The sequence below is a fragment of the Rutidosis leptorrhynchoides genome, chromosome 2, assembly GCF_046630445.1.
Source record: "Rutidosis leptorrhynchoides isolate AG116_Rl617_1_P2 chromosome 2, CSIRO_AGI_Rlap_v1, whole genome shotgun sequence".
Lineage (NCBI taxonomy): Eukaryota > Viridiplantae > Streptophyta > Magnoliopsida > Asterales > Asteraceae > Rutidosis > Rutidosis leptorrhynchoides.
The window spans coordinates 476,920,300-476,992,388 of record NC_092334.1 but is presented as its reverse complement, the minus strand read 5'-3'; the positions used below and the strand labels follow the sequence as shown (position 1 = coordinate 476,992,388).

General features: G+C 34.9%; 3 protein-coding genes across 3 annotated transcripts; 1 reads left to right on the top strand and 2 right to left on the bottom strand.

The window, feature by feature from the left end:
• Positions 1 to 18,905: 18,905 nt before the first annotated feature.
• Positions 18,906 to 19,414, bottom strand: LOC139889411 (uncharacterized). The gene is made up of 2 exons (XM_071872365.1): positions 18,986 to 19,414; positions 18,906 to 18,911 (listed from the first exon to the last, which is right to left on the bottom strand). The coding sequence occupies exons 1-2, from the start codon at positions 19,412 to 19,414 to the stop codon at positions 18,906 to 18,908; spliced, it is 435 nt and encodes a 144-aa protein (XP_071728466.1).
• Positions 19,415 to 22,284: 2,870 nt separating this feature from the next.
• On the top strand, positions 22,285 to 28,188 carry LOC139892604 (ribonuclease TUDOR 2-like). Its single transcript, XM_071875713.1, has 17 exons — positions 22,285 to 22,448; positions 22,901 to 23,060; positions 23,190 to 23,264; positions 23,373 to 23,486; positions 23,641 to 23,736; positions 23,870 to 24,076; positions 24,193 to 24,408; positions 24,487 to 24,594; positions 24,676 to 24,843; positions 24,964 to 25,161; positions 25,534 to 25,893; positions 25,992 to 26,222; positions 26,616 to 26,804; positions 26,907 to 26,987; positions 27,071 to 27,262; positions 27,387 to 27,761; positions 27,844 to 28,188. The coding sequence occupies exons 2-17, from the start codon at positions 22,911 to 22,913 to the stop codon at positions 28,033 to 28,035; spliced, it is 2,952 nt and encodes a 983-aa protein (XP_071731814.1). The 5' UTR covers positions 22,285 to 22,448; positions 22,901 to 22,910; the 3' UTR covers positions 28,036 to 28,188.
• A 3,127-nt stretch (positions 28,189 to 31,315) lies between these two features.
• LOC139889410 (calnexin homolog) lies at positions 31,316 to 33,709 on the bottom strand. The gene is made up of 6 exons (XM_071872364.1): positions 33,611 to 33,709; positions 33,425 to 33,494; positions 31,947 to 33,073; positions 31,713 to 31,784; positions 31,506 to 31,622; positions 31,316 to 31,417 (listed from the first exon to the last, which is right to left on the bottom strand). The coding sequence occupies exons 1-6, from the start codon at positions 33,707 to 33,709 to the stop codon at positions 31,316 to 31,318; spliced, it is 1,587 nt and encodes a 528-aa protein (XP_071728465.1).
• Positions 33,710 to 72,089: the final 38,380 nt, after the last annotated feature.

The window sequence follows — 72,089 nt, the reverse complement described above, 5'->3', positions numbered from 1 at the left end:
ACATCATTTGTTCATTCCGTCTTGTTGTTATTTCACATATATTTTGCATCTTGTCGTCAAAATTAGTTGCTTTTGCTGAACTTAATGCCAGTCTTTGAAAATGCGTTGTTTTACCCTGTTGTGTACATAAGATAAACTGCAAACATATATACATATTTTTGAAGTTTGGTATATTACCCCACATTCAAAAATTATTAAAATCTAAGAATAAAAGTTAGACAATTGTAAAAACTATTACAATATTAACAAAAGTATTAAACGTATCAATCATTACAAATTACAAAATAAAAAAAAAACTAAGTATACTAGGGATGATACTGGTACCAATAGGGGTTCCAGGCATAACCATAGGTGCTATAGAATGCTTCGGCAGGGTTATACGTAGGATAAGGTGGTTGCATCTCTATAGACCAGGGAGGGAAGATGGGTTTCGGTGTAGGAATATAGTTTCTACCTATATGTTGGCAATGAGCTATGATTTGGTTCTGATGAACTTGCCAATCTTCAAATGCTCTCTGTCTAGCATTTTCGTACTCCTGAGAAGCTATAAACCTTTGCATTTCTTGCATCTCATTTCCCCCTCTTACATTACCTTGCTGTTGGTTTCTCTCAACCTGTGGATGTCTACCATGGTATGGTACTGCGACGTTATTTCGCCTCTTCAAAACTTTCGCACCATGGTATACATTTAAACCTATAGTATCGCGGAGTTCTGGTTCTTCCACTAATAATCCCCCCCGACTTATATCCACACCGAGATATTCAGCAATCAAAGTAATAAAAATACCACCTCCTATTATGCTATGCGGTCTCATCCCCCGAACCATAGCTGATAAATAATAACCCACACAATACGGTATACTTACAGCGCTTTGTGGGTCTCGAATACACATATGGTAAAACAAATCCTGTTCATTTACTTTTTCCTTGTTCTTACCCCTTTGTGTAATCGAATTAGCTAAAAACCTATGAATTACTCTTAATTCAGCTCTATCTATGTCCAAATAAGAGTAATTTCCCCCTTTGAAATGGTGATGGCTTGTCATTTGACTCCACACACCGTGTGTATCAAAATTTTCATTTATCTTTCTACCATTTAGTATCAACCCTCTACAATCAGCAGATGCTAACTCCTCAGGCGTATATATACGTAAAGCCTGAGCCATGTCTAGTAAAGACATGTGGCGCATCGAACCGCCTAACAAAAATCTAATAAAAGATCGATCGGTTAAACTAGCTACCCGATCATTCAACTCTATACTACATAATAATTCTTCACACCATACTTTATATACAGGTCTACGCATGGTGAATAAACGTACCCAGTCATTAAAAGTAGAATTACCATACCTCTGTACAAGTAATTCCCTAATTGGCCCGGCCAATTCTACAGCTTCTAAGGGTACCCATTCTATGACCCTCAGTACCTCAACAACCTTAGAATGAAGAGTATGCAAACCCCTTTGATATTTTGGATAATCTATCCAAAGTCTGTCAAATCTCAGGTTCGGGTGCAACTCTTCCAAGTGCATATCAGAAAAGGTCATGACTGGATGAGGTATATCCTGCTTGTAGTAGTTATCCACCTCATGTTGTTCCGCATTCTCAGCAGGAGCATTGCGAGCTTGGGATGAAGATTCACCCCTTTCAGTCTGCAAAACACATCAAACACAATTTTTGTGCATCCAAATATGCATTAGTGTCAGCAAAATCATCAATCAAAATAATTACAATGACATGATCAATTTATATCAAACTTAAGCTCATTTTCACATTTTTATCAAATCTACACTTTTTCAAATAAGCATATACGAAAATGTTCGCCAAGTTCATAAGCATTCAACTCAAATAACATGTCAAAATAATCATTACTAGCAATTAAACAAGTCTCAAATGGCATTATCTTTCAAAAATCAAGTTCATGAATTTTTAGACTTGAAAAAGTCCACTTTAATTCTCAAAATCATGTTTAGGCTCAAAGTTTGGATCATTTAACTACCTAAATATGTTACACTACTTAATTTAGCAACAATTCATGACAAAAATTGGCCATAACCTGTTTATATCAAAAAGCCCCAAATTTGCTCAAGAACACAAACCCTAGATTACTCAAAATTTGAAGTTTAAGGCTTCTAATCATGTTAAACAGCATCAATCTAGGTTATACAAGCATAATACATAAACAATTTAAGCCTAATTACACTAAAAAGAATCAAAATCAAATTGGGGAAAAAATTGCTCAAGAACACTAATTTCGGATTAAATGGTGTTTAGGTGTAGAAATTTACCGTTTTTCTTGAGTAATTCCTAGATAGCATCCTTCTCAACATGATTTTAGTAAAAGATTTGGTGATTAACGGTTAAAAATTGTGATTTTGGGGGTGTTTTTGGTTGTTTTTTCGGAGTATTTCGCAGGTTTTTCGCTGTGTTTTCTGTTGTGGGGAGTGAACTGATCAGTTTCAGCTCTTTATTTTTTTTCTGATTTTCGGTCCTCCCGCGACTCGCGGTGTTTGGACACTTCAAACTCCGCGAGTCGCGGAGTTTGTTTTTTTTTTTTATATAATCTTTAACTTATAAAACAATTAAGTAATTAATTTTAAAATTTTGTTTCCCTTGTTATTTAGAACGAGGTCGTTTCGGATCGATGTCCTAGTCCGTCCTTCGACAAAATTTTAAAATTTGTCTTTTTGTAGCGATTGTTTTAAAAGCTAAGATTTTTGGGTTTTTTAATGTTTTTGGCATACTTTAATTCAATAAGATTAAAAATAATGATAATAAAAGTTCTTGTCCCTCCCTCGGGTAAAGCAATTTCGGTTCAAAGACCTAGTCTTCAACTTACGACGAATTTTAAAAATCATATTTTTAACTTAATGAGATAAAGTAAATTTTTGTTTTTAAATTCACACAATTTAAATATAAAATTCAAAATTAATATTAAAAATTCACACCAAACTTAAAACTTAAAATGCATAAAATTAAAAATTAAAAATTCATATTATAAATTCACACCAAACTTATTTTAATTTTTCAAATATTTACAATTTTAAAAATATTGTTTTTACAAAGTTTACAATATTAATTTAAGATTTAAATATTAATTTTAAAAACATGGTAAAAATAAAATTAAAAATCTTTTTGGCTTTTTATCAAACTTTAATCAATCAAATATTATCAAAAATATGCGCCCCTCTTTTCGGTAAAGTAATTTCGGTTCCAAGACCTAATTTAACTCATGACGAATTTTTAAAATATTTTGGGTTGATTGATTAAAGATATTTATACCTTAAGAATAAACGTTAAATTTCGCAGTGATATAATAAATTTTTGAATGATATCAATAATTTCGGTCGCCAAACCTAATTTTATTCAATACCAATTTAATACTTTTTAGCGAACAAATTAGCGTTTATTATCAAAAGGTTAAAAATAAAAATAAAAACTGTACAGACATACCTGTGAAATAGATTTCTTAGTTATATGATCTATCTCATTCATAAGATAGTCGGTTTAATTGGTTTTCCATAGATACATAGGCGTAACCTCGAGCATTCAGTGTCTTTTCTTCTAAACATATGAATGGTCCGTCTCTGCATAAAGTAACAAATTCGGTATTTGAATAGGTTTGATTATTTGAACATTTACCTCCATGTGACCATTTTTCGCATTTGTAACATCTTTCTAGGTGTCGTGCTCTTCTTTTCGCTGCGGATTTTGATTTTCCTTTACCAAATTGTAACTTATTATCTTCGCATCTGGATTCTTTTCTAACTCCGTCCATTCTTTCTCTGATTACTGATACTAATTCACTCGGTAGTATATCATTATTACGTTTAGTGATCAAAGCGTGTAGCATTAGACCATGGTTTAGTTCACAGGCAGTCTTCATTTCGTAAAAACCTAAAAAAAATAAAAATTCAGAATGGGGGGAGAAGACTAGTTCTTTAGGGTCTGCTAGGGAAAGACCATTCGGGTTCCATTTTCGAGAACTACACGAAAACAGACAATCTAACTCTAACAGAAATACATAAACCCCTTTGATTCTCCCCACACTTAGTCAGCTGTGGTGTCGAAATTGTGATTAACATTATTTTCAATTGAATCATCAACAACTTGTATATCTTTGACTTTTACTTCAATCCATTTGTTGATTTCCTCCGTAACTTTCACAAATTCAACTAACATTGCCTTTTCTTTTGACGATAAATTGGATATTAATCGGTTATATAACTTAAAGTTTCCTTTAATCTTAGCATCGTGAATCCTTTTATAAAGTTTCTTCGTTGAACTGTTAAAAATGGATTCATCTAATTTCGTATCATCAACGGCATTCTTTGTGATTGGATCATCATTAAGTGTTTCTTCATCTTCCCCACACTTATGCATTTTTATTGGTCTAACAGTTTTGGTTTGTGGAGATCTAAACTTTTGGTTCACAAAGGTGATCGATGTATCACCATTCCTAAGTGTTATTCTACCTTCTCTTACATCAATGAATGCCTCGGTGGTTGCTAAAAATGGGCGACCTAGAATTAGAGGAATATCAAGGTTTTCCTCCATATTAATCACTATGAAGTTTGCAACAAAGGTCAAACTTCCCACGTTAACAAGTAAATTATTTTCTATTCCAACCGGGTGTTTAATGGTTTTGTCAAATGATTGAACACCTATTTTGGTTGGTTTTAATTTACCCATGCCTAATCTTTTGTATAAGGAAAGAGGCATAATATTTGCACTTGCTCCTAAATCTGCGAGTCCATTATATACAGCACCATCATTAAGTAAGCAAGAAATGATAAATTCACCCGGGTCTCCTGCTTTAGTAAGTCGAGTTGGTTTGTAAACCTTTTTCGGGTGTTCTTTCCTTGGTTCTTTCATTTCTATTTGAATTTCTTGTTCACATTTTTCTTCGTTTCTTGGAATGGGAGGTTTGTATAGGAATTCTTCTTCATCACTCAAATTTGAATTCTCCCTATATTCCAGTTTTGATTTTTCATATGTTGTTGATAACATATTTATGTTTTCATTTTGAAGGTTTTCTTGGGTGGTGAAATTATGATTAACTTCATTGTCAACTTCCATCGGACCATGTATGTAATGTTTAACTCTGTGACCATTAACTTTAAATTCAATCCCATTTGAATTTATCAATTCTATCGTTCCGTATGTGAAAACTCTTTTGACTATGAATGGCCCAGACCATCTTGATTTCAATTTTCCAGGAAATAGCTTGAATCGTGAATTGAAAAGAAGAACTCTGTCTCCTTCTTTAAATTCTTTTGAACTTCTGATTCTTTTATCATGCCATTTCTTCATTCTTTCTTTATAGATTAACGAATTTTCGTATGCTTCATGCCTTAATTCTTCTAATTCATTTAGTTGACTTAATTGTAAACGTCCAGCTTCATGTAAATCAAGATTACATGTCTTCAAAGCCCAAAATGCTTTGTGTTCAATTTCTACTGGAAGATGACATGCTTTTCCATAAACAAGTCTAAAGGGTGTGGTTCCAATTGGAGTTTTGTAGGCTGTTCTAAAAGCCCAGAGTGCATCCTCCAATTTAATGGACCATTCCTTTGGATTTGATCCTACGGTTTTCTCTAGAATACGTTTTAAAGCTCGGTTGGTATTTTCAACTTGTCCACTTGTTTGTGGATGATATGCGGTGGAGATTTTATGAGTTACTCCATATCTTTTAAGAACTTTCTCAAGTTGATTATTACAGAAATGAGTACCCCGATCACTTATTAAAGCTTTCGGTGTTCCAAACCTTGCAAAAAGACGTTTTAAAAAGTTGACTACAACTCGTGCATCGTTAGTTGGGAGAGCTTGTGCTTCCGTCCATTTAGATACATAATCAATGGCTACGAGTATATATAGATTATTATGAGATTTTGGAAATGGACCCATAAAGTCAATACCCCAAATGTCAAATACTTCACATACTTGGATGACATTTTGTGGCATTTCATCACGTTGACTTATTTTTCCGGCCCTTTGACAAGCATCACAGGATTTACAAAGAAGGTGTGCATCTTTGTAAATTGTAGGCCAATAAAATCCAGCATCATAAACTTTTCTTGCTGTTAGTTGAGGCCCATAATGCCCTCCTGTTGGTCCTGTGTGACAATGGTTTAATATTTTACTAGCTTCATCTCCAAATACACATCGACGTATTATTCCATCGGGACAACTTTTAAACAGATGTGGATCTTCCCAAAAATAGTGTTTTATATCACTGAAGAATTTCTTTCGTTTTTGGTACGATAATCCTTTCTCAAGGAATCCACATACTAAATAGTTTGCATAGTCTGCAAACCATGGTATTTCTTTATAATCTATCTTCAATAGATATTCATCAGGAAAGTTGTCTTGTATGGCTGATTCATTTAGAACTTCTAATTCGGGATTTTCAAGACGAGAAAGATGATCAGCGGCGAGATTTTCTGCTCCTCTTTTATCTCGGATTTCAATATCAAACTCTTGTAAGAGTAAGATCCAACGGATTAATCTTGGTTTAGCATCTTGTTTCGAAAATAGGTATCTAAGAGCAGAATGGTCGGTATAGACCACCGTTTTTGCTAGAACGAGATATGATCGAAATTTGTCAAAAGCAAAGACAATAGCAAGGAGCTCTTTTTCAGTAGTTGTATAGTTCGTTTGTGCTCCTTGTAACGTCTTACTAGCATAATATATAGGTTGAAATCGTTTTTCAATCCTTTGTCCTAAAACGGCTCCCATTGCAAAATCACTTGCATCGCACATTAGTTCAAATGGTAGATTCCAATTTGGTGTGATCATGATCGGTGCATTAGTGAATTTTTCTTTAAGAATATTAAAAGATTTGATACACTCATCTGAAAAGATGAATGGAGCATCCTTTTCTAGGAGTTTATTCATAGGAGTGGCAATTTTAGAAAAATCTTTTATGAAACGTCGGTAAAAACCGGCATGCCCTAGAAAACTCCTAACTCCTCTAACATTGGTGGGATGTGGAAGTTTAGCAATTACATCTACTTCAGCTCTATCCACTTCAATTCCTTCTTTTGAAATTTTATGACCAAGAACGATGCCTTCTTTAACCATGAAATGGCATTTCTCCCAATTAAGAACTAGATTTGATTGTTCGCATCTAATGAGCATTCGTTCAAGATTAACTAGACATGATTCAAATGTATCACCGAAGACTGAAAAGTCATCCATGAAAACTTCCATGCATTCTTCTATCATGTCGTGAAAAATCGCCATCATACACCTTTGAAAGGTTGCAGGGGCGTTGCAAAGTCCAAATGGCATGCGTTTGTAAGCAAAAGTACCATAAGGGCACGTGAATGTGGTTTTCTCTTGATCTTCGGGTGCTATTGGAATTTGAAAATATCCGGAAAATCCATCTAGAAAACAATAGTAACTATTTCCGGCTAATCTTTCCAACATTTGATCTATGAAAGGTAAGGGAAAGTGATCTTTTCTGGTGGCGTCATTTAATTTTCTATAATCAATACACACACGCCATCCTGTTACAGTCCTAGTAGGAATAAGCTCATTTTTCTCATTTGTAATGACAGTCATGCCACCCTTCTTAGGCACGCATTGAACTGGGCTTACCCATGGACTATCAGAGATTGGATAAATTAAACCTGCATCTAGCAGTTTAATAATCTCTTTCTTAACTACATCTTGCATATTAGGATTTAGTCTTCGTTGGCGTTGCACATACGTTTTATGACCTTCTTCCATAAGGATTTTATGTGTGCAATACGAAGGACTTATTCCTTTAATATCATGAATCTTCCATGCAATGGCTGGTTTATGGGCTTTCAACACAGAAATGAGTTGTGATTTCTCATTTTTAGTAAGAGAAGACGATATTATTACAGGTAATTCAGATTCACCATGTAAATAAGCGTATTCCAAATGGTTTGGAAGTGGCTTTAACTCTAATTTTGGAGGTTCTTCTATCGATGATTTGTATCGATATCTGTCTTCTTCTTTTAGCATTTGAATTTCTTCTGTTGTTGGTTCATATCCATTAGCTATTAGTGTAGCTAACATTTCAGCTTCATCAATTTGTTCATTACCTTCTCCTAAAGAGCATTCTCCTGTTCCTTGTAATTCTGGAAATTCTTCTAATAATTCTGCATGTGCATCTATAGTTTGAATATAATAACATGTATCATCTGCAGATTGCGGTTGTTGCATTGCTCTATCAACTGAAAAGGTAACACTCTCATCCTCTATACTTAGGGTCAATTTCTTACCGAACACGTCTATCATTGCTTTAGCCGTGTTTAAGAATGGTCTTCCTAATATGAGAGGAACTTGAGAATCTTCTTCCATGTCCAGAACAACAAAATCTACTGGAAATACTAAAGTACCAACTTTAACTAGCATGTTCTCCATTATCCCTCTAGGATATTTTATTGATCTATCGGCTAGTTGTATGCTTATTCTGGTTGGTTTCAATTCTCCAAGGTCTAGTTTAGCGTATAGTGAATACGGCATTAAATTTATACTAGCACCTAAGTCAGACAATGCTTCTATTGAACTAAGACTACCCAGAAAACATGGAATTGTGAAACTTCCTGGATCAGATAGTTTTTCTGGTATCTTATTCAACAGCACTGCTGAACAATTAGCATTCATAGTAACAGCCGAGAGTTCTTCCATTTTCTTTCTATTTGAGATTAGATCTTTCAAGAATTTAGCATATCTAGGCATTCCTGAAATCACATCAATGAAAGGAAGATTTACATTTATCTGTTTAAACATATCCAAGAATTTGGATTGCTCGGCTTCAAGTTTCTCTTTCTTCATTTTACTTGGGTAAGGAAGTGGTGGTTGGTATGGTTTAACATAAGGTTTATCCTTAACTGTGTTATCTTCATTAACCTTTTCAACTACCGGTTCTTTTTCCCTATCTTGATCAGGTTGTGGTTCTTGTGGAGTAGGAATAGTTTCATCAGAAGTTACAGGTATTTCCGGTGGTTTAAGTGTTGTACCACTTCTTGTGGTAATGGCTTTAGCTGTTTCATTCCGGGGGTTAGCATTTGTATCACTAGGTAGACTTCCTGGTTTTCTTTCACCTATTAATTTTGCTAGGTTACTCACTTCTTGTTCTAGATTTTGAATAGAAGCTTGTTGATTTCTAAATGCTTGAGCATTTTGTTCATTGGTTTGTTTCTGAGATGTGAAAAACTGCGTTTGAGTTTCAACTAGCTTCGTCATCATATCTTCTAAATTCGGCTTTTTATCATCGGTTTGTTGTGGTGGTTTGTTTTGAAAATTAGGTCTTTGCTGATTGTAAGTATTATTGGATACTTGTTGATTGCTAGGACCTTGTTGGTTGTTGTATGGAATATTTCGGTTATAATTCTGGTTTTGATTGTAAATCGGTCTTGGCGGTTGATAATTATTCTGATAATTATTTCCAGGCCTTTGGTTTATGTATGAAATATTCTCTCTTTGTTCCATTGTTAATTCAATACTGAGACAATCTTTTGTCAAATGTGGTCCTCCACACTGCTCACAACTAATTCGTATTGAGTGAATATCTTTAGTCATCTTTTCCATTCGTCTCTCGACAGCATCTATCTTTGCGGAAATGGAATCTAAGTCATGGCTAGAATCGGCTATAGCTGCTTTAGATGATCTAACGATATCTTTTTCTTGGTGCCACTCATGTGAGTGGGAAGCAGTGTTATCAATAATTTTGTAAGCATCAGTTTCGGTTTTCTTCATAATAGAACCACCAGCTGCTATATCTATGTCTTTCCTTGTAGTGATGTCGCATCCTTGGTAGAATATTTGTACTATTTGACAGGTGTCTAAACCATGTTGCGGACATCCTCTTAACAACTTTCCATATCTTGTCCACGCCTCATATAGAGTTTCATTCGGTTTCTGTGTGAACGTAACAATTTCTGCTTGAAGTCTTACGGCTTTAGATGCAGGAAAGAATTGTTTAAGAAATTTGTCAACTAAAACATCCCATGTATCAATCGCCCCTTCAGGTAAAGATTCCAACCAATCTTTGGCTTCTCCCTTTAAAGTCCAGGGAAATAACATGAGATATATCTGTTCATCCTCCACTTCTCGGATTTTAAATAGTGTGCAGATCCTATTAAAGGTACGTAGATGTTCATTTGGATCTTCCTTCAGCGCACCACTAAATTGGCATTGATTAGTCACCATGTGTAGAATTTGTCCTTTGATTTCATAATCTGGCGCATTAATGTCTGGATGAGTTATTGCGTGACCTTGGCCAGTGCGTTTAGCTCTCATTCGGTCTTCCATACTTAAAGGTTCCAGATTCTCCATAATTGAATTTATTGAATCGGAATCACTAGAGGATTCTGATTTAATGGTTCGTTCCTCAACAATCTCTGTTTGAATGATTGGTGGTTCCGAAGGAAAGTTTAGTGGTTCAGGATCAATGAACCGTTCCTGAATATTCTCCGGATTCTCAATTGTGAGGTCGGGTTCAAAAAATGGATTATCGGAAATTTGAACTGTAGTACTTGGTCGACTGGATGATGATTCTAAAGAAAAATCAACGGCAGTAATATTTGCTAAATGTCTTGATCTAGTTACAGGTAGTGAACGTACAAAAGGTGGTGAACGTCTTGCTCGGTGCATTTACTGAATATCCTATTAGTTTTTTTTAAAAGGAAAGAAAAATTATAATAAGTTATCCAATCAATAGACTTTTCTGATTTTGCCCACGTTTCGAATAGCCAAAAGATGCAGCAGAGGGGCAGAATTCGTTTGGTCTCAATATAATTGAGGACTGTTTGGCTCCAATAACCCGGTCCACGTACAAATCCAACTATTACTACGAACCAGAAAATTTTGATGTCTATTAATTTAACTACTTAAAACAAATTTTCGTAATTTTAAGAAATTTAGATAAGAAGTAGAATAAAAATCTATGTCCTAAAACTAGAATAGCGAGAAATAAGAAAGAAAAAGAGTTCGTCGAAAAAGGTCGAAAAAGAAAAATGGTTGAAAAATAAAAGGTGACGGAAAAATAAAAGAAACTTATAAAACTTAAAAATACTTGACTAACCTAACCTTATTACTACAACTAACTTAAAATTATAATCGCAAATTGAGATAACTAATTGGAATGATAATTGGTACATAGTAAAAGGTGTCTAAAAATATTAAAGCTTACAAGAAAAACTATATCCCAAATGGAAATAACTTAAAAAGAAACTAAAACTTAAAAAGGCGTCGCAAAATTCTAAAGCACCTAAATCTTAGTCTAAAGAAAAAGCACTTAAGGAATTCTACGGCAAAGCCTAAAAATCTAGAGGTAAAAATAACTATTGCAAAAACTAAGTTTAAAATTAAATATGAGCGAAAAATACAAATATTACGCTAAAACGATTAAAAAGGACAAAATATAAAAATATACAAAAAGTTGTAAAAAAAAAAATTACAATTTTTATAAAAATATTATTTTTATATTAATTATTTATTAAAACTATTAATTTTACAATTTAATTAAACTAATTAAACTAAATAAAATAAATTAAATAAAAAGTAAAACTTAAAATAAAACTAATTATAATAATAATAATAATTAGGGTTAAATAATAATAATAATATTAATTAATTACCCGTAATTAATGCAAAATTAGGGTTCTGTCGCGTGTCAGGTACCCTCCGCGAGTTGCGGTATTCAAGGCATCAAACCCCGCGAGTCGCGGGGTTCCAGTTTTCAACTGACAGGTTATTTAAATTCGACGCGTTTTTCTTTATTTATTTTTTTATTATTATTTTCTGTTTTTAATTTTTCTGTTTAAAAAAAAAAATATGTGTATAATAAAAACTTATATTTAAAACTTAAATAAATAAAATTACTTTATAATTTTATAAATAAAAATCTTAAAACTAGATTTATATATATATATTTTTGTTTATATGTTTTTAAATAAAAACAAAATACTTAAATAAAACTTATATAAAAATAAAGAAACTTTATAAAACTTAAATATTTAACAAAATCTTAAAAATACTTATATTTTTGTTTTTCTTTTTATATTTTCGAATAATTAAAAAAAACGTAAATTTTTTTTTTTTATATTAGCGTTGCGCTTCCGGCGTTTAAGAGTCTCCCCGGCAGCGGCGCCAAAAATACTTGATGTCAAAGCTAAGGGGTATAAAATACTATTAAATTTTAGCAGGAAATACTATTAAATACGATACAATTTTACACAAGATATTTATTTATTTATAGAATGGATATACTTAAACCTTGCTACAACACTTATAGGCAGTGTACCTAATCGTACAGTAGTGTAGTTTTTAGTAAGTCCGGTTCGTTCCACAGGGAATCTTTTTTAAACAAAGCTCAACGCTATATTGGTTTACTTTTATAAAAATACAAATATATATATATAAGTAATATTATTATTATAAAGGGGGGTTTTTACCGTTTAATGACCGGTTTGTCGATTTTAAAACTTTAGTCGCAGTTAAAACCAAATAAATACAAGACTTTAAATTAAAGCATAAAGTAAATAACGATAATGAAATTGCGAATAATAAAAGTGCGATAAAATAAACTTGCGATAATTAAAAAGTACGATAATTAAAAGTGCAATTAAATACAATAACAATAAAAATGCGATAATTAGAAGTGCAATTAAATATAAAATAAAGAAAATTAAATATGAAATAAAAGAATTATGCTTATTTAAACTTCCGTAATCATGATGTTTGACGTGTTGATTTTAGTTTTATGCCCATGGGTTAATTGTCCTTTGTCCTGGATTATTTAATATGTCCATACGAATTTGTCCATAATAGTCCATCAGTCATAAATATAAAGAGCGAAAGCCTTCGTCAAATTATTCTTATTCCCGAAGTCAAATATTCCAACTAATTGTGGATTCGAATTGTAACAAGGTTTTAATACTTTGTTTAATGAATACACCAGGTTATCGACTGCGTGTAAACCAAGGTTTTACTACTTTGTTAACAATTACACCAATTACCCTTGAATGTAATTCACCCCTGTTTCAACAAGTTTATTAACTATTAATCCAGTTCCGTATCCGGTAAAATGAATAATTATTGGTATTTATAGATATCCCGCCCACCGTACCCAGTCAAGCGTATGTGGTTATATATAAATACGTCAAATTATAAGTTTGTATATTAAATTAACAAGGTATTGTTTAGTTAATATAAAACCCATTAATAGCCCATAGTCTAATTTCCACAAGTGTCGTTCTTTTGTCCAAACCCCAATTATGGTACAAAGCCCAATTACCCAATTTTAGTAATTAGCCCAACATCATGATTACTTCGGATTAAATAAGCATAATAATAACTTAGCTACGAGACATTAATATAAAAAGGTTGAACATAACTTACAATGATTAAAAATAGCGTAGCGTTACACGGACAGAATTTCGACTTACACCCTTACAACATTCGCTAACATACCCTTATTATTAGGATTAAAATTAAAATTAAAATTAAAATATAAATATAAATATATACGATATAGATAGAGAGATGGATGGATTTTTGGTTATTTTTGCGATCAGAATTCGTTTGCTTTTATAGGGATTTTCGACTTTTGGGGCTCCGCGACTCGCGGCATTTTTGCCTTCAAACTCCGCGAGTCGCGGAGTTTGAAATTACAGCTCAGTCCCTTTTGGAGTCTTTCTTGCCGACGGTTTATAATATATATATAATATATATATAATTAATTATATATTATATTATATTTATATACATAGTTAACTTGTAATTTTTAGTCCGTTGCGTCGAGCGTTGAGAGTTGACTCTGGTCCCGGTTCCGGATTTTCGAACGTCCTTGCGTACAATTTTATATTTTATACTTTGCATTTTGAATCTTGTACTCTTGTAATTTCGAGACGTTTCTTATCAATAATTGGAACCTCTTTGATTGTCTTTTGTACTTTTGAGCTTTTTGGTCGTTTGCGTCTTCAATTCGTCGAATCTGTCTTTTGTCTTCACCTTTTATTATTTAAACGAATATCACTTTTAAATAGAACAATTGCAACTAAAAGCTTGTCTTTCTTGAGGAATAATGCTATGAAATATATGTTCGTTTTTAGCATTATCAATAATATATATATAATTTATATAATTATTTATATATTATATTTTATTCTTATGCATAGTTGACTCATAATTTTTGGTCCATTGCGTCGGGCGTTGATAGTTGACTCATGTCCCGGTTCCGGATTTTCGAACGTCCTTGCGTACAATTTAATATCTTGTACTTTGCGTTTTATAACTTGTACTCTTGTCATTTTTAGACGTTTTTCATCAATAAATTGAACCTTTTGAATTGTATCTTGTACATTTGAGCTTTTTGGACGTTTGTGTCTTCAAATCTTCGTTTTCGCCTTTTGTCTTCGCACTTATTTATTTAAACAATTACAATGAAAATATAATACAATTACATATGAAAACCTATTATTTAGGAGGGATATTGCTATGAAATATATGTTCCTTTTTAGCCTTATCAGGCGCCAAGAAAGTGTTGATGTGTGCGGAACAATACATCTTTTACCCTCTAAATTTATACATGATTCAAATACTACAAATAAGCACACACAACTAACAAGCACTTTGAACCCGGTTATTATAGTACTTTAATGTAAGTATTCATTTCAAGTTCGTCCCAAGAGAGCAGTGTAAGTCGGATAATTGAAACTATTAATTGTCCTAGGGTTTGTTTGATTGGGGGTTTCGATTGATTTTGATTAACAACTAAAACTTGCACAATTAAACAAACTTAAACTTAACAAGTAAACTAGTAGCAAGTAACAAGTAACGAAATATTAAGAACTTAAATCAATAACTAAGTAGTGTTCACTTATCTAATCCTCTCTATGCTTGAATTGACCTGTTTTACCCAAATTGCTATCGCACTAGTTGTTGAACTATTAAATGTTTAGCATCACTACTAAATCTCAAATCAAATAACACTTCGCAAATTCACATAAGCATTGTATTCTAAGATCGAGTTAAGCACGATTTGGTTATTGAGATTATGCCTAGGTTGAAATCACTTAAAACCCCCAATTATCGAAATCACTTAAGATAACCGGCACTACTATGTTGACTAAAGGGCAATTGAAAACCAACCTAGATCAAGAACACAATCACTTGAAATTCCTAAACTAGTTATCTAGATCACCTAAGGTGTTGAAGCACACATTGATTCACTTCTCAAATCACTAAGAGAGCTACTCAACATATGTAATCAAAGTCAAGCCTAAAACAAACTCATAGCAATGGATCTTCAGCTAACTCAATAACACAAGATCATGTAATTCATTCAAACAACATTATTCAATTGATTTTGGGGCAAACACTAGCATTAGAGATTCATAGATAAGCAAACACAAGAGATTTAGCCAATCATGGCTAAGATTACACTAATAATAAGCATAAAAACATCAATAAATATCATCTTGAGTGATTACAAGTGATTAGTTCAAAGCTAGATGAAGACAAACAAAGATTACAACTAATTAGTGCAAAATGAGTAGAGTAAAGTGGAGATTACAACCCAAAATGACAAAGAGAAGAAGATCTAAGCTATAATCATAAGATAAAGAAGAACAAAATAAATTAAAACTAAAGCATTCATCATTATAAGTAGAGAAAATAAGAACAAGTGCTAAAATGGAAAAGAAATTACAAAATGGAGAATAGATGATGTAGATCTAGCATCTAGCTTCACTAATCTTTGGCTTGGAACATGAAATTAGGCTTTGATCTTGATGGAATCATGATTGGAACCCTTTTAGGGCTCCAAAACGGCCTAAGGAAGCATCTCTCTCACTCAAAAACCCCAAATTTGCTTTTATAGGTCGACTGAATTTTCTGGTTGAATCAGCGCCAGGAGCGGCGCTTTTGGAACAGGAGCGGCGCTTTTGGGAGGACAGGAGCGACGCTTTTGGGTAGGAGCGGCGCTTTTGGCACATAGGAGCGACGCTTTTGTGCTGGAGCGGCGCTTTGGCTACTGATCTTTTTAACACACGTTTTAGCACATAGGGTCGCCGCTTTTGACCTTAGGAGCGGCACTTTTGACCCTGGAACTTCATTTTCACTCCAAAACTTCACTTGGTTCATTCCTTTGGCCCAAGGGTTAATTCCTTAGCATAAATATGAACGTTTAGACCACTTTTGTCCCGAAACGACTAAATACCACAAACCGCTCACTAATCATCACAACCCGTATCGAAATGTCACGAAAGTAGGGGGATATTGTGAAGATAAATATGTATATTTTGAGCAATATCGGGTGTTTTTCGGTGGCTAGCCAGATTTTAGGGCATAATTGTTTCTCTTGGTTTCTGGTTGGTTATTTTTCGTGTGTTGATTATCTTTCTTGTTGCCGTGTGGTCAGAATTGGGGTTTCTGTTTCTTGGCTTCCCAGTTTTTTGGCGAAAGTGGGTCATCGGGAAGTTTTAAATGCGGGTGTTGGTGGTAACCCGTTTCATCTCTAGACCCTCTTCACTTTTATCGCGTTTTTTGGATGGCCACTAACCTTCCGCCGTCGTTCTTGTGGTCTTTGGTTTGATGGTTTTCAAGTTGTTTGTTGGATATGTTCAGTTATTTGTTGGTCAACTTCTCTCGTCCTTTCCACGATTCTGCTCTAAATCTGGCTGGATGTACCCTTTTCGGTCACCGAGATTTTGGTTTGACGTTCTCTCAGCCATATGTACACTGGTGAAGATTCTACCTTGCTGGATATTGGTGTTGACTGTAGTTCCTTTATGGTTCTGACCTTTGACGATTTAAGCTCGTCGTTGCCAAAAACCTTTTGATTCGGTCTTTATGCTTGGAAGCCAGGCTGTGAGTTCGTTCCCTGGAACTCTTGTTTTGTGCAGGTATCAAGACTGGTGCTTTTTGGGCAAGATTTTCTTTCTTGTTGGCGTTTTGAGGTGGTGACCGATGGTTATGTTGTTTTCAGACTAGTGGTTGTTTACCGTGGCTCCTGTTTGGAACATCTATGGTATCACACACTTTGTCTAATCCTTTGCGACGTTCTCTCGACCTAATTTTGGTAGAATTGTGATTCTTATTGGTTACCACATTTTTTTTTCTAGCTAGTTTTTTTCGATAGGAGCTCGGCGACTACCAGCGGTTGTTTCTTGTTGTTTGGTGGACGTAGTGGCGGTCGGTGTTCTCCCGACCGTCAACGCTTGTTTTTTTCTTTCTTTTTAGTATTATCGGCCGGTAGGTTTTTTTAATTTGGCGTGTTTAGACTACTATTGGTTCCTACTAAAGTGTGTTACGTGTTGATGGTACCGTATTTGGTTTTCAATATCTGGCCGCTTGTTTTGCCTAGTTTGAACTCTCTATTGTATTACTTGTACTTGTTGATGTTAAATCCGTTATTACCTTTTTTAGGGAAAAAATATATGAAATAATCGGAGGCTCACATGTGAAGAAAAGACTCATAATAAGTTATCAATAACTGTACATAAAATACACGTGTTTATTAGGCAGGCATATGATGGCAAAGAAGCACATACATTGACATGTTTCCGCATGCCATCGTCTTCAATTTCAACCCCACTTTTGTCATCTAATGAACCATTGGTGATGTTAAAAGCTCACGAATTTAGAATCTTGCCATCATCTTCAATATGTATTTATAATCTAAACTGTAAAAACATTGTCTTCTATTTGCAACAGGGTAAAAACTCATCTAGGTTTAAACTAGAAACATGAAATTTTATTGTAGACTACTTTAAGCATACTTTACATAATTTAATTCCATTTTTATACCTTAAACCTATTATAATTATAAAATAAACATTGATATAAAAATTATATAAAGAAAGTCGATCTTAAAAAGTTATTTAATATTTATATTTTTTTGTAACTAATCAAACAAAGTTTATAAATTTTAATATGCTATGCTTACATCTAGCCTTAATAGCTACGTTTACCTTTCTTCATATTATTATTATGTTACTATAAATATCTATAATACTACATACGTTTTCTGAATTAAATATTTCTTCATGACAACATTGTATGTAGTTTGCATCCTAGTATGATTATAATTCTATATTAATAATAAAATATATGTAATGTAATGAATAGTTGTAATTATAATCATTCTTATTCAATATTAGAATAAAAATGTAATAAATTTTTATTAAATATTAGAATAAAAATGTAATAAATTTTTATTAAATATTAGAATAAAAATGTAATAAATTTTTATTATTCTTACTAATTACGGAGTATTAGAATAGAATAAAGATGTTTTATTTTAAAAGATATTCTTACTAAATATTAGAAGACATAAATTTATATTATTATAAACACTTCAAATCACACCATTTTTTAGTTTTTCTTGCAAAATAAAAATCATACGATTATCTTAAAACTATCTTATCAATAAGTATAACTTTACTAGCTTTAACTAAGATATTATCCATATATACCGAATAACGAATAAAATTAGGGAAAAATATTCTTTTGACTTTGTTTATATTAACAGCAACATTTTTCTCATTAATAACTAAACAATAATGCTACTTTTTAAACGTTAATACTATAAATATCAAGAGTGTAATTTCAAGAACTTAAAGAGGTCTTCACGTAACGAATCTGAATTTTCTGTATTTTTTGGAAGAACTCCACTAGACACGAAGGAAAACTGTTGGAACATATATGTCTTGTCTTGAAAATTAGTAGACATTATTATCATGAAAAGTTAAGAATGTAATGTAATTAATTTATGGTAACTATGCCTTGTCTTAATTTTTTTTTGAACAACCAACTTTATTAATCTCAACGAGCTATACTAGCAAATTGAGCTAGTATAGACCCGCAAACCACATTACAACGGCTTACAACGCCAATCGTTCCAATTTACAATCTTTTAACCTCTACTTCTATACCAATTGAAAGAAAAAAGACAAATAGAATCAAACAAAATACACCGCTTTAACGAACTTTGATGAAATACCTGACTATTCCTGAACCTCCATATGTGCCAAACAGTAGAAGCAACGATGACATACAATCTGACCTTTGTATCCTCGGACTCTCGCCACTCTTCATACCATGCTATCCAATCAACCCATTCGGAAAAAATTGGCAACGACATCTCGGTCCAAATACGAATTCTTCTCCATAAATCAGACGCCACTTCACAATCAAACATAACATGATGAATTGATTCAATTGCAATGTCACAAGATACGCACCTTATCGTTTGAATTTCAATTCCTCGACGCAAGAGATTAAGTCTAGTGGGAAGCCTATCTAACGCCAACCTCCATAAATATACATTAATCTTCCGCGGCACTTGTTTCAGCCATATCGTATATAAACTGGATGATGGAAGTACCTGATCGTCTACATATTCTCTAGTACCCCTTACTGAAATATCCATTGTCATCCGATAAAGACCATATCCAAGAATCTGTTAGAAATTGGGTATGAATTGACTGCCCGGATTGATTCTTGAATCGTGTGTTCACTTTCTCTATAAAGTATTTCGACCCAACAATTGCCTCGGTTTCACGAAATCTTTGCAGGGATAAGACAAGAACGCAATCAGTGTTTTTGGCAACGAATCACTGATCAAATTATCTGATAGAATGTGTGTTTTCTGTTGTTATGAAAAGAATGCAGAATGAACAATAAGCCGTTCATAAAACTATTATAGAAAAACAGCTAGGAAATGCCTTCATTTTTGGCGGAAAAATCAGTTATACCGAAAAGGTATAAATATTCGTTGAAAGGGTTGGAATGCACTTTTTCTAAGTAATGAATAGTGCAATTTAGATTGAGGTTTCGGGGCGCTGCCCCCTCGACCCCTGCCCGCTCACCTAGGAGCGGGACCCCAGCCATGATTATAAATGAATTACTTTATAGATTTGTTAGAAAATAGGTATGAAACGACTGCCCGGATTGATCCTTGAATCGTGTGTTCACTTTCTCTATAAAATATTTCGACCCAACGATTGCCTCGGTTTCACGAAATCCTTACAGGGATAAGACAAAAACACAATCAGTGTTTTTGGCAATGAAATCACTGATCAAATTATCTGAAAGATTGTGTGTTTTCTGTTGGTTGGAAAATGAATACAGAATGAACAAAAAACGTCCATAAAAGTGTTATAGAAAACAGTTAGAAAATGAAAGAGTGTATCCCTTCATTTTTGGCGGGAAAATCTGTTATACCGAAAAGGTATAACTATTGGAATGCACTTTTTCTAAGTAGCGAATAGTGCAATTTCGGTTGAGGTTTCGGGGCGCTCCGCTCGACCCCTGCCCGCTCACCTGGGACCCCAGCCAGGGGCGCTGCCCCTTGGACCCCGCTAGGGGCGTTGCCCCCTTGACCCCCGCAATTACGCGCCAGTTAGTAGCCAACTCTTACGGACGTGTACTCCACACTCTCCGAACCCGTTGTTTAGTAAAACTAGCTAACTCTTGCATTCAAGTAAATCGCAACTAACTAAAATGCATGTTGGATGACACTAAAATCACCAAAAGAATCGATACCATCACCTAAAACCAAGCTGCCAATTTTCGACACTAGCTCATGAACATATGCTTCATTACGTGAACCTATACCTTCTCGATTCCAAGCCCATGACCACGACCCATTGATGAATCTTTCTGCGATCGTGCACTCTTGATTACTCTCTAGCCGAAATAATCTGCCAAACCTGTCTTTTAATGTGCCATCACCTAACCAATAATCTTTCCAAAAAACGAACATTATGACCGTTACCAATCTTCATTCGCAGCACGTCTTAGGGGACTGCAGCTACATTTCTAGCTTTAAAGAAAGTTGTTATAATTGATGACCAAATACCATTCCTAGTCGGGTTTGATTGCAGCCCACCTGACTCCCCATGAATAGCTTTAATGACTCTTGCCCATAAAGAATAAGGTTTGGATACAAATCTCCAAATCCATTTAAACATGAGCCCAAGATTTAAAGCTCGCAAAGTACCAACACCAAGACCGCCTTTATCACGGGAAGCCAACACTAGTTCCCACCGCACCCAATGCATCTTCGATATGTCACTTGTACCACCCCAGAAAAAATGAGCTCTTAATTTCTCCATGTAATTAATAACAAGTTCTAACATAAAAATGACGATAAGTAGTAGATGCCTAAACTTCCCAACACCACCTTCACAAGCCTAAAGGACCTCCGATTGAAAGTAAATTGGCTTTCCAACCCGATAAACGTTTAACAAACCGAATAAAATGAATGTTTTGTAGATACGTTAAAACCGAATAAAATGAATGTTTTGTCATCTTTTACGATCATGAATATTGTTTTCTTACTCTCGACAATGCTTTGATCAGCATTATATAGCAACACCGTACGCTAGGGGTGAAACTACATGGAGACAAGAGGCGCCCGTCCCCAATGTATTTTTTTTTCAGTGTAAAAATTTTGGGTCTTTCGACTTTGTCACCAATGGATTTTTTTTTGGCCTTAAAACCTACATATTTTGTTTCAAAACCTACATATTTTACCTCAAAATCTTCAAATTTTGCTCAAAATTCTTAAACTTTTACCCCAAAACTTTCAAATTGTGTCCAAAAACCTTCTACTTTTGCTCAAAAACTTTCATAACTTGCCTAAAAACCTCAATTTTTTGCCCTAAAAACTTCATATTTTGTTCAAAAAAATTGCTACAATTTAAATTTTTTTTTACCACCTGTAAAAAAAATCTTAATTCTGCCACTGCCGTACGCGACATTTTTCGTTTATTTTCTCACATTATCATTAATTCAAATTAAAAAAAAAAAAAGTATTTGACAACATTATAAATTTAACTTTAATTTTTTATGAAAAAAAATATGATAACATATAACCAATCTGAAAATTACGAAACAATACAATGAAGGAATTGCAAATTTAATGTCGTTAGCTTTTCAAGTCAGTTAATAACACCGTTACCTGTGTTCTAATAATCTAAAAAAAAAAAAAAAAAAAAAAAAAAAAAAAAAAAAAGAATGAAAAGAAAGGGGACTCGGTCTCCGTGGCGAATCCTTATTGGACACTAAATCCTACATGGAACTAACACATCGTCATAGATCCTTATCCGGTACTCCAACTACAATTGTAGTCAGAATCAGTTAGCGCAAAACTTTATGGCATATAAAGTAATTTTCCCAAAATAGAGGGGTACAATATTTTACATCAATTTCATCCCCTGTGCATCTTCTATGCTATATATATATATACCGCTGATCTTCTTGTGCGTCACAAAATTTCTTCCGCCGGCCGAACTATACATACACATACATACGTACATTCAGTGGTTTCAATTTTAAATCGTAATCGATTTCGATTAAATTCAGCTTGAATTATGTGTTGATTTTCAACTATAAAGCTTTGAATTTGATTTTGTTCGATTTTGGTTTGATTTAATCGATCTACAACTAGCAAGTTTTAGGTATTGTACTATTCAGATCTGAATTTATTGACGTTGTTAATTAATTGTAATGAATCTGTTTTGTTACATGCATATGATTACGTTGATTTGATAGATCGGATATGAATTGTTGATCTTAGATCATGATATATCAATGTTTGTGTTTGTGATTCGATTGGATTTGATATTGAAAAGGTGAATTTGGTAGGTTATTTGATGTGGATCTGAATATCAATGTATTGATTGGTTTAATTTGATGATTATAATAAACTCCTGATTGTTTTTTTAATTGAAAAGAAAATAAATTAACAATTATTAAACTCTTGTACTGATGTTATAGTGATTGATTTGTGTATTAAGGTGGTAAAATAGTTTGTAACGAGTAATTGTGATCTCACTGTTTGATTTATAGTGGTGTTACCTTGTAATGTTGTTATTTTTAATTTTGATGGTTGATGTTTATGAATATGCAGATCTTCAAAGATGGCACAACCAGCTGCCAAATCAGGATGGCTGAGGGGGAGAGTAAAGGCTGTTTCCTCCGGTGACACCTTGGTGATTATGGGAATCACCAAAGCTGAAATTCCACCTGAGAAAACTGTCGTTTTGGCTCATCTTTCTGCACCTAGATTAGTATGTCCCCTTCAACATGCAACCCCTTAATATTTGTTTCATGATGAATTATATTATGATTATTGATAATTGATAATGATTTAATTTATTTATCAAGACATGGTTCAAATTTCGTTACTTTATTTGTAGGCGCGTAGAGGTGGTCAGGATGAACCGTTTGCATGGGATAGCAGGGAGTTTTTACGGAAGTTTTGCATAGGAAAGGTTGTGACATTATAAACTCCCTAAATTTATTATTAGTTGTGTTGGTTTATGTCTTTTATTAATGATAAATTTAAATCCGTTAGCTGATTTTATCTATTGGATTACTAGGATGTTGTGTTTAGAACGGAATATACCATCCCAAATTTCTCTCGCGAGTTCTGCAGTGTTTTCATCGGTACTACCAACGTTGGGAATGAGGTTGTCACTCATGGTTGGGCGAAGGTGATTTCAAAATTTTTTCTAGCATTTATTACGCAATATTCTTTGACATGCAATATGAAAAGCTGAATGGATTGTGCCACAATTGTGGAATTAGAAAAAATCTAGTTAATTATTATGTTTTAACTATACACAAATCATGCATTTGCGTTTGTAGGTTAAGGAACCTAAAGGAGAGCCGGCTCCCGAGCATACCGAGTTGCTACGCCTTGAAGAACAAGCCAAACAACAAGGCGTTGGATTATGGAACAGGGTTAGTTACTGTTACTCAAACCAGTCATTATTAGATCCACATATACCATGCTATTGATATGGATATTGAATATAATTATTGGATTCACATATTATTATACAATGTGATGAATTTTTTTTTTTTTGGCTTTCAGTCTCCGGGTTCAGTTGAGGCAGCTATTAGGGATCTTCCTCCTTCTGCTGTTGGTGACCCGAGCAATCTTGATGCTATGAGTCTTTTAGCTGCAAACAAAGGCAAATCTATGGAAGCCATTGTAGAACAAGTTCGTGATGGGAGCTCACTTCGTGTTTATTTGCTTCCCGAGTTTCAGTTTGTCCAAATATATGTTGCTGGAATCGCGGTTAGCAATTTAGCTTTCTTACGTTATCTTGATCTTTTTTTTATTGGAGTTTTTACATGTAATAATAATACATTGCTATTGGCATAACCTAAATAACTTTTTTTCATTTTAACTAGGCACCGTCTATGGGACGAAGGATGCCACAAGAATCAACTCAACCAATAGAAGTACCGTCTGTTGAAACTAACGGAGAAACTAACGGTGAGTCTCGTGGACCGTTAACGTCAGCTCAAAGAGTTTTAGCCTCGTCAACAACCTACACCGAAGTTTCCCCTGATGCGTTTGCGAGAGAAGCTAAACATTTTACTGAGATTCGTGTGTTAAACAGAGATGTAAGTAATTTGTTGCTTCTTTGTGCTATCTATGTGTGTTTTTGATTCTGATACTGTGACTGATGAAATTATCTACAGGTTCGAATTGTTCTTGAGGGTAATGACAAGTTTAGTAATTTGATTGGTTCCGTGTATTACTCGGATGGTGAGTCAGCAAAAGATCTGGGAATGGAGCTAATTGAAAATGTATATCACCTTCTTTCTTTTTGAACTATGTTTTTGTTAGTTTTCAATAAATTATCTATCAACTCTCTTTTTTATGTGTAGGGATATGCAAAATATGTTGAGTGGAGTGCAGGTATGATGGAAGAGGAAGCCAGGAGGAAGTTGAAGGCTGCAGAACTTCAAGCAAAGAAGAGTAAGTTGAGGCTCTGGACAAACTATGTTCCTCCAGCTACCAATTCAAAGGCAATATCAGATAATTTCACAGGAAAGGTTAGTTTTTTTTTTTTTTTTTTTTTATTTTATTTTATTTTTATCTCTCTCTTTATCTTCTAAGCATATTTTTTTTTTTTAAATTTTTACTTAAATGTAGTTATTTACAAATGTGTACAGGTGGTTGAAGTTGTTAGTGGGGACTGTATCATTGTTGCTGATGATTCCCTGCCATTTGGTAGTCCAGCAGCTGAGAGACGAGTCAATCTCTCGAGTATCAGATGTCCCAAACTGGGTAATCCGCGAAGAGATGAGAAACCCGCTCCATATGCTCGTGAAGCAAGGGAATTATTGAGAACAAGATTAATTGGACGCCAAGTAAGCCATCTTTTCCTTTAAATGGATTTGGATTTTGGTATTGTGGTTGATGGGTAACGGGTCAAAACAGGTTTCAAATAAAGCTTTTCATTATTCGTTTTGATCGAATCATGTTGAGTTTACCTCTAACCACTTGTTATGTCTATTTAATATTTTTATTTATAAATAACTAGCGTGTTAGCTATTTTTCCAACAACAATCATAACATAATAATGATCGAAATCTATCAATAAAATGATTTAGGAGGTTTCACCTATAGACCTGTTTAATAGGATAACCAAATTAATCAATTTGTAAGTAATTTGCTAACTCTATGTAAGTCTATTATTTGGAATAAAAGATGGTCGATTTAAACTTATTATTTGAATTTAGGTTCAAGTCTCAATGGAATACTCAAGGAAGGTTCCTATCGATGGATCTGTTGCCCCATCTGGGCCAGCAGACTCAAGAGTAATGGGTTTCGGGTCCGTTTTCCTATTGTCTCAGGGAAAAGAAAACGGAGATGTATCCGTTACTGCCCCCCCTACATCTACAACTCAGCAGCCTGGTATTAATGTTGCTGAGCTCATAATTGCTCGTGGTTTCGGCACCCTAATTAAACACCGAGACTTTGAGGAAAGATCAAATTACTATATGAATCTTGATGCAGCTGAAAAACGTGCTATTGCTGGTAAAAAAGGAATTCATTCAGCAAAAGATCCTCCAAGTATGCATGTCACCGATCTTTTGGCTGTAAGGAATCCTAAACTAAACTAACGATTTGCGTTTGACTGATATTTTTTTAATGTAATGTGTTGACCGAGTTTGTTTTCTGACTATGATTTCTTCAGACAACAGCCAAGAAAGCCAAAGATTTCCTTCCGTTTTTGCAACGTAACAGGAGGATGACAGCTGTCGTTGAATATGTTCTTAGTGGTCATAGATATAAGCTATTTGTGCCTAAAGAAACATGTAGCATTGCTTTCTCGGTTTCGGGTGTCAGATGCCCTGGACGTGATGAACCATATTCTAATGAAGCAATTTCACTTATGAGACGAAAGATAATGCAGAGGGATGTAGAGGTACTTTTTCTTTCACCCTAAAAACACCCTAATTTTTATTTATCTACGTGGTAAGAGGTGGGAAAATGGGTGGGTCCCTTGAGTTGAGTAAACATCAAAATTATTCATTTTTGGGTGGGGGTACACTAACTGTGTAGATTTACATTTATTTCTTTATTTTATAGATATCTCATGTATCATTTTAATAAAATCTTATTTTTTCAATAATAATCTAGTATTTTAACAAAATTAGTAAAGAGTTTTTTGCAATAAGGTTGAACTTTGTGCGACTTTCAACTGTTTGGTCCTTTTTCTTGTTAGCTTTCTTTTGTATGCCCATTTGAGATAATATATGTACCCTGAAAAACCATATCTAAGATTAATGTTTTGCTGTTTTTTTTTTTTTTACTTCAGATTGAGGTAGAAACAGTTGATAGAAACGGGACTTTCATTGGGTCATTATGGGAATCAAAAACTAATGTCGGGGTTACACTTTTGGAAGCTGGCCTTGCAAAGCTTCAGACGGGATTTGGTGCTGACCGAATTCCAGATGCTCATATTCTTGCTCAGGCTGAGCAATATGCCAAGAAACAGAAATTGAAGGCAAGTAGCTTGCTTTTGTTATATGTTAAAACTATAAAAGGACATATCGTTACTTTAAATCAAATTGTGAAATCAGATCTAATAGATATAGTTTTGTTGCAGATATGGGAGAACTATGTGGAAGGAGAGGAAGTTACTAACGGTGCAGCTCCAGATAATAAAAAACAGAAAGAAGAGTTTAAGGTCCCTAGGATTACTTTTACTGTAATTTTACTTAAAATGTTACTGTATTTTGGATTTTTAAAATCTAAATGCTTGATTTTCAGGCGGTGGTAACCGAAGTCCTTGGTGGCGGAAAGTTCTATGTTCAGGCCGTTGATCAGAAAGTTTCCCTCATTCAGCAGCAACTCGCTTCTTTAAACATTAAAGAAGCACCTGTGATTGGTTCATTTAACCCAAAGAAGGGTGACATTGTTCTTGCTCAGTTTAGTCAAGATAAGTCTTGGAACCGAGCCATGGTGAGTTACGTTATATGTTGACTCATTTGACCCGTTCATAAAAAAGGGCTGAAGATATTACCTCTAAACTTGGTGAATTCCTCGTGTATTATGGTTTTGATTTTTGTTTGTTTGACAATGATAGGTTGTAAATGGTCCACGTGGTGCTGTTCAATCAACTAAGGACCAATTTGAAGTGTTCTACATCGACTATGGAAATCAAGAAACTGTTACTTACAACCAGTTGCGTCCTCTAGATCCGTCTGTATCGTCCGCACCTGGGCTGGCTCAACTTTGCCAACTGGCTTACGTAAAGGTACCCACATTGGATGAGGATTATGGTCAAGAAGCAGCCGTGCATTTAAGCGAAACCATACTTAGTGAGCCAAAGGAATTCAGGGTTGTAATTGAAGGCCAAGATGCTTCTGGTGGTAAAGCTAAAGGCCAAGGAACTGGAAGTATTATCTCGGTTACTTTAATTGACGACACTGACATCAGTGTTAACGCCACTATGCTCAAGGTTCTTTTTTTATTTATGAAATTAATTTTTTTTTCCAGTCTATCTATATATATATTTATTAAAAATTTTATGAATGGTGTAGGGAGGACTAGCAAGGTTGGAGAAAAGGAAGAGATGGGAGGCTAAAGAAAAACAGCAAATTCTGGACGAATTAGAAAAGATTCAATCAGAAGCACGCACCGCACGATTGGGAATGTGGGAGTATGGTGATATCGAGTCCGATGACGAGGAGAACCCTCTTCCCGGTAAGAAGACTGGTGCTGGAAAGCGTTGAACACCTGCAACACTTTTAGTTGCAGCTCTATAGTTTTACAGAGGCAGGCAAAATCCTTTGTTTATGTGAGTGAGAGAGATAATATTCTGCTAAGAAATAGAATGTTTTTTTTTGTTGTTGAGGTTTTTTTTATTCTTTTCTTTGGTAGAGGACTATTTTGTTATGATACCTTTTTTTTTTTCTTTTTTTTTTTTTTGTAGTGGTTTAATTTATTTATAGACTCTTAATAAGGTGAGGAGTAATGGTAGAACAAGAGTTTAACTGATAATCGTAAGCGGAAGTTTGTTTAATATATGTACTTTCCGTGTTTGACTGAGCCTTAAAACTTTAAATACTTCAATCCACCACCCATTCATTCATGTAGTGGTTATTCTTTGGGGTCAATTTAGACCCAAATATGACAATTACATTGAGAGGCAGACTATAGTCATGTTTCTTATTCTCTAGCTCGTTTTAATGCTTGCTCGGCTATGGTTTCGGATCCAGAAATATTTTATGATGTAATAACTAAAAGCTTGTGTTACCTAGTGGTAATCATCCTGTTAAACGACCATAGTATGTTCTTTTTGCACTTGTATATTCTTGCACACGATTAGCGTGATATTTGTGATATAGATGTCAAAGGTAGAAAGTGACTGATTTAAAAAATTTGTGACCTTTATTGGGGTAGCAGGCAGCTAAGTTAGAGTTATCGAATGCTGACTATACGTTCTTTGACTATGCTTTCACTCAGACTCTGACTTAATTTTTGTCAACTCTGGCCGAACATGATAGTATGTAAAGTCTAGACTATTTTCGTCCGTTTTCCTCAACACTTTCTCGTATGTGCGGTACAGAACCTTACCGGGAATTGTCAGCCATGTTTACACAATGTTCATTGTATTCTAAAGTTGGCTACATTGTCGTTTAATGTAACAACATTCATGTAGAAATCGCAATTTGATCAAGTTGGCGAAACCTTCTACTGAAACAATCCCGTTCCCAACAAACCTCTAAAAAACAACAGTTACATCCAAGTCTTATTTTGATAAATATAACCTCTAGTCCTCTAACTTATGTTAAAAGAATCGAATTTTTTTGTTGCCTTTAAGCCGAGATAATACTGCAAGTAACAACTTAAATACTCTGCCCAAACTAACATTTGATTTTATCATGAAGCCAATACGACCCGTTGCTCAGGTATCACCCCTTGTATTCCTCCTTCGAGGAGCACCTGTTTCCCCACCTGATTCAGCTGTTATAGCTTTACCTCCATCTTTCTTCGGTGCCACATTTGCCTTTTACCTAAAAAACATAATACAACAACATAAAACAAAAAACTTTTAAACTGTCGAAAGTTCGTACAAGGAAAAGGTAGATTGCGACTCACTGGCTTCTTCTTGATGGCTAAGAAGATCTTCAACAAGGGACTAACAATCACAACAGCAAGCGAAACTATGATGCCAACTATGGAAATCAAGAAGTGTTTTACATCGACTATGGAAATCAAGAAACTGTTACTTACAGCCAGTTGCGTCCTCTAGATCCGTCTGTATCGTCAGCACCTGGGCTGGCTCAACTTTGCCAACTTGCTTACGTAAAGGTACCCACATTGGATGAGGATTATGGTCAAGAAGCAGCTGTCCATTTAAGCGAAACCATACTTAGCGAGCCAAAGGAATTCAGGGTTGTAATTGAAGGCCAAGATGCTTCTGGTGGTAAAGCTAAAGGCCAAGGAACTGGAAGTATCATCTCAGTAACTTTAATCGATTACTCGGAGATCAGTGTTAACGCCTCTATGCTCAAGGTTCTTTTTTTTTTTTTTATAAAATTAATTTTTTTCCCAGTCTATCTATATATATTTATTAAAAATTTTATAAATGGTGTAGGGAGGACTAGCAAGGTTGGAGAAAAGGAAGAGATGGGAGGCTAAAGAAAAACAGCAAATTTTGGACGAATTAGAAAAGTTTCAGTCAGAAGCGCGCACCGCGAGATTGGGAATGTGGGAGTATGGGGATATCGAGTCTGATGATGAGGAAAATCCTCTTCCCGGTAAGAAAACTGGTGCTGGAAAGCGTTGAACACCTGCGCAACACTTTTTGTTGCAGCTCTTTATAGTTAACAGAGGCAGCTAAAATCCTTTGTTTATGTGAGTGAGAGAGATAATATTCTGCTAAGAAATAGAATGTTTTTTTTTTTTTTTTGTTGTTGAGGTTTTTTTTTTTCTTTTTTCTTTGGTAGAGGACTATTTTGTTATGAAACTTTTCTTTTTCTTTGTAGTGGTTTAATTTATTTATACAGACTCTTAATAAGGTGAGCAGTAATGTTAGAACAAGAGTTTAACGGATAATCATTAGCGGAAGTTTGTTTTATATATGTACTTTCTGTGTTTGACTGAGCCTTAAAACTTTTAAATACTTCAATCCCTCTGATTCTGTAAGTGTTGTTCTTTGGGCCCAATTTAGACCCCAAATATGACAAACTATTTGACCTCATCCAACCTCTTAGATATATATGTATACATGTAGAGGCGCTGATTCTCTAGCTTGTTTTAATGCTTGCTCGGCTATGGTTTTTGCTCCAGGCGTACTTTATGCTGTAAAACTGAAAGTGCGAGTTACCTAGTGGTAATCTTCCTGTGAAACGACCATACTATCTTCTTTATTGTACTTACGTGTTCTAGCACATGATTAGTGACCAACAGCGGAAAACATCATATCTTCAGTGCCATATTTATAAGTGAATGTATTGATGATATTTGTAGTGTAAATGTCAAGGGAATAAAGTGTCTTTGATTCAAAAAATTGGTGGCTTTTTTAGGGTAGCAGGCAGCTAATTGAAAGTTATCGAATAATGACTATACGTTCTTTGACTATGCTTTCACTCAGACTTGACTTATTTCCGTCCGTTTACTTTAACACTTTATCGTATGGTTGGTAGTTTCATTCAGAACCTTGCCAGGGATCGTCAATCATGTTTACACAATGTTTAGTGTATTCTAAAGTTGGTTGCATTGTCGTTTAACATAACAACATTCATGTAGAAATCGTAATTTTATCAAGTTGGGGAAACCTTCTACTGAAAAAATTCCAATATATATACCTCTAAAAAACAACAGTTACATCCAAGTCTTATTTTGAATAATAAAACCTTCAACTTTATGTTAAAAGAATCTCATTTTGTTTTCCGCTTTAAACCGAGATAAAACTGTAAGTAACAAAAACTTAAATCCTCTGCCCAAACTAACACCTTGATTCTATCATGTAGCTAATACGACTTCTGCTTTGTCTTCTTGACATGATCATGTATCGCTCTTTGTATTCCTCCTTCGAGAAGCAACTGTGTCCTCACCTGATTCAGCTGTTAACGCCTTACCTCCATCTTTCTTCGGTGACACATTTGCCTTTGCCTAAAAAACAAAATACAAGAACATAGAACAAGTTTTAAAACAGTCAAAAGTTCATACAAGGAAAAAATAGATTGCGACTCACTGGTTTCTTCTTGATCGCTAAGAAGATCTTCAACAAGGGACTAACAATCACAACAGCAAGCGAAACTATGATGCCAACTACAACACTTGGTTTCTTCTCAGCCTCTTCAATAAGTTCCTGCAAAAATAGTAAATCAAGTTTAAAATATTTATGACCATAAATTAAGAACGGCTAATCGGCTATTAACTAACGATGCTGATGACTTACCACAACCTTCATCTTGTGGCCACTCAAGATAGGCAGATCAGCAATCTTGTATAGCACATCAAACACAGATTTCTGCAACTTACATAACAATTTTATCATAAATAAGTTAAAACACAAATAAAAAAGATTCTCTCTCCAGGTTACCCGAAGAGGGCACGAATTCTGTTGCCAAAAACTGGAACTGTTTTGATTTTTTCATAAAATTTACATTGAAAATGGTAATAAATCAATTACCTGAATACCCTTGAGACCATCCATACTTGCTGCTTCTTCCTCTATTGTTATATTCTCCTTTTCGATCAAAAACTTGGGCTTCCACGTGGCATCCCTGATGGACGCAGCAGTCGTCTCCTCACTCGCTATCAAAATATTATCAAACAAGATACCTTCTTGCATTGTCCAAATCTCGATACCAATTGCAGCAATAGGCTCAAAATTAGGCTTCTCAAGTTCATAATACTCCTCATTCGGAATCATACGAGGCTTCCAAACACCCATATAACTCGGATTATCAATAAGTGGAGCGTACCACTTACCTTTGTAATTCGGGTTCATTTTCATCGGTCTCTTCCACTCTCCACAGCCCGGTGCCGACTCACATTTCGGGTTTGAAACTTTTGGTGCTTCCCATTCACCATCTTCCTCATCGTCCCAGTCTTCAGGCCTCACGGCCTCGGGATCATCAACTTCATCGGGCTCATCATCTAACCATCCTTCGGGCTTTTCAGCCTCGTCATCCAATATCTCCATTGGTGCATTCTCGTCCCAATCATCGGGCTTTTTAGCATCCGGATCGGGTATTTTCTCCGTGTCATCCCAATCTTCGGGCATTTTGTCTTCGGGGTCAGGAATCGTTTCGGGAGGGACTAACGACGGTGTAAAATCTTCGTTCGACATAAAATTCACTTTCTTTTTCTCTTCGCCATCGATTAAAATCCTCACCTCGTTATCCGGTTTTAAAATGGCAGTGTACACATGTGTCATCCTATCTGGTGGGACAAAAGGAGGGGAATTGAGATGGTGTTCAACATGCTTTCCGGTTTTGAGATTTTTGTGATTTACAATGAAATGGACCTTGTTAGTCGGCCCACATTTATCGGGGCCAAACATAATCGAGTAAGGAGAATTGTTATTGAATTGTTTGGGTGACCAGCCCGCTTCTTGTGGCCGGAGAAATTTTAGATATGCACCACCACATTCAAGACCACCTTGAAGGCGAGTTTCGAATTGCAGAATGATTGTTTGATCGTTAAGATCTACAGGCGTGTCTAGTTCCTTCACGATTGCGTACTTTCTAGCCTTTTCGGTGACAAGTAGCCCGTAATCATCATGTCCTTGGCTCTTTGAGTGGTTCCATACACCTAAAAGGGTCAAAAACGGTCACGAGATAATTCAGTTAGACTATACATTTAGGTAAAAGTACTCGCTCTAAGAGAAACTCTGATTTATTTATATCAAGTAGCGAGGGAAAAGGTAAAAAACGGTTATGAAAAAAAAAAAAAAAAAACTTTTAAGAGAACGTACATTTGAGTAAAAGTATTCGCCCTCCCTGTATAATACTCATTATTTACCCGTTTATATCATACCAAAACTATGTAAAAAATGTCAAACAAATTATGCATTAAGTTTGATTGAAACACTACCCAAATAAAGAAGACTTGATATTAAAAATAATACAAATTTTCAGATCCAAACAGAAATAATTTAGTTACCTAAATACTCTTCATTCTCAGAAACAATCCAGCTCCCCTCAAATGAATGATCAAACGTCTCGTAAAATATCTAAATTAAAAACATAATCATTAGTAATTAGAAACTAATTAACAAACTCTTGAACCATAATAAACACTGACTAAAAACACACAATCATGGATAACTATAATTAGTTCATGACTTACAGTGCCAGAAGAGGCATGTATCTTAAAAGCGAAACAACCGAAGATTAAAACCAAACAAAAAAACTGCAAACAAAACAATTTGTGTTTGCGTTCTTCCATCATCTGTCGATCAAATTTCACTCGCAAACGTTATCGAATGATTACGAAATCGATGAGATGAAAAAAATGATGAGATCTTGAGGGATCAGTGTACACATACACAAATAAATACAAGTAAAGATTTTGAGAGTGGTTACACTAAGTTGGTTTACCCAATTAAAGATTGCCACGTGCCTGTTTCTATGCATGGCTCGCGTCGTCTGCAGCATTGTCCGAGAGAAACGGTTGTGATTCGTAGAATACGCTTTGTGGATCTCCACCAACTAAACGGGTCGGGTTGATTATACGGAGTATATTACAGTAATAACATTAACATATACGACTACTAGTTTTAAGAGCTCGTACATGACGACACTTGTATGAATTGCTATACGATAACGTTAATATTGATACTCACCAAATGTATAATACAATTATAATAAAAAAAGCTTTTATCACTGATTACATTTGTATCGAAAACATTATTATTGAATACTAACGGGTAGATTATGAGCCCGTCCGTTAAAATCATTTTAACTTCAATTGACAAATAATCGATAAAACACCAAACATGAACCCGTAAAAAAGTTGTTTTAGTACTGGTAGTTAATAATAGTTTTTAGGTACATCTCTAATTTGTATATGGTGTTAGCACAAATTATTTTCATTATGTCAAAATCTAGGACGAAAAAGAGCACGTATAGATCTAAATATGTATAAGGACTATCAAATAATTATTTTAACTTCAACTGACAAATATCGATACAACATTAAATATGTGTTCGTAAAATTTTTTTATATATGTTATTTATTTTGTTTAATTTAGATTATTTTTTATATTTTATATTTTTGTTAACTCCAAAAGTGGTACCATTGATCCCGTTGCTTTCAACTTCTATATCTATATTTATATTATTTTATTTATCTAATTATTTAAGTAATTGTATTTATATTTAGTATAATACTTTTCTTATATGAGAAAATTCAATTAATAAATGGGAAGAACGATAGAATGACATGTGGCAGTTTCAATGAAAATACGACACATCAGCATTATGGCACACGCTTTATATAATGTATAGATAGAAGATAGATATAATATATTAACATTTAAAGTAATTTATTATAATTATTATTATCTTTTCTTTTGCTAGTGTGAATCCATGACTAAACACTATCAACCATCACATACATCCTTAAATTTTAAAACTTAAATATTACATTTTGATTAAATTTAAATTTAAACTATACTAAATTAAATGTACATTTAAATTAAAAATAGACTAAAAAATAAAATTACAATAAAATTATAAAAACTATTCTTCGTCGTCGTCTTGATCTTCTCAATCTTCATCATCGGCAATGTGAAGGTCCCGCTCCATCGTGATTGCTCATTCGATAACGTCTTTAAAAGTAGTCCGGTGAAAACGTACATGTGTCGGAAAAATAATTATCCATAAAGCCCTTGCGGTTGTTTCTCGATATCTATATAGATATCTTTTAGGTGCTCTTGGTATGAATTCGACTTCTTCGTCATCGCTTAAACTCATCCAAATTATCAAGTAAATCGAGTGCTTGATTATAATTTTAAATTATTTGTGATCGTTAAGAGCGCATTTACTCCGGGATCCGAATTTCGCGTGAGCTTGATAGTGTTGTTTTGAAAGAAAAAGAAATATAAGTTGGAGTGTTGTGTTTGAAAGAAAAAAGCGGTAAAAGGAGAGTGTATAAAAAAAATGGGGATATACATATGTATATATAGTGTAAATAAATTAAATAAGAAAAAAGGGAAAACTAGCCATTACATTTTTAAATTTTTATTTCAATGGTCATATTTTTACCATTTCATCAGTCTACGAAGCTGCCAAATAAAGAAATGAAAAAAGGTGACGACCAGGAGAGAGGCAGGGTGCGAGGCAGGGAGAGCCAGTGTCATCGGCACCCTGTTGGGCGGGTTCGAAGAAAGGGCCGTTGGGAGCACTGTTATAGCATTATACAGAGTACATTATGTTGGTGGTTGATAGACGGACTCAGTGGCGAAACATAAGGTAATTCAAGAGGGGTACTTGACCTACTTGGATTTTGGGAAAAAAATTTAATACCTAAAAAGCATTTATAAAAGAAATTAAGTTTTTTTAATGTTTACCTCCATCTCCATGTCACTAATTTTGACCCACTTGTGATCGGGTTCAAATTCCGTCGCTTAACAGAGGAGAATTTAAAGGCGTAAACATAAGTAATTTCACATGGGCCATTTTCATTTTAGTCCAAAATAATAATCATGTTTACTTTGTTATTTTACATTTTTAATTGAAAATTTTCGAATCTATCAATTACTTTTATGTAAGAATTACTTTTTTTATAAGGATGCTCAATTCGCTTAATATTGAAAGAGATCAATATCGATCTCGACTTCGATTCGTTTCGAGTATAATATGTTAACTCTGAGTTCAGCTTGTTTTATAGTATTTTACAAGTTTGAGGTCACTCAATTTTAGTTTTCAATTTATAATTATATAAATATAAATATATAAATAAATATATACTTACAGTTATAGTTATCCTTATCCTTATATAATCAATACTAAATTTGTGGTCCGCACTTCGCAGTAGATTAGTGTCGTTTTAACGCTACTATATGGTTACACAGTTTTCGGCTTGAAAGTCATCGAAACCACAATATAAACCCTCTATATAATCTATAATCTACTATTAACAAAAAGAAAAGACTAGTCGAAACTATAATATAAACCCTCGATATAATCTATAATCTACTATTAACAAAAAAAAAAAAAAAAGACTAATCTGTTGAGGGTTACACACCGCAACTTCCTTCTCTGTTAAACGTTCTTCACCATCAACATCTTTAAAATAAAGTTTTTGTAATACAAATATAGGAACAAACAATAAAAACAACGAAAATTGAAAACAAATGTAGACAATACTATATACTACGGAGTAGTAAAAAAGGGAAGGAAAAAAAAGTAAGAATGCGTTAAAAATTGAACGGAAACATCGACATGATGTAGTTAGTTTGGGTTGTTTATTGTACTTGTGTGTGTATGTATGAGAGGTAGCACGAAATATTATTTATTGTACGTGTATGTGCACGTAGGAGAGATAGCACGAAAAATTTAGCGTTTTTTGAAACGCGTCCGTTTCGTGTATAGTTAGTCACTTTGTGTTCGTTAGATTTTTACAAGGTGAACGGTGGTGTCGGAAAAATTTAACTCGCGGCGAGCGGAAAAATATGGTCCGTTGAGTGTTTGGGTGGAGTTTATTTAAATTTTTTAGTTAGAATATAGATTTGACACTTTACTCCCCTGATTGGTAGGGATGACATCGGGTCGGGTTTAAGTATTACCAGACCCGAACCCGAACCCGATTAATTCGGGTTTGGGTGGAGCTCAAATTTAATTTAACTCGACTCGAATTAAACTTAAAAGTTTTGTTTATAGAGGCTCACTTTTAATATTTCAAACATAAACTTCTAACTTAATATAGGGGCTCTCTGCATAGAAATTTAGCTTACCATATGTCGTGGTAGAATATCAAATGAGTTGGTAGGAAAATTAGGCTGCATGCATCAATCAAACCAACACTAATCAAAGTGAAAACTGAACGTGTCCTAAACCTATCCCCCAAATAAAATCAGAAAAGAACTCAAGTTTATTTGAGGGAGAGAGTTCAGAACAACTTGAATTTCACTTATTGAAATGTCCCGTTCATATTGATTATAAATGTTCCATATTAATTGATTTCGTCGCGAGGTTTTGACGTCTATATGAGACGTTTTTCAAAGACTGCATTCATTTTTAAAACAACCATAACCTTTATTTTATCGATAAAGGTTTAAAAAGCATTACGTAGATTATCAAATAATGATAATCTAAAATATACCGTTTACACACGACCATTACATAATGGTTTACAATATGAATATATTACATCAAAAATAAATTTCTTGAATGCAGTTTTACATAATATCATACAAGCATGGACTCCAAATCTTGTCCCTATTTTAGTATGCAACAGCGGAAGTTCTTAATAATCACATGAGAATAAACATGCTTAAAACGTCAACAAAAATTTTGGTGAGTTATAGGTTTAACCTATATATTATCAAATCATAATAATAGACCACAAGATTTCATATTTCAATACATCCCATACATAGAGATAAAAATCATTCATACGGTGAACACCTGGTAACCGACATTAACAAGATGCATATAAGAATATCCCCATCATTCCGGGACATCCATCGGACATGATATAAAAACTCGAAGTACTAAAGCATCCGCTACAACGGATGGGGTTTGTTGGGCCCAATAGATCTATCTTTAGGATTCGCGTCAATTAGTAGACTGGTTTACTAATTCTTAGGTTACCAAGTAAAAGAGGCATATTCGGCTTCGATCGTTCAACCATAGAAAGTAGTTTCACGTACTTGTGTCTATTTTGTAAAACATTTATAAAGCTGCATGTATTCTCATCTCAGAAATATTAGATTTTAAAAGTGGGACTATAACTCACTTTCACAGATTTTTACTTCGTCGGAAAGTAAGACTTGGCCACTGGTCAATTCACGAACCTATAGCAAATATGTACATATATATCAAAGTATGTTCAAAATATATTTACAACATTTCTAATACGTTTTAATGTTTTAAGTTTATTAAGTCAGCTGTCCTCGTTAGTAACCTACAACTAGTTGTCCATAGTTAGATGTACAGAAATAAATTGATATATATTATCTTGACCCAATCCACGACCCAGTGTATATACGTCTCAGGCTAGATCACAACTCAAAGTATATATATTTTTGAAATCAACCTCAACCCTGTATAGCTAACTCCAACATTACTGCATATAGAGTGTCTATAGTTGTTCCAAATAATATATATAGATGGGTCGATATGATATGTCAAAACATTTGCATACGTGTCTATGGTATCCCAAGATTACATAATATATTAGAATATATGTATTATACAATATAAGTTAGCTAGGATATGATTAATATAGATTTGTTACCAATTTTCACGTAGCTACAACAAGTAAAAATATCCAATCTTGTTTTACCCATAACTTCTTCGTTTTAAATCCGTTTTGAGTGAATCCAATTGCTATGGTTTCATATTGAACTTAAGTTTATAAATCTATACAGAAAAAGTATAAGTTTATAGTCGAAAGTACAGGTTACAAGCCATTTTTGTAAAGGTAGTCATTTCAGTCGAAAGAACGACGTCTAGATGACCATTTTGGAAAACATACTTCCTATTTGAGTTTAATCATGATTTTTGGATATAGTTTCATGTTCATAAGAAAAATCATTTTCCCAGAAGAACAACTTTTAAATCAAAGTTTATCATAGTTTTTAATTAACTAACCCAAAACAGCCCGCGGTGTTACTACGACGTCGTATATCCAGTTTTACGGTGTTTTTCGTGTTTTCAGGTTTTAAATCATTAAGTTAGCATATCATATAGATATAGAACATGTGTTTAGTGGATTTTAAAAGTCAAGTTAGAAGGATTAACTTTTGTTTGCGAACAAGTTTAGAATTAACTAAACTATGTTATAGTGATTTCAAGTTTAAACCTTCGAATAAGGTAGTTTTATATATATGAATCGAATGATGTTATAAACATCATTACTACCTCAGGTTTTGTGGATAAACCTACTGAAAATGAGAAAAATAGATCTAGCTTCAAAGGATCCTTGGATGGCTTGAAAGTTCTTGAAGCAGAATCATGACACGAAAACAAGTTCAAGTAAGATTTCCACTCGAAATAAGATTGTTATAGTTATAGAAATTGAATCAAAGTTTAAATATGAGTATTATCTTGTATTAGAAAGATATCTTAATATAAATAAGAAAGATTTCTTGAGGTTGGATGATCAATTTACAAGACTGGAAGTAAGCTAGCAAACTTGAAAATATTCTTGATTTTATGAAACTAGAACTTATAGAATTTATGAAGAACACTTAGAACTTGATGATAGAACTTGAGAGAGATCAATTTGATGAAGAAAATTGAAGAATGAAAGTGTTTGTAGGTGTTTTTGGTCGTTGGTATATGGATTAGATATAAAGGATGTGTAATTTTGTTTACATGTAAATAAGTCATGAATGATTACTAATATTTTTGTAATTTTATGAGATATTTCATGCTAGTTGCCAAATGATGGTTCCCAAATGTGTTAGGTGACTCACATGGGCTGCTAAGAGCTTATCATTGGAGTGTATATACCAATAATACATACATCTAAAAGCTGTGTATTGTACGAGTACGAATACGGGTGCATACGAGTAGAATTGTTGATGAAACTGAACGAGAATGTAATTGTAAGCATTTTTGTTAAGTAGAAGTATTTTGATAAGTGTCTTGAAGTATTTCAAAAATGTATGAATACATATTAAAACACTACATGTATATACATTTTAACTGAGTCGTTAAGTCGTCGTTAGTAGTTAAATGTAAATGTTGTTTTGAAACCTTTAGGTTAACGATCTTGTTAAATGTTGTTAACCCATTGTTTATTATATCTAAAGAGATGTTAAATTATTACATTATCATGATATTATGATATATTAATATATCTTAGTATGATATATATACAGTTAAATGTTGTTACAACGATAATCGTTACATATATGTCTCGTTTCGAAACCATTAAGTTAGTAGTCTTGTTTTTACATATGTAGTTCATTGTTAATACACTTAATTACATGTTTACTTATCATTTATCATGATTAAACATAGTGTATCAATATCTTAATATGATTCATATGTATTTAGTAAGAAGTTGTTATAACGATAATCGTTATATATATCGTTTCGAGTTTCTTAATTCAATAAACTCAATTTTATGTATATAACTCATTGTTAAAATACCTAATGAGATACTTAATTATCATAATATCATGTTAACTATATATATAATCATATATATGTCATCATATAGTTTTTACAAGTTTTAACGTTCGTGAATCACCGGTCAACTTGGGTGGTCAATTGTCTATATGAAACCTATTTAAATTAATCAAGTCTTAATAAGTTTGATTTCTTAACATGTTGGAAACACTTAATCATGTAAATAACAATTTCATTTAATATATATAAACATGGAAAAGTTCGGGTCACTACAGTACCTACCCGTTAAATAAATTTCGTCCCGAAATTTTAAGCAGTTGGAGGTGTTGACGTATATTCTGGAAATAAGTGCGGGTATTTCTTCTTCATCTGATCTTCTCATTCCCAGGTGAACTCGGGTCCTCTACGAGCATTCCATCGAACTTTAACAATTCGTATCTTGTTTTGCTTAAGTCTTTTAACCTCACGATCCATTATTTCGACGGGTTCTTCGACGAATTGAAGATTTTCGTTGATTTGGATTTCGTCTAACAAAATAGTGAGATCTTCTTTAGCAAAACATTTCTTCAAATTTGAGACGTGGAAAGTGTTATGTACAGCCACGAGTTATTGTGGTAATTCAAGTCGGTAAGCTACTGGTCCGACACGATCAATAATCTTGAATGGTCCTATATACCTTGGATTTAATTTTCCTCGTTTACCAAATCGAACAACGCCTTTCCAAGGTGCAACCTTAAGCATGACCATCTCTCCAATTTCAAATTCTATATCTTTTCTTTTAATGTCGGCGTAGCTCTTTTGTCGACTTTGGGCGGTTTTCAACCGTTGTTGAATTTGGATGATCTTCTCGGTAGTTTCTTGTATTATCTCCGGACCCGTAATCTGTCTATCCCCCACTTCACTCCAACAAATCAGAGACCTGCACTTTCTACCATAAAGTGCTTCAAACGGCGCCATCTCAATGCTAGAATGGTAGCTGTTGTTGTAGGAAAATTCTGCTAACGGTAGATGTCGATCCCAACTGTTTCTGAAATCAATAACACATGCTCGTAGCATGTCTTCAAGCGTTTGTATCGTCCTTTCTCTCTGCCCATCAGTTTGTGGATGATAGGCAGTACTCATGTCTAGACGAGTTCCTAATGCTTGCTGTAATGTCTGCCAGAATCTTGAAATAAATCTACCATCCCTATCAGAGATAATAGAGATTGGTATTCAATGTCTGGAGACGACTTCCTTCAAATACAGTCGTGCTAACTTCTCCATCTTGTCATCTTCTCTTATTGGCAGGAAGTGTTCTGATTTGGTGAGACGATCAACTATTACCCAAATAGTATCAAAACCACTTGCAGTCCTTGGCAATTTAGTGATGAAATCCATGGTAATGTTTTCCCATTTCCATTCTGGGATTTTGGGTTGTTGAAGTAGACCTGATGGTTTCTGATGCCTAGCTTTGACCTTAGAACACGTCAAACATTCCCCAACGTATTTAGCAATATCGGCTTTCATACCTGACCACCAAAAATGTTTCTTGAGATCTTTGTACATCTTCCCCGTTCCAGGATGTATTGAGTATCTGGTTTTATGAGCTTCTCTAAGTACCATTTCTCTCATATCTCCAAATTTTGGTACCCAAATTCTTTCAGCCCTATACCGGGTTCCGTCTTCCCGAATATTAAGATGCTTCTTCGATCCTTTGGGTATTTCATCCTTTAAATTTTCCTCTTTTAAAACTCCTTGTTGCGCCTCCTTTATTTGAGTAGTAAGGTTATTGTGAATCATTATATTCATAGCTTTTACTCGAATGAGTTCTCTGTCCTTTCTACTCAAAGCGTCGGCTACCACATTCGCCTTCCCCGGGTGGTAACGAATCTCAAAGTCGTAATCATTCAATAATTCAATCCACCTGCGCTGCCTCATGTTCAGTTGTTTCTGATTAAATATATGTTGAAGACTTTTGTGGTCGGTATATATAATACTTTTGACCCCATATAAGTAGTGTCTCCAAGACTTTAATGCAAAAACAACTGTGCCTAATTCCAAATCATGTGTCATATAATTCTGCTCGTGAATCTTCAATTGTCTAGACGCATAAGCAATTACCTTCGTTCGTTGCATTAATACACAACCGAGACCTTGCTTTGAAGCATCACAATATATCTTAAAATCATCATTCCCTTCAGGTAATGACAATATAGGTGCCGTAGTTAACTTTTTCTTTAACAATTGAAACGCTTTCTCTTGTTCATCCTTCCATTCAAATTTCCTCCCTTTATGCGTTAATGCAGTCAAGGGTTTTGCTATTCTGGAAAAATCTTGGATGAACCTTCTGTAGTAACCAGCTAGTCCTAAAAATTGGCGTATATGCTTCGGAGTTTTCGGGGTTTCCCATTTTTCAACGGTTTCAATCTTTGCTGGATCCACCTGAATACCTTCTTTGTTCACTATGTGACCGAGGAATTGAACTTCTTCCAACCAAAATGCACACTTTGAAAACTTACCGTACAGTTTTTCTTTTCTCAGCAACTCTAGCACTTTTCTTAAATGTTTTCATGCTCTTGATCATTCTTCGAGTAAATAAGTATGTCATCGATGAAAACAATGACAAACTTGTCAAGATATGGCCCACACACTCGGTTCATGAGGTCCATGAACACAGCTGGTGTGTTCGTCAATCCAAACGGAATAACCATAAACTCGTAATGACCGTAACGCGTCCTAAAAGCAGTCTTTGGGATATCATCCTCCTTCACCCGCATTTGATGATACCCAGAACGTAAATCAATCTTCGAATAAACCGACGAGCCTTGTAGTTGATCAAATAAGTCGTCGATTCTCGGTAGTGGGGAGCAGTTCTTGATGGTAAGTTTGTTCAACTCTCGATAGTCGATACACAATCTAAATGTACCATCCTTCTTCTTTACAAACAAAACAGGAGCTCCCCACGGTGAGGTGCTTGGTCGAATGAAACTACGCTCTAAAAGTTCTTGTAATTGGCACTGAAGTTTCTTCATTTCGCTAGGTGCGAGTCTGTATGGAGCACGAGCTATTGGTGAAGCTCCCGGTACAAGGTCTATTTGAAATTCAACGGATCGGTGTGGAGGTAGTCCCGGTAATTCTTTCGGAAATACATCGGGAAATTCTTTTGCGACTGGAACATCATTGATGTTCTTTTCTTCGGAATTGACTTTCTCGACGTGTGCTAGCACAGCATAGCAACCTTTTCTTATTAGTTTTTGTGCCTTCAGGTTACTAATAAGATTTAACTTCGTGTTGCTCTTTTCTCCGTACACCATTAAGGGTTTTCCTTTTTCTCGTATAATGCGAATTGCATTTTTGTAACAAATGATCTCTGCTTTTACTTCTTTCAACTAGTCCATACAGATTATCACATCAAAACTCCCTAACTCTACTGGTATCAAGTCAATCTTAAATGTTTCACTAACCAGTTTAATTTCTCGATTCCGACATATATTATCTGCTATAATTAATTTACCGTTTGCTAATTCGAGTAAAAATTTACTATCCAAGGGTGTCGGTGAACAACTTAGTTTAGCACAAAAATCTCTACTCATATAGCTTTTATCCGCACCCGAATCAAATAAAACATAAGCAGATTTATTGTCAATGAGAAACGTACCCGTAACAAGCTCCGGGTCTTCCTGCGCTTCTGCCGTATTAATATTGAAAACTCTTCTGCGGCCCTGCCCATTAGTATTCCCCTGATTCGGGCAATTTCTACTAAAGTGGCCCGGTTTTCCACATCCAAAACAAACTATGGCGGTATATTATTTGTTCCGACATTATTTGTTCCTTTAGTTCTGTTATGCATTGGTCCGTAGATTTCGTTCTTCTTCGCGCTATGACCATTTCTTTTACACATGTTACAAAATGTCGTGCAGAAACCCAGGTGATGCTCTTCACATCTTTGGCATGGCTGTTTTTGGTTTTTGTTGCCATTGTTGTTATTGAGATTATTGTTGGGATTTTTATTATTGTTGTTGTTGTTGTTGTTGTTATTGTTGTTGGGCTGGTTATTGTAGTTGTTGTTGGGACGTTTGTTGAAGTTGTTGTTGTGATTGATGTTGCGGTTATTGGGATAGTTGTTGCGATTTTGGTTGTGATTGTTGTTGTTGTATTGGTGACTCTTGTCATTGGTTTCTTCCCACTTTCTCTTGACTTGTTTCATATTAGCCTCTTCGGTCACCTGCTCTTTAATCCTTCCTTTGACCTGGTTCACTAATTTGTGAGCTATTCGACTTGCCTTTTGTATGGAGGCGGGCTCGTGTGAACTCACATCTTCTTGAATTCTTTCCGGTAACCCTTTTACAAATGCGTCGATCTTCTCTTCTTCGTCTTCAAACGTTCTGGGACACAATAGGCACAATTCTGTGAATCGTTGTTCGTATGTGGTGATATCGAAACCTTTCATTCGTAATCCTCTAAGCTCTACCTTGAGCTTATTGACCTCGTTCCTGGGACGATACTGCTCGTTCATCAATTTCTTGAATGCTGACCATGGTAGTGCGTAAACAACATCTTGTCCTACCTGCTCGAGATAGGTATTCCACCACGTTAACGCCGTACTTGTGAAGGTATGCGTAGTGTACTTAACTTTGTCCTCTTCAGTACACTTACTTATGGCAAACACCGATTCGACCTTCTCGGTCCACCGTTTCAATCCAATTGGTCCTTCGGTTCCATCAAATTCCAAAGGTTTGCAGGCAGTGAATTCTTTGTAGGAGCATCCTACACGATTTCTTGTGGAATTAGTTCCACTGCTAGATCTAGAGTTATTGTTATTTTGCATTGCAGCCTGTACTGCGGCTATGTTCGCCGCAAGGAAAACACGGAAGTCTTCCTCACTCATGCTCAAGTTCTGACGAGTCGTCGGTGCCATTTCCTTCAAAATAGCCAAAAGAATTGAGTTAATCATATAGAATTTAAGAGTAGTCAATAGTATTTCATAGCATAATATGAACTTATTTATAAAAGCTTTTTCTTCATATTAGCATTTTATAGTTTTAATTCGGGTAGTACCTACCCGTTAAGTTCATACTTAGCAGCTATTATACAATTTAACTACTACGATTCTATATGAAAAACTTATTACAATAATATTTCACGTTTGAACTTTATACAATATTTTACAAACTTACAATACCGCTATAATACATATAGGATGAAATATAGCACATAATAACTTTGCTACTCGGCAGCTATGAAGGCAATTCTAGTTAATACGAAAGTTGTTCAGCAAAAGAAATAAAGACACGTAATTCATAAGTCCAGAAACAAGTCATGCATTCAGGTTTTACTAAGACGACTTCCCATCCTTGATCTTGTGGAAAATAACCGTTATGACCATTGGCTAGGCAGCATGTTGTAATGTTGTCAAAAGGACGAGGGTTTCGTAATGTCCAACAGCCCTGTAATAATCTAAAAAACCTTGTTTCTCACCCCAACTACTGAATCCGTCACTTGTGGGAAGGTTTTATTTAAAAGCTGCAATCTGATGTTCTTTTTCTCACTATGGTAAGAAGCGAACATCACTAACCCGTAAGCATAACATGCTTCTTTATGTTGCATGTTAGAAGCTCTTTCTAATTCACGAAATCTTATGTTGGGATATGTTGAGTCAAAATAGGTTCTTAACCCGTAGCGTAAAATTGCATTTGGGTTCCCCGCATTTAACGTTTTAAAGAAAACACGGCGTAACTTACGGTCTCCCCAATGTGATATACCCCACCGATCAAAGGAAAGCCTTTTATAAACTAAGGCATTTCTGGAAAGTCTTTCAAATGTTTGACAAGTTAATTTCGCCATAACTAAATGTGCTGATGAATTCTGGCCGACTCTAGACAAGATTTCCTCAATCATATCCTCTGGTAGGTCTTCTAAAATATTCGGTTGTCTACCCTTAACGTCCATTTTGTTTTTATACTGTAAAATAGACAAGGATTAGATTCGTAAAAGATAATTAACAAACAATACAAGCAATTTTTACATAGAACATAAAAGTACAAGCACACTACAATACATATAATACACAACATGATTACAACCCTCTAATCTGAATCACTGGTTTCTTCTTTTTCGGACTTGGTTCGTTTTCCTAATTTTCTAGGAATATATGGTGTTCCTCTAATATGAGCCGTCGTTTTCCAAAATGGTTTAGAAAAACCTGGTGATTTAGAGGTTCCCGGTTCATTGTTACATTTTAGAAAATACGGATGTTGCCGATACATATAAAGTTCATCGGGGTTGGAATCGGGTTTCTCTATTTTTATACCTTTTCCCTTATTATTTTCTTTCGCTTTATTAAATTGGGTCGATGTAATTTCTATAACATCATCAGAATCCTCATCGGGATCCAATTCATCGAAAAATTGATAATCTTCCCAATATTTTGCTTCCTCGGCAGAAACACCATTGACTATTATTAACTTTGGTCCGTTGGTTGAGGATTTCCTTTTATTTAATCGATTTACTATAGGTATCAATATTTCTTCCTCCAGAACCTCTTCTTCTTCCGGTTCCTCCTCTTCCGGTTCCTCTTCTTCCGGTTCCTCCTCTTCCGGTTCCTCTTCTTCCGGTTCCTCTTCGGGAATTTGTGAATCTTCCCAAAATATATTCAACTCTTCATTATTATTAGGTGAATCGATGGGATTTGTACTAGTGGTAAACATCTATCACACAATATTAAACACATTAAGAGGTTAATATATCACATAATATTTACATGTTAATAATATATAGTTTCCAACAAAAGTGTTAAGCAATCGTTTTTAAAGAAAACACGGTCGAAGTCCAGACTCACTAATGTATCCTAACAAACTCGATAAGACACACTAATGCAAATTTCTGGTTCTCTAAGACCAATGCTCGGATACCAACTGAAATGTCCCGTTCATATTGATTATAAACGTTCCATATTAATTGATTTCATCGAGAGGTTTTGACCTATATATGAGACGTTTTTCAAAGACTACATTCATTTTTGAAACAACCATAACCTTTATTTTATCGATAAAGGTTTAAAAAGCATTACGTAGATTATCAAATAATGATAATCTAAAATATACCGTTTACACACGACCATTACATAATGGTTTACAATATGAATATATTACATCCAAAATAAGTTTCTTGAATGTAGTTTTACATTTATCATACAAGCATGGACTCCAAATCTTGTCCTTATTTTAGTATGCAACAGCGGAAGCTCTTAATAATCACCTGAGAATAAAATGCTTAAAACGTCAACAAAAATTTTGGTGAGTTATAGGTTTAACCTATATATTATCAAATCATAATAATAGACCACAAGATTTCATATTTCAATACATCCCATACATAGAGATAAAAATCATTCATACGGTGAACACCTGGTAACCGACATTAACAAGATGCATATAAGAATATCCCCATCATTCCGGGACATCCATCAGACATAATATAAAAACTCGAAGTACTAAAGCATCCGCTACAACGGATGGGGTTTGTTGGGCCCAATAGATCTATCTTTAGGATTCGCGTCAATTAGTAGACTGGTTTACTAATTCTTAGGTTACCAAGTAAAAGGGGCATATTCGGCTTCGATCCTTCAACCATAGAAAGTAGTTTCATGTACTTGTGTCTATTTTGTAAAACATTTATAAAGCTGCATGTATTCTCATCCCAGAAATATTAGATTTTAAAAGTGGGACTATAACTCACTTTCACAGAATTTTACTTCGTCGGGAAGTAAGACTTGGCCACTGGTCAATTCACGAACCTATAACAAATATGTACATATATATCAAAGTATGTTCAAAATATATTTACAACATTTCTAATACGTTTTAATGTTTTAAGTTAATTAAGTCAGCTGTCCTCGTTAGTAACCTACAACTAGTTGTCCATAGTTAGATGTACAGAAATAAATTGATATATATTATCTTGACCCAATCCACGACCCAGTGTATACACGTCTCAGGCTAGATCACAACTCAAAGTATATATATTTTTGGAAACAACCTCAACCCTGTATAGCTAACTCCAACATTACTGCATATAGAGTGTCTATGGTTGTTCCAAATAATATATATAGATGGGTCGATATGATATGTCAAAACATTTGCATACGTGTCTATGGTATCCCAAGATTACATAATATATTAGAATATATGTATTATACAATATAAGTTCGCTAGGATATGATTAATATAGATTTTTTACCAATTTTCACGTAGCTACAACAAGTAAAAATATCCAATCTTGTTTTACCCATAACTTCTTCGTTTTAAATCCGTTTTGAGTGAATCCAATTGCTATGGTTTCATATTGAACTTAAGTTTATGAATCTATACAGAAAAAGTATAAGTTTATAGTCGAAAGTACAGGTTACAAGTCATTTTTGTAAAGGTAGTCATTTCAGTCGAAAGAACGACGTCTAGATGACCATTTTGGAAAACATACTTCCTATTTGAGTTTAATCATGATTTTTGGATATAGTTTCACGTTCATAAGAAAAATCATTTTCCTAGAAGAACAACTTTTAAATCAAAGTTTATCATAGTTTTTAATTGACTAACCCAAAACAGCCCGCGGTGTTACTACGACGGCGTATATCCAGTTTTACGGTGTTTTTCGTGTTTTCAGGATTTAAATCATTAAGTTAGCATATCATATAGATATAGAACATGTGTCTAGTTGATTTTAAAAGTCAAGTTAGAAGGATTAACTTTTGTTTGCGAACAAGTTTAGAATTAACTAAACTATGTTATAGTGATTTCAAGTTTAAACCTTCGAATTAGGTAGTTTTATATATATGAATCGAATGATGTTATAAACATCATTACTACCTCAAGTTTTGTGGATAAACCTACTGAAAATGAGAAAAATAGATCTAGCTTCAAAGGATCCTTGGATGGCTTAAAGGTTCTTGAAGCAGAATCATGACACGAAAACAAGTTCAAGTAAGATTTCCACTCGAAATAAGATTGTTATAGTTATAGAAATTGAATCAAAGTTTGAATATGAGTATTACCTTGTATTAGAAAGATATATTACTATAAATAAGAAAGATTTCTTGAGGTTGGATGATCACTTTACAAGACTGGAAGTAAGCTAGCAAACTTGGAAGTATTCTTGATTTTATGAAACTAGAACTTATAGAATTTATGAAGAACACTTAGAACTTGAAGATAGAACTTGAGAGAGATCAATTTGATGAAGAAAATTTAAGAATGAAAGTGTTTGTAGGTGTTTTTGGTCGTTGGTATATGGATTAGATATAAAGGATGTGTAATTTTGTTTACATGTAAATAAGTCATGAATGATTACTAATATTTTTGTAATTTTATGAGATATTTCATGCTAGTTGCCAAATGATGGTTCCCACATGTGTTAGGTGACTCACATGGGCTACTAAGAGCTGATCATTAGAGTGTATATACCAATAATACATACATCTAAAAGCTATGTATTGTACGAGTACGAATACGGGTGCATACGAGTAGAATTGTTGATGAAACTGAACGAGGATGTAATTGTAAGCATTTTTGTTAAGTAGAAGTATTTTGATAAGTGTCTTGAAGTCTTTAAAAAGTGTATGAATACATATTAAAACACTACATATATATACATTTTAACTGAGTCGTTAAGTCGTCGTTAGTAGTTAAATGTAAATGTTGTTTTGAAACCTTTAGGTTAACGATCTTGTTAAATGTTGTTAACCCATTATTTATTATATCTAAAGAGATGTTAAATTATTACATTATCATGATATTATGATATATTAATATATCTTAGTATGATATATATACAGTTAAATGTTGTTACAACGATAATCGTTACATATATATCTCGTTTCGAAAATCATTAAGTTAGTAGTCTTGTTTTTACATATGTAGTTCATTGTTAATACACCTAATGACATGTTTACTTATCATTTATCATGATTAAACATAGTGTATCAATATCTTAATATGATTCATATGTATTTAGTAAGACGTTGTTATAACGATAATCGTTATATATATCGTTCCGAGTTTCTTAATTCAATAAACTCAATTTTATGTATATAACTCATTGTTAAAATACCTAATGAGATACTTACTTATCATAATATCATGTTAACTATATATATAATCATATATATGTCATCATATAGTTTTTACAAGTTTTAACGTTCGTGAATCACCGGTCAACTTGGGTGGTCAATTATCTATATGAAACCTATTTAAATTAATCAAGTCTTAATAAGTTTGATTGCTTAACATGTTGGAAACACTTAATCATGTAAATAACAATTTCATTTAATATATATAAACATGGAAAAGTTTGAATCACTACAGTACCTACCCGTTAAATTAATTTCGTCCCGAAATTTTAAGCAGTTGGAGGTGTTGACGTATCTTCTGGAAATAAGTGCGGGTATTTCTTCTTTATCTGATCTTCTTGTTCCCAGGTGAACTCGGGTCCTCTACGAGCATTCCATCGAACTTTAACAATTGGTATATTGTTTTGCTTAAGTCTTTTAACCTCACGATCCATTATTTCGACGGGTTCTTCGACGAATTGAAGTTTTTCGTTGATTTGGATTTCGTCTAACGAAATAGTGAGATCTTCTTTAGCAAAACATTTCTTCAAATTTGAGACGTGGAAATATTATGTACAGCCGCGAGTTGTTGTGGTAATTCAAGTCGGTAAGCTACTGGTCCGACACGATCAATAATCTTGAATGGTCCTATATACCTTGGATTTAATTTTCCTCGTTTACCAAATCGAACAACGCCTTTCCAAGGTGCAACCTTAAGCATGACCATCTCTCCAATTTCAAATTCTATATCTTTTCTTTTAATGTCGGCATAGCTCTTTTGTCGACTTTGGGCGATTTTCAACCGTTGTTGAATTTGGATGATCTTCTCGGTAGTTTCTTGTATTATCTCCGGACCCGTAATCTGTCTATCCCCCACTTCACTCCAACAAATTGGAGACCTGCACTTTCTACCATAAAGTGCTTCAAACGGCGCCATCTCAATGCTTGAATGATAGCTGTTGTTGTAGGAAAATTCTGCTAACGGTAGATGTCGATCCCAACTGTTTCTGAAATCAATAACACATGCTCGTAGCATGTCTTCAAGCGTTTGTATCGTCCTTTCGCTCTGCCCATCAGTTTGTGGATGATAGGCAGTACTCATGTCTAGACGAGTTCCTAATGCTTGCTGTAATGTCTGCCAGAATCTTGAAATAAATCTACCATCCCTATCAGAGATAATAGAGATTGGTATTCCATGTATGGAGACTACTTCCTTCAAATACAGTCGTGAAAACTTCTCCATCTTGTCATCTTCTCTTATTGGCAGGAAGTGTTCTGATTTGGTGAGACGATCAACTATTACCCAAATAGTATCAAAACCACTTGCAGTCCTTGGCAATTTTGTGATGAAATCCATTGTAATGTTTTCCCATTTCCATTCTGGGATTTCGAGTTGTTGAAGTAGACCTGATGGTTTCTGATGCCTAGCTTTGACCTTAGAACACGTCAAACATTCCCCTACGTATTAAGCAACATCGGCTTTCATACCTGGCCATCAAAAATGTTTCTTGAGATCTTTGTACATTTTTCCCGTTCTAGGATGTATTGAGTATCTGGTTTTATGAGCTTCTCTAAGTACCATTTCTCTCATATCTCTAAATTTTGGTACCCAAATTCTTTCAGCCCTATACCGGGTTCCGTCTTCCCGAATATTAAGATGCTTCTCCGATCCTTTGGGTATTTCATCCTTTAAATTTCCCTCTTTTAAAACTCCTTGTTGCGCCTCCTTTATTTGAGTAGTAAGGTTATTGTGAATCATTATATTCATAGCTTTTACTCGAATGGGTTCTCTGTCCTTTCTACTCAAAGCGTCGGCTACCACATTCGCCTTCCCCGGGTGGTAACGAATCTCAAAGTCGTAATCGTTCAACAATTCAATTCACCTGCACTGCCTCATGTTCAGTTGTTTCTGATTAAATATATGTTGAAGACTGTTGTGGTCGGTATATATAATACTTTTGACCCCATATAAGTAGTGCCTCCAAGACTTTAATGCAAAAACAACCGCGCCTAATTCCAAATCATGTGTCATATAATTCTGCTCGTGAATCTTCAATTGTATAGACGCATAAGCAATTACCTTCGTTCGTTGCATTAATACACAACCGAGACCTTGCTTTGAAGTGTCACAATATATCACAAAATCATCATTTCCTTCAGGTAATGACAATATAGGTGCCGTAGTTAACTTTTTCTTTAACAATTGAAACGCTTTCTCTTGTTCATCCTTCCATTCAAATTCCCTCCCTTTATGCATTAATGCAGTCAAGGGTTTTGCTATTCTGGAAAAATCTGGGATGAACCTTCTGTAGTAACCAGCTAGTCCTAAAAATTGGCGTATATGCTTCAGAGTTTTCGGGGTTTCCCATTTTTCAACGGTTTCAATCTTTGCTGGATCCACCTGAATACCTTCTTTGTTCACTATGTGACCGAGGAATTGAACTTCTTCCAACCAAAATGCACACTTACTTATGGCAAACACCGATTCAACCTTCTCGGTCCACCGTTTCAATCCAATTGGTCCTTCGGTTCCATCAAATTCCAAAGGTTTGCAGGCAGTGAATTCTTTGTAGGAGCATCCTACACGATTTCTTGCGGAATTAGTTCCACTGCTAGATCTAGAGTTATTGTTATTTTACATTGCAGCCTGCACTGCGACTATGTTCGCAGCAAGGAAAACACGAAAGTCTTCCTCACTCATGTTCTAGTTCTGACGAGTCGCCGGTGCCATTTCCTTCAAAATACCCAAAAGAATTGAGTTAATCATATAGAATTTAAGAGTAGTCAATAGTATTTCATAGTATAATATGAACTTATTTATGAAAGCTTTTTCTTCATATTAGCATTTTATAGTTTTAATTCGGGTAGTACCTACCCGTTAAGTTCATACTTAGCAGCTATTATACAATTTAACTACTAAGATTCTATATGAAAAACTTATTACAATAATATTTCGCGTTTAAACTTTATACAATATTTTACAAACTTACAATACTGCTATAAGTCCAGAAAAAAGTCATGCATTCAGGTTTTACTAAGACGACTTCCCATCCTTGATCTTGTAGAAAATAACCGTTATGACCATTGGCTAGGCAGCATGTTGTAATGTCGTCAAAAGGACGAGGGTTTCGTAATATCCAACAGCCCTGTAATAATCTAAAAAACCTTGTTTCTCACCCCAACTACTGAATCCGTCACTTGTGGGAAGGTTTTATTTAAAAGCTGCAATCTGATGTTCTTTTTCTCACTTTGGTAAGAAGCGAACATCACTAACCCGTAAGCATAACATGCTTCTTTATGTTGCATGTTAGAAGCTCTTTCTAATTCACGAAATCCTATGTTGGGATATGTTGAGTCAAAATAGGTTCTTAACCCGTAGCATAAAATTGCATTTGGGTTCCCCGCATTTAACGCTTTAAAGAAAACACGGCGTAACTTACGGTCTCCCCAATGTTGTAGCGACCCCGACAAATCGTCAAGTGACGGCGTCGGCTACGTGGGTCCCATTACCTGATTATAAGTCTTTAAGATAACGTTTGACCAAAATATGTCGCCTTCATTTCAAAATAAAGATTGTTTCAAAGTTTACAAGAATTGTTCAACCAAAAGTTAAGTTACAACGTTATAAGTACGATTGAAATCTAGGCGACACGGTTTAAAGTAAAGTCAAAAGACGCTCCATGAAATGCATGTACACTCGACATCGGATGCAAGTATCAAATAGTGAGCGGAAGCATGTATCACATATCGTGCAAGACCTGAGAAAAACATAGAAATCTGTCAACGAAAACGTTGGTGAAATCATAGGTTTAGTAAGTATTAAACGTTGTTTTTGAACCACAAGATTTTGTATTTCCATAACGTAGATTATCCAAATCATTTGCATTCCAAAAGTGTTGTTATACGCGAGCACTCAATTATCAAAACTTAACCAACGTTACCCCATCACACAGTGCTAGAACCCACACTAAAACACAAAAATATATTTCATCCGCATAACGGTAGCGAACCGTCCGAATGAGGGTTTGTTAAACCCGTATGGCCACACAATATAAGTTCTCGCTTACACCCTGCAAGTGTAACTAATGATAATCGAATTGAGGCATTTTTGTTCTAACTCGCACGTGGAATGTTTGTTTTCACACTTGTGTTCAAAACATAAAAGTAAGTAGTACAAGATGTAACAAAGTATATGTTTTCTCAGCCCACGATTTAAAAGTATAAAAGTTGTTGAAAAGGTGGGACTATGATCTCACCTTGTATGCACGAACAAAAAGTACTTCGACAAGTAACGTGTGCAAAGAACAATGCTAGTCTTGACCTAAACAATTAGGTTGTATCAATATCGATAGTCACGAAAGGTCAAAGATGTTCAATTAGTCCTATGGCTCGTTACGACTCGATTATGTAGCATGTGAATCAATTAGTCAACTTTCATGCACGATACAAGTAACTAAGCATGTTAGAACGATCGTATATTTTAAATTTCACGGGAGTACGGGAGATATTAAAATTCGATAACGAGAATATTTAAAATGTTACTTAACAAAGGATACGAATCTAGATACGAAGGGTATTATTTAAAAAGAAAAAGACGGGCGTTAAAATAATTTAACGGAAAAATGCGGGATGTTACATTATCCACACCTCAAAAGAAATTTCGTCCCGAAATTTAGTTGGAAGTAATAATCGATGCCTCTCACTCGAGACCGGAGATGTCAATGCTATGAATAAGTGAAGGTACGTCCTTGAGTGTTCTCATGAATTTGGATTTTTTTTTACGATCCCCGGTTTCAACTGGTTTTCCTATGAAGAGAAGTTTGTCATCAATAGCTGGTGCATCTAGAAGGATTGCAAGTTCCTGTTCCGCAGGACACGTTTCTAAGTTTGTTACACGAAATGTAAGGTAAACGAAAACTTAATTGAGTCGGCAGTTCTAAATGGTAGGAAGCGGCTCCAATACGCCCCAAGGTTTCAAAAGGTTCAATATTGCGGATATAACCTTCCTCGATTTCCCGAAATGAATTACACCTTTCCAAAGTGCGGTTTCTCAATACTACGCGGTCACACACTGGGTTTGGTGGGGTTTTCATCTAAGTTCGGCATAACTCTTCTGGCGACAATGGGTTGTCTCGAGCCCTTCTCGGACTTGAACGATCTCAATTGTTGTTTCTTGATGGAGTTCAGATTTCGGTGGTTGATGCTTTGGTTAAATGAACAGGGGTATGACATTAGCGGTCATATAGGGTTTCGGAAAGTGTTGCGTTAATATACGAGTGATAGCTGTCGTTGTAAGAGGAACTACTGAAGGTGACAATACCAGTCTGTAACATGTCTTTCCAAGATTGAATCGTACGTTTGCTCGGTTCGTCGGTTGTGGGAGATACGCGGTACATGTGTCTAAGCGGGTTCCCAAGGTTTCTTGTAACACTAGAAGTGAAACGAGTATTTCGATACAGGATAAATGACGAAGATATACCGTGTTGGTGTAGAATCTCTTAAGATATGTTTGAACAAGTCAGTTAGGGTTCGAAAAATGTTCGTTAGGACTATTCACCCTCGTGGCGAATACTAATGTAATATGAGGAATTTCTCTATCCATGGAGGAATGTTACAAGGAGTTTCTTTAAACGGTAATGCGAGCGATAAAGATAGGAGTGAAATGAGGTCTTAGAATAGGATGGGTTTACATCTCAAGGTCGCCGTATTGTGCATCTAGTTGTCAAAAGTTGAAGTTTGAAAGAAAATCGAGATAGTACACGTAGTTGTATAGTTCGGGGTTGAATAGTAGTTGGCCGATTATCAGAAACACAAGGACGTTATGTCAAATAAGAGTGATGTATCCTTGGATTGCGGGTTATCTTAAGTTCCAGTAATATCAGACGGTAACGGTGGAATAACAGAGGTACGTAGTGTGGTACGTGATGACGAGAAAAGTTGATCGGATCAACAATTATGTATTCGAATTCTTCGTGCAAAAATAACGAATTTCCGTTCCGTTGATTTCGAGTCGAGAGAGTATGCCTTTCGGGCGTTTAAGTAGAATTATTTCCATATTGAGTTCCGTTATGTGCTATACGAATTTAGCTAGAAAGGTTTGCATGCAAAATTACGTTCAAGGTTCGAACACGGAGAGGTTTAAAGTTTTCCTTAGTGAGTTAACGAGTTTAAAAGTCGTGTAACACGAGAAAAGTCAGAAATGAATCTTTGGTAATAACAGATGAGATCTAAGATTTTTACGAATACAAGTCCGAGTTGGGAGGGTTTCCTGATTACATGTGGCTTGATTTCGAGATTGATTGTAATGCCTTGACCATTAACGTCATGGTCTAGAAAAATTGGACTTCGTTCAACAAAAATTCCCACTCGGAGAATTTGGTATAGAGTTGCTCTTTTCTCAAAAGTTCGAGCGTAAGATGGTGATGTTGTTCGTTTTCCTTCTTTACTTAAATAAGTTAAGATGTCATCTATAATTACGATAACAGATTTGTCTAGATAAGTTGTATACGTGGTTTAGGAGGTTCATGAATACGGACGGAGTCCTAAATAAATCAAACGGTACTAAGAGAGATTTACAACTAACGTTGCGAGTTCGGAGAAAAAAAATGGCTTAGGAGACATCGTCTCCCTTAACCCCCAATTGATGATAACCGGAACGGAGGTCGATTTGGAATACACGGGATCCACGCAAATAATCATGAGGTAATGGATACGAGGAAGAGGGTATCGGTTTCCAACCGAAAGTTACTTAGTTCACAATAATCTATACATAAATGTAGGGCAACAATTTCTCCTTAATGAATAGGTTTTGAGTTCCTTAGTTCTATAGGTGTCGAGTCCAAATTCTTAACGTATATCCTCCGATAATATTTATAGGCACACAATATTTTTCCGTTGGTCGCTTAAATCGCCTAAATAGTATCTAGGGGAAAAGATGGAAGGTAATGAGTACAAGTCAAAGTATTGGTTGTAAAACGTCTAGCGGTAATCGAATCGAACAAGTATGAAATATACGGTTTGTTGTGAAGAAACGTACCCGTGACTAGTCCATCATCGTCTCGGGCATCCTAGGTGTCGATGTTGTAAGTTCAACGGCGCGCGTTGGTTTTTGCTTTATTCTTTGGGCATTCATTCCTAAAATGACCCGATTGGCCACATTTGTAGCAAATACTCGGCTTTGGTGCGTCGGGCCCCTTTTGAGTGACGGGGGTGGTACTTCCACAATACTTGGCAATATGACCACTACCTTGGCACCGATGGCAAATTAGCTTGCCACATTCACCAAAATGATGCTTGTGGCATTTGTTGCAAAAAGGTCGTGTCCCGGCATAACTTTTCTTGCCGACGGGGGTGAGAGGTTCCTTGGCAAAGTTGTTGTTGTAGTTGCTCGATTGGGGGGCTTCCCATTTTCTTTTGTTGTCACCCGACTCATCCTCAGCTTTAGGTGCCGGCACTTCAATCTCGTCTACCGTTTCGATCAATTGACGGGCCATATTCAGGGCCTCTTGGTGATTACTGGGTTTGGATGACATTACTCCTTGTTTGATGCTCTTGGGAAGACCATCCATGTAAAGTTCAACCCTTAGAGGTTCGGGGGTCACGAGGTTTGGGCACATCAAGGATAGCTCAGAAAATCGTTGATTATATGCCTTTAGGTCATTCCCGACCGCTTTTAAAGTTCTTAGTTCGTGTTCGAGCTTACGGGTCTCTTCGCGCGGGAAGTATTCGGTGATCATCTTTTTCTTTAAGTCAGCCCATGAGAGAGTGTGAGCTTCATCGATACCCACCGACAGCACATACGTATTCCACCATGTGAGGGCGATACCGGCAAAAGTGTGGGTGGAATATTTGACTTTGTCTTGGTCCCGACAACCGCTTATGCTAAAAACGGCTTCTGTTTGCTCAAACCATCGGGTGAGCACAACCGGTCCTCCGGTCCCATTGAAGGTGTGAGGTTTGCACCCCATGAAAGTTTTGTAGGAGCAACCCTCGTTTGAATTACCGGCTCCATGGTTGTTGTGGTTGTGGTTGTTATTGATGTCGGAGGAGATACTAGCCATAGCCGCACCTATGGCGGTGGCTATCATGCGTTGAAAAGCTTGTTCGGAAGTTTCATTACGTGGCCCGCGACGGGGAGGCATTGTTCCTTCAAGACACAAGAATATCGTTGATTAGTATTCTCAATAATACTAATCATGATAGGGAATGATGATGTAGAGAAAATTTGTAGTGACCCGAACTTTTCCATGTTTATATATATTAATTGAGATTGATGTTTACATGATTAAATGTTTCCAACATGTTAAGCAATCAAACTTGTTAAGACTTGATTAATTGAAATAGGTTTCATATAGACAATTGACCACCCAAGTTGACCGGTGATTCACGAACGTTAAAACTTGTAAAAAAAACTATATGATGACATATATATGGTTATATATATAGTTAACATGATATTATGATAAGTAAACATATCATTAATTATATTAACAATGAACTACATATGTAAAAACAAGACTACTAACTTAATGATTTTGAAACGAGACATATATGTAACGTTTATCGTTGTAACGACATTTAATGTATATATATATCATATTAAGTGATATTCGTACATCATAATATCATGATAATATAATAATTTAAAATCTCTTTTGATATTATAAACATTGGGTTAACAACATTTAACAAGATCGTTAACCTAAAGGTTTCAAAACAACACTTACATGTAACGACTAACGATGACTTAACGACTCAGTTAAAATGTATATACATGTAGTGTTTTAATATGTATTTATACACTTTTGAAAGACTTCAATACACTTATCAAAATACTTCTACTTAACAAAAATGCTTACAATTACATTCTCGTTCAGTTTCATCAACAATTCTACTCGTATGCACCCGTATTCGTACTCGTACAATACACAGCTTTTAGATGTATGTACTATTGGTATATACACTCCAATGATCAGCTCTTAGCAGCCCATGTGAGTCACCTAACACATGTGGGAACCATCATTTGGCAACTAGCATGAAATATCTCATAAGATTACAAAAATATGAGTAATCATTCATGACTTATTTACATGAAAACAAAATTACATATCCTTTATATCTAATCCATACACCAACGACCAAAAACACCTACAAACACTTTCATTCTTCAATTTTCTTCATCTAATTGAACTCTCTAAAGTTCTATCTTCAAGTTCTAAGTGTTCTTCATAAATTCCAAAAGTTCTAGTTTCATAAAATCAAGAATACTTTCAAGTTTGCTAGCTCACTTCCAATCTTGTAAGGTGATCATCCAACCTCAAGAAATCTTTGTTTCTTACAGTAGGTTATCATTCTAATACAAGGTAATAATCATATCCAAACTTTGGTTCAATTTCTATAACTATAACAATCTTATTTCAAGTGATGATCTTACTTGAACTTGTTTTCGTGTCATGATTTTGCTTCAAGAACTTTGAGCCATCCAAGGATCCATTGAAGCTAGATCCATTTTTCTCTTTTCCAGTAGGTTCATCCAAGGAACTTAAGGTAGTAATGATGTTCATAACATCATTCGATTCATACATATAAAGCTATCTTATTCGAAGGTTTAAACTTGTAATCACTAGAACATAGTTTAGTTAATTCTAAACTTGTTCGCAAATAAAAGTTAATCCTTCTAACTTGACTTTTAAAATCAACTAAACACATGTTCTATATCTATATGATATGCTAACTTAATGATTTAAAACCTGGAAACACGAAAAACACCGTAAAACCGGATTTACGCCGTCGTAGTAACACCGCGGGCTGTTTTGGATTAGTTAATTAAAAACTATGATAAACTCTGATTTAAAAGTTGTTATTCTGAGAAAATGATTTTTATTATGAACATGAAACTATATCCAAAAATTATGGTTAAACTCAAAGTGGAAGTATGTTTTCTAAAATGGTCATCTAGACGTCGTTCTTTCGACTGAAATGACTACCTTTACAAAAACGACTTGTAACTTATTTTTCCGACTAGAAACCTATACTTGTTTTGTTTAGATTCATAAAATAGAGTTCAATATGAAACCATAGCAATTTGATTCACTCAAAACGGATTTAAAATGAAGAAGTTATGGGTAAAACAAGATTGGATAATTTTTCTCATTTTAGCTACGTGAAAATTGGTAACAAATCTATTCCAACCATAACTTAATCAACTTGTATTATATATTATGTAATCTTGAGATACCATAGACACGTATACAATGTTTCGACCTATCATGTCGACACATCTATATATATTTCGGAACAACCATAGACACTCTATATGTGAATGTTGGAGTTAGCTATACAGGGTTGAGGTTGATTCCAAAATATATATAGTTTGAGTTGTGATCAATACTGAGATACGTATACACTGGGTCGTGGATTGATTCAAGATAATATTTATCGATTTATTTCTGTACATCTAACTGTGGACAACTAGTTGTAGGTTACTAACGAGGACAGCTGACTTAATAAACTTAAAACATCAAAATATATTAAAAGTGTTGTAAATATATTTTGAACATACTTTGATATATATGTATATATTGTTATAGGTTCGTGAATCAACCAGTGGCCAAGTCTTACTTCTCGACGAAGTAAAAATCTGTGAAAGTGAGTTATAGTCCCACTTTTAAAATCTAATATTTTTGGGATGAGAATACATGCAGGTTTTATAAATGATTTACAAAATAGACACAAGTACGTGAAACTACATTCTATGGTTGAATTATCGAAATCGAATATGCCCCTTTTATTTAAGTCTGGTAATCTAAGAATTAGGGAACAGACACCCTAATTGACGCGAATCCTAAAGATAGATCTATTGGGCCTAACAAACCCCATCCAAAGTACCGGATGCTTTAGTACTTCGAAATTTATATCATATCCGAAGGGTGTCCCGGAATGATGGGGATATTCTTATATATGCATCTTGTTATTGTCGGTTACCAGGTGTTCACCATATGAATGATTTTTATCTCTATGTATGGGATGTGTATTGAAATATGAAATCTTGTGGTCTATTGTTACGATTTGATATATATAGGTTAAACCTATAACTCACCAACATTTTTGTTGACGTTTTAAGCATGTTTATTCTCAGGTGATTATTAAGAGCTTCCGCTGTCGCATACTTAAATAAGGACAAGATTTGGAGTCCATGCTTGTATGATATTGTGTAAAAACTGCATTCAAGAAACTTATTTTGTTGTAACATATTTGTATTGTAAACCATTATGTAATGGTCGTGTGTAAACAGGATATTTTAGATTATCATTATTTGATAATCTACGTAAAGCTTTTTAAACCTTTATTGATGAAATAAAGGTTATGGTTTGTTTAAAAATGAATGCAGTCTTTGAAAAACGTCTCATATAGAGGTCAAAACCTCGCAACGAAATCAATTAATATGGAACGTTTTTAATCAATAAGAACGGGACATTTCAGTTGGTATCCGAGCGTTGGTCTTAGAGAACCAGAAAATTTGCATTAGTGTGTCTTATCGAGTTTGTTAGGATGCATTAGTGAGTCTGGACTTCGACCGTGTTTACTTGAAAAATGATTGCTTAACAAATTTTGTTGGAAACTATATATTTTTAACATGTGAATATTATGTGATATATTAATCTCTTAACGCGTTTGATATTATGTGATAGATGTCTACCTCTAGAACAAGTCCCATTGACTCACCTAATAATAATGAAGAGTCAAATGTAAATTGGAATGATTCGTGGACTGATTCACAAGTTCCCGAAGAGGAACCGGAAGAAGAGTCGGAACCGGAAGAAGAATCGGAACCGGAAGAAGAATCGGAACCGGATGAAGAAATAGAACCGGTGGGGGAAATAATAAAACGGTTAAGTAAAAGAAAATCCTCAACCAACCGACCAAAGTTAATTATGGTCAATGGTGTTTCCGCCAAGGAAGCAAAATATTGGGAGGATTACCAATTCTCCGATGAATCGGATTTCGACGAGAATTCCGATGATGTTATAGAAATTACCCCAACTGAATTTAAAAAGGCAAAAGAAAATAATAAGGGAAAGGGCATAAAAATAGAGAAATCTAATTCCAACCCCGATGAACTTTATATGTATCGTCAACCCCCGAAGTCCTTAAGTTGTAACAATGACCCGGGAACCTCTAAACCACCAGGTTTTTCTAAACCAATGTGGACAACGACGGCTCGTATTAGGGGAACATCATATATCCCTAGAAACTTGGCAAAACGAACCAAAACCGAAGAAGAAGAAACGAGCGAGTCGGAATAAGATAGTTGTATTCGTGTGGTGTAATATATGGAATATAGTGTTCTTATGCTTTATGATATATGTAAAAATTGCTTGTATTAATAAGTATTTTTTTTTATGAATCTAACTCTTGTCTATTTTACAGTTTAAAAACACAAAATGGATAGACAACCCAATATTTTAAGAGACCTACCCGGAGACATGATTGATGAAATCTTGTCTAGAGTCGGCCAGAATTCTTCGGCACAACTATTTAAGGCGAGATCAGTTTGTAAGACATTCGAAGAACGTTCCAAGAATGTCTTGGTTTATAAGAGACTTTCGTTTGAAAGATGGGGGATATCACATTGGGAAACCCATAAATTACGATGTGTTTACTTTGACGCATATATTGCGGGGAACCCAAATGCTATTTTACGCAACGGGTTAAGAAATTATTTTGACTCAATATATCCGAATATTGGACTTCGTGATTTAGAAAAAGCGGCTAACATGCAACATAAAGAAGCATGTTATGCTTACGGATTAGTAATGTTCGCTTCTCACCAAAGTGAGAACAAGAACATCGGGCTACAACTATTAAACAAAACGTTTCCACAAGTGACGGAGTCGGTAATTGGGGTAAGAAATGCGGTTTTTAGATTGTTACGGGACTGTTGGACATTACGTAACCCTCGTCCCTTTGACGATGTTACAACACGTTGTCTTATCAACGGCCATAACGGTTATGTTCCACAAGACCAAGGATGGGAAGTAATCCTAGTAAAACCAGAATGCATGACTTGTTTCTGGACGTATGAATTACGTGTCTTTATTGCCTTTGCTGAACAACTTGTGTACTAGCTAGAATTATCTTCACAACCATCTTGTATCAAATTTATTGTGTGCTATATTTCATGCTATATGTAAAATAAGCGGTATTGTAAGTTTGTAAAATATTGTGTAAAAGTTTGAACGCGATATATTATTATAATCAGTTTTTCATATAGAATTGTAGTAGTTGAATTGTATATTAGCTACTAAGTATGAACTTAACGGGTAGGTACTACCCGAATTTAAACTTATAAAACGCTAATATGAAGAAAAAGCTTTTATAAATGAGTTCATATTATGCTACGAAATACTATTAACTACTCTTAATATTCTGTATGATTAACTTGTTCCATTTAACTATTTTGAAGGAAATGGCACCGACTACTCGACACACCGTGAATATGAATGAAGAGGAATTCCGTACTTTTCTAGCTTCAAACATAGCCGCAGTACAGGCTGCGCTACATACCAACAATAACCTTGGATCTAGCAGTACAGGAAATCGTGTAGGATGCACCTACAAAGAATTCACTGCCTGCAAACCTTTGGAATTTGATGGAACCGAAGGACCGATCGGATTGAAACGGTGGACCGAGAAGGTTGAATCGGTGTTTGCCATAAGTAAGTGTACTGAAGAAGACAAAGTGAAGTACGCTACGCATACCTTCACAGGTTCTGCGTTAACATGGTGGAATACCTATCTATAGCAAGTGGGACAAGATGATGCGTACGCACTACCGTGGTCAGCATTCAAGCACTTGATGAACGAGAAGTACCGTCCCAGAACCGAGGTCAATAAGCTCAAGACAGAACTTAGAGGGTTACGAACCCAAGGATTTGATATTACCACGTACGAAAGACGATTCACAGAATTGTGCCTATTGTGTCCGGGAGCATTCGAAGATGAGGAAGAGAAGATCGATGCGTTTGTGAAAGGATTACCGGAAAGAATCCAAGAAGATATAAGTTCACACGAGCCCGCCTCCATACAACAGGCATGTAGAATGGCTCACAAACTAGTGAACCAGATTGAAGAAAGAATTAAAGAACAGACTGCTGAAGAGGCCAATGTGAAGCAAGTCAAAAGAAAGTGGGAGGAAAACGGTGATAAGAATCACCAATACAACAACAACAGCAATTACAACAATAATCGCAACAATTATTCCAACAATCGCAACATCAATCGCAACTACAACAAACGGCCCAACAACAACAACAACAACAACAACAGCAACTACAACAATCATCCCAACAACAATAATAACCGCAACAACAACAACAATCAGAAGCAGCTATGCCAAAGGTGTGAAAAGAATCACTCGGGGTTCTGCACCAAATTTTGCAACAAGTGTAAAAGAAATGGTCATAGCGCGGCGAAGTGTGAGGTCTACGGACCAGGGGTTAATAGAACGAAAGGAACAAATGGTGTCGGAACGAGTAATGGCGGAGCAAGTAGTGTCGGAGCAAGTTATGCCAATGTAGTTTGTTATAAATGTGGAAAACCAGGCCACATTATTAGAAATTGCCCGAACCAGGAGAACACGAATGGACAAGGCCGTGGAAGAGTTTTCAATATTAATGCGGTAGAGGCACAGGAAGACCCGGAGCTTGTTACGGGTACGTTTCTTATTGACAATAAATCTGCTTACGTTTTATTTGATTCGGGTGCGGATAGAAGCTATATGAGTAGAGATTTTTGTGCTAAATTAAGTTGTCCATTGACGCCTTTGGATAGTAAATTTTTACTCGAATTAGCAAATGGTAAATTAATTTCAGCAGATAATATATGTCGGAATCGAGAAATTAAACTGGTTAGCGAAACATTTAAGATTGATTTGATACCAGTAGAGTTAGGGAGTTTTGATGTGATAATCGGTATGGACTGGTTGAAAGAAGTGAAAGCGGAGATCGTTTGTTACAAAAATGCAATTCGCATTATACGAGAAAAAGGAAAACCCTTAATGGTGTACGGAGAAAAGGGCAACACGAAGCTACATCTTATTAGTAATTTGAAGGCACAAAAACTAATAAGAAAAGGTTGCTATGCTGTTCTAGCACACGTCGAGAAAGTACAAACTGAAGAAAAGAGCATCAATGATGTTCCCATTGCAAAAGAATTTCCCGATGTATTTCCGAAAGAATTACCGGGATTACCCCCACATCGATCCGTTGAATTTCAAATAGATCTTGTACCAGGAGCTGCACCAATAGCTCGTGCTCCTTACAGACTCGCACCCAGCGAGATGAAAGAACTGCAAAGCCAATTACAAGAACTTTTAGAGCGTGGTTTCATTCGACCAAGCACATCACCGTGGGGAGCTCCTGTTTTGTTTGTCAAGAAGAAAGATGGTACATTCAGGTTGTGTATCGACTACCGAGAGTTGAACAAACTTACCATCAAGAACCGCTACCCACTACCGAGAATCGACGACTTATTTGATCAACTACAAGGCTCGTCTGTTTATTCAAAGATTGACTTACGTTCCGGGTATCATCAAATGCGGGTGAAAGAAGATGATATTCCAAAGACTGCTTTCAGAACACGTTACGGTCATTACGAGTTTATGGTCATGCCGTTTGGTTTAACTAATGCACCAGCTGTGTTCATGGACCTTATGAACCGAGTGTGTGGACCATACCTTGACAAGTTTGTCATTGTTTTCATTGATGACATACTTATTTACTCAAAGAATGACCAAGAACACGGTGAACATTTGAGAAAGGTGTTAGAAGTATTGAGGAAGGAAGAATTGTACGCTAAGTTTTCAAAGTGTGCATTTTGGTTGGAAGAAGTTCAATTCCTCGGTCACATAGTGAACAAAGAAGGTATTAAGGTGGATCCGGCAAAGATAGAAACTGTTGAAAAGTGGGAAACCCCGAAAACTCCGAAACACATACGCCAGTTTTTAGGACTAGCTGGTTACTACAGAAGGTTCATCCAAGACTTTTCCAGAATAGCAAAACCCTTGACTGCATTAACGCATAAGGGGAAGAAATTTGAATGGAATGATGAACAAGAGAAAGCGTTTCAGTTATTGAAGAAAAAGCTAACTACGGCACCTATATTGTCATTGCCTGAAGGGAATGATGATTTTGTGATTTATTGTGACGCATCAAAGCAAGGTCTCGGTTGTGTATTAATGCAACGAACGAAGGTGATTGCTTATGCGTCTAGACAATTGAAGATTCACGAACAAAATTATACGACGCATGATTTGGAATTAGGCGCGGTTGTTTTTGCATTAAAGACTTGGAGGCACTACTTATATGGGGTCAAAAGTATTATATATACCGACCACAAAAGTCTTCAACACATATTTAATCAGAAACAACTGAATATGAGGCAGCGTAGGTGGATTGAATTGTTGAATGATTACGACTTTGAGATTCGTTACCACCCGGGGAAGGCAAATGTGGTAGCCGATGCCTTGAGCAGGAAGGACAGAGAACCCATTCGAGTAAAATCTATGAATATAATGATTCATAATAACCTTACTACTCAAATAAAGGAGGCACAACAAGGAGTTTTAAAAGAGGGAAATTTAAAGGATGAAATACCCAAAGGATCGGAGAAGCATCTTAATATTCGGGAAGACGGAACCCGGTATAGGGCTGAAAGGATTTGGGTACCAAAATTTGGAGATATGAGAGAAATGGTACTTAGAGAAGCTCATAAAACCAGATACTCAATACATCCTGGAACGGGGAAGATGTACAAGGATCTCAAGAAACATTTTTGGTGGCCGGGTATGAAAGCCGATGTTGCTAAATATGTAGGAGAATGTTTGACATGTTCTAAGGTCAAAGCTGAGCATCAGAAACCATCAGGTCTACTTCAACAACCCGAAATCCCGGAATGGAAATGGGAAAACATTACCATGGATTTCATCACTAAATTGCCAAGGACTGCAAGTGGTTTTGATACTATTTGGGTAATAGTTGATCGTCTCACCAAATCAGCACACTTCCTGCCAATAAGAGAAGATGACAAGATGGAGAAGTTAGCACGACTGTATTTGAAGGAAGTCGTCTCCAGACATGGAATACCAATCTCTATTATCTCTGATAGGGATGGCAGATTTATTTCAAGATTCTGGCAGACATTACAGCAAGCATTAGGAACTCGTCTAGACATGAGTACTGCCTATCATCCACAAACTGATGGGCAGAGCGAAAGGACGATACAAACGCTTGAAGACATGCTACGAGCATGTGTTATTGATTTCGGAACCAGTTGGGATCGACATCTACCGTTAGCAGAATTTTCCTACAACAACAGCTACCATTCAAGCATTGAGATGGCGCCGTTTGAAGCACTTTATGGTAGAAAGTGTAGGTCTCCGATTTGTTGGAGTGAAGTGGGGGATAGACAGATTACGGGTCCGGAGATTATACAAGAAACTACCGAGAAGATCATCCAAATTCAACAACGGTTGAAAACCGCCCAAAGTCGACAAAAGAGCTACGCTGACATTAAAAGAAAAGATATAGAATTTGAAATTGGAGAGATGGTCATGCTTAAAGTTTCACCTTGGAAAGGCGTTGTTCGATTTGGTAAACGAGGGAAATTAAATCCAAGGTATATTGGACCATTCAAGATTATTGATCGTGTCGGACCAGTAGCTTACCGACTTGAGTTACCTCAACAACTCGCGGCTGTACATAACACTTTCCACGTCTCGAATTTGAAGAAATGTTTTGCTAAAGAAGATCTCACTATTCCATTAGATGAAATCCAAATCAACGAAAAACTCCAATTCATCGAAGAACCCGTCGAAATAATGGATCGTGAGGTTAAAAGACTTAAGCAAAACAAGATACCAATTGTTAAGGTTCAATGGAATGCTCGTAGAGGACCCGAGTTCACCTGGGAGCGTGAAGATCAGATGAAGAAGAAATACCCGCATCTATTTCCAGAAGATTCGTCAACACCTTCAACAGCTTAAAATTTCGGGACGAAATTTATTTAACGGGTAGGTACTGTAGTGACCCGAACTTTTCCATGTTTATATATATTAATTGAGATTGATGTTTACATGATTAAATGTTTCCAACATGTTAAGCAATCAAACTTGTTAAGACTTGATTAATTGAAATAGGTTTCATATAGACAATTGACCACCCAAGTTGACCGGTGATTCACGAACGTTAAAACTTGTAAAAAAAACTATATGATGACATATATATGGTTATATATATAGTTAACATGATATTATGATAAGTAAACATATCATTAATTATATTAACAATGAACTACATATGTAAAAACAAGACTACTAACTTAATGATTTTGAAACGAGACATATATGTAACGTTTATCGTTGTAACGACATTTAATGTATATATATATCATATTAAGTGATATTCGTACATCATAATATCATGATAATATAATAATTTAAAATCTCTTTTGATATTATAAACATTGGGTTAACAACATTTAACAAGATCGTTAACCTAAAGGTTTCAAAACAACACTTACATGTAACGACTAACGATGACTTAACGACTCAGTTAAAATGTATATACATGTAGTGTTTTAATATGTATTTATACACTTTTGAAAGACTTCAATACACTTATCAAAATACTTCTACTTAACAAAAATGCTTACAATTACATTCTCGTTCAGTTTCATCAACAATTCTACTCGTATGCACCCGTATTCGTACTCGTACAATACACAGCTTTTAGATGTATGTACTATTGGTATATACACTCCAATGATCAGCTCTTAGCAGCCCATGTGAGTCACCTAACACATGTGGGAACCATCATTTGGCAACTAGCATGAAATATCTCATAAGATTACAAAAATATGAGTAATCATTCATGACTTATTTACATGAAAACAAAATTACATATCCTTTATATCTAATCCATACACCAACGACCAAAAACACCTACAAACACTTTCATTCTTCAATTTTCTTCATCTAATTGAACTCTCTAAAGTTCTATCTTCAAGTTCTAAGTGTTCTTCATAAATTCCAAAAGTTCTAGTTTCATAAAATCAAGAATACTTTCAAGTTTGCTAGCTCACTTCCAATCTTGTAAGGTGATCATCCAACCTCAAGAAATCTTTGTTTCTTACAGTAGGTTATCATTCTAATACAAGGTAATAATCATATCCAAACTTTGGTTCAATTTCTATAACTATAACAATCTTATTTCAAGTGATGATCTTACTTGAACTTGTTTTCGTGTCATGATTTTGCTTCAAGAACTTTGAGCCATCCAAGGATCCATTGAAGCTAGATCCATTTTTCTCTTTTCCAGTAGGTTCATCCAAGGAACTTAAGGTAGTAATGATGTTCATAACATCATTCGATTCATACATATAAAGCTATCTTATTCGAAGGTTTAAACTTGTAATCACTAGAACATAGTTTAGTTAATTCTAAACTTGTTCGCAAATAAAAGTTAATCCTTCTAACTTGACTTTTAAAATCAACTAAACACATGTTCTATATCTATATGATATGCTAACTTAATGATTTAAAACCTGGAAACACGAAAAACACCGTAAAACCGGATTTACGCCGTCGTAGTAACACCGCGGGCTGTTTTGGATTAGTTAATTAAAAACTATGATAAACTCTGATTTAAAAGTTGTTATTCTGAGAAAATGATTTTTATTATGAACATGAAACTATATCCAAAAATTATGGTTAAACTCAAAGTGGAAGTATGTTTTCTAAAATGGTCATCTAGACGTCGTTCTTTCGACTGAAATGACTACCTTTACAAAAACGACTTGTAACTTATTTTTCCGACTAGAAACCTATACTTGTTTTGTTTAGATTCATAAAATAGAGTTCAATATGAAACCATAGCAATTTGATTCACTCAAAACGGATTTAAAATGAAGAAGTTATGGGTAAAACAAGATTGGATAATTTTTCTCATTTTAGCTACGTGAAAATTGGTAACAAATCTATTCCAACCATAACTTAATCAACTTGTATTATATATTATGTAATCTTGAGATACCATAGACACGTATACAATGTTTCGACCTATCATGTCGACACATCTATATATATTTCGGAACAACCATAGACACTCTATATGTGAATGTTGGAGTTAGCTATACAGGGTTGAGGTTGATTCCAAAATATATATAGTTTGAGTTGTGATCAATACTGAGATACGTATACACTGGGTCGTGGATTGATTCAAGATAATATTTATCGATTTATTTCTGTACATCTAACTGTGGACAACTAGTTGTAGGTTACTAACGAGGACAGCTGACTTAATAAACTTAAAACATCAAAATATATTAAAAGTGTTGTAAATATATTTTGAACATACTTTGATATATATGTATATATTGTTATAGGTTCGTGAATCAACCAGTGGCCAAGTCTTACTTCTCGACGAAGTAAAAATCTGTGAAAGTGAGTTATAGTCCCACTTTTAAAATCTAATATTTTTGGGATGAGAATACATGCAGGTTTTATAAATGATTTACAAAATAGACACAAGTACGTGAAACTACATTCTATGGTTGAATTATCGAAATCGAATATGCCCCTTTTTATTAAGTCTGGTAATCTAAGAATTAGGGAACAGACACCCTAATTGACGCGAATCCTAAAGATAGATCTATTGGGCCTAACAAACCCCATCCAAAGTACCGGATGCTTTAGTACTTCGAAATTTATATCATATCCGAAGGGTGTCCCGGAATGATGGGGATATTCTTATATATGCATCTTGTTATTGTCGGTTACCAGGTGTTCACCATATGAATGATTTTTATCTCTATGTATGGGATGTGTATTGAAATATGAAATCTTGTGGTCTATTGTTACGATTTGATATATATAGGTTAAACCTATAACTCACCAACATTTTTGTTGACGTTTTAAGCATGTTTATTCTCAGGTGATTATTAAGAGCTTCCGCTGTCGCATACTTAAATAAGGACAAGATTTGGAGTCCATGCTTGTATGATATTGTGTAAAAACTGCATTCAAGAAACTTATTTTGTTGTAACATATTTGTATTGTAAACCATTATGTAATGGTCGTGTGTAAACAGGATATTTTAGATTATCATTATTTGATAATCTACGTAAAGCTTTTTAAACCTTTATTGATGAAATAAAGGTTATGGTTTGTTTAAAAATGAATGCAGTCTTTGAAAAACGTCTCATATAGAGGTCAAAACCTCGCAACGAAATCAATTAATATGGAACGTTTTTAATCAATAAGAACGGGACATTTCAAAATTTTCCTTGACTCGCCTTAAATTCTTTATGTCATAATGTCGGAATGTCCATATGAATCACCGTAATATAATCCCGGAAATTATATTACCCTGATTCTCATGTG

Coding starts and splice junctions, on each gene's coding strand:
- LOC139889411 (XM_071872365.1), bottom strand. CDS start 19,414: ATGGATATTTCAGTAAGGGGTACTAGAGAATATGTAGACGATCAGGTA.
- LOC139892604 (XM_071875713.1), top strand. CDS start 22,911: ATGGCACAACCAGCTGCCAAATCAGGATGGCTGAGGGGGAGAGTAAAG. Junction 23,487..23,640: donor TCACTCATGGTTGGGCGAAG/GTGATTTCAAAA, acceptor TTGCGTTTGTAG/GTTAAGGAACCTAAAGGAGA. Junction 24,844..24,963: donor CAGATAATTTCACAGGAAAG/GTTAGTTTTTTT, acceptor AAATGTGTACAG/GTGGTTGAAGTTGTTAGTGG.
- LOC139889410 (XM_071872364.1), bottom strand. CDS start 33,709: ATGGAAGAACGCAAACACAAATTGTTTTGTTTGCAGTTTTTTTGTTTG. Junction 33,495..33,610: donor TACATGCCTCTTCTGGCACT/GTAAGTCATGAA, acceptor TTTTTAATTTAG/ATATTTTACGAGACGTTTGA. Junction 31,623..31,712: donor GCCACAAGATGAAGGTTGTG/GTAAGTCATCAG, acceptor CTATTTTTGCAG/GAACTTATTGAAGAGGCTGA.